We start from the raw sequence: 54,731 nt of genomic DNA, 5'->3' as shown, positions 1-54,731 counted from the left end.
GGCTGTCAGAGTTCAAGCAATTGTTACCATTTGGAATGTAAGAGGAGGGGGTTGCCTGAATTTTGAGTTATAGTTCCCACTCAGTAGGTATACGATGTAAAACGGTAAAAAAATTAAAAAGTTTTAGTGACATCAGATAGTATAAATACATATTATAGAAATTCTGTGTCTGTCTTGCTTTTCACCAGTTTGTGATAGTGTGTTGATTGTGGAAGGAAGAATGTTTTCATTTTCCTGCCTGACATTACATCCTTGATTAGCATGTTATTGGATGCTGTCATGAGCGTGGGTGGGTGTACGTATTCGCATGTTTGCATATAGGGAGGAATTATTTCGACTATATTCATGACAATTAAAATTCGTTATATTTTCTTCGATAGCTTATGAGCACAACAGATCGAAACCACTTATGTGCATCTCCTATGTCTCATGATATGTAATAATATTCACAAATATATAATACAGAGACTCAATAATCACTGATATTTCCTGTAATCAAAGATTTGTTATATGAATCCTTGTAAATCCAGTCTTCAGTCTTCCACCAGATGAAATGAAAATCCTTGAAACTCTACGGCTTTCATTTTTGCATAATAATGGCAGCTGAATAGCAAAAATGAGAACAGACTGCTTAAAATCTGCCAACTTAGCTACAATTTCCATGAAACTAAAGTATTCAAAGAATGTTGATAAATAGCCTCCTTGCCTCATCACTCTTCCAGAGAAAGCATACTGAGTACAGAAAACTCAGCTGATAAGCTGAAGAAATCCCATCAGAACAGAATAAAGGAAAGGAGAAAAGTTTGCCAGAGAGTTGAATGGCAACAAAGACTTATCAGGGTTTTTCAATTTTCGCTAAAACAGCAGATTTACATTTGAAATCTACAACCATCGGATACATCTTAATGACACGCGCACACACTGCCTACACAACACACAAAAATGGTAGATCCATCGATGGATAGCAAATTGCGACCTCAAATAGATTTGGAGTTTATAATCCCCCAAAAAGTTTTTTCTGAGAAAAAGACTAAATAACTTTTAAATCTCTCTTCCCAATTCGTTTTATTATTTCACACTGTCTTGAACCGAAATTGGCTCGTGCATTAATTATTTAATTTTATGTATATTTTTTAAATGAATTTACATTTCGAGTGCAGACCCATACCGATCCATAATTACACAGTTTTACATAACAGAAGACCGGGAAACTCACTTATGATTGGAAATCTAGATCTTAAGGTTAAATTTTTCGTTTGTTGGGTATCGTTGAAGTAGCTCTCAATCCAAATACTCGGGCATATAACACACTCTTCAATTTCAGGCAAAGAGAAAAGCCCCTGTATTTGGAGGTCTAGGTACAATATAAGATAATATTATTGTATTTTAAAACGCATTTTACCAAATATACATTGGGTCAGTAATTTTGTCCATTCATGAATTTTACATTATTATGTGCTAATATTTCAAACGAATGCGACAATGAGACTTGGGTGATGTAAATGGCAAGGTTATAGTGGGATCACCAGAGAGTTAATTTTAGCTGAAACTGAAATGATACCTTGTGCCAACTATGTGCTGACTAGTCCATTTTGAAAACTGTGGAACGAGGAAAAATCCCTGATCTTGTGAATTATATGTTATAGCTAAGATACCGAAAAAACAAAAGATGACCTGACTGACCTGAATGTGGCAGTTATAGTGGGATTACTCAAGGAGTTTGTAATGAAGCCTTCAGTTTGCAAAAATACCCCAACAAAAATCGCACAGATAAAGAAGGTGGGAGCGGGTTATTTCTCCTGTCGTATTCCCTTCTGTTAGACTTTATAACGGAAAAAGAGGTCGGAGGTGGAAGAGAAGGTTTAAATTGGAGTAGCGATAGAAACTAGCAGATGAATATGTTTTAAATAGTAACAAGCCACAAAATTGACAAAACTTCATTAAATAAGGTCTAGCGCGGAAAATTAATGAGTTAAAGATGCCATAATGGCCGTCTCGGCTCAAACAGCTCGTTTAGACTAGACGTGAGACACTAGATGATGAAAGTAATTTATTTATTAACATAATTTATTGTTATTGATTATATATTGAGAGAGAGAGAGAGAGGCGTCGGGACAGTAATCGTACGTCTGACAGAACCGTCGTCGCTCTCATACGTACTTTGTAAATATATTAATAAATAATCAACTTACGTATATAGAAAAATTCAGTTATATTAATTCATTTATAATTAATTTCATATTTAAATGACCAATATCATAAATATTCTCTTTGTAAATAATAAAAAAGAATGTTATTTGGATAAAGTGAACTCGAACGTTGCGATTGATATACCACACTAATGAGATTCTGTCACCCCGAGCGAAGCTTTTTCTCTTTTCAGTGATATAGTGATTTATAGTGACTGTCGTGAGTGCAGGACTTATCATCGAGTGCATTTTACATGTATATTAACGTCTAAACTATACTGAGATCACTATAGCGCCGAAAAGAAATGTATAAATATAAATTGATTTTTTGGTTTGGAAGAACGAACACTGCCAAAAATGCGACTTGAGTTGCCAATTATATTTAAAGATTGGAGATAATTTAATAATTACGGTTGTTTCTGTAATTTTCTGTTAATAATTTCTATAATTATGTTTATAATTAATGTTAATTGTATGAATGAAATGTCTCCAGGGGGCGATGAGGTTCGGGGGTGACCTTTGGTCTAAAAGAGGAGTGTGTGACTTTGGCCCAGAGGTGTAAACTGCTTTATACTATTTAAGGGAGAGAGAGAGAGAGAGAGAGAGAGAGAAACTTAGAGAGAGAGAGAGAGAGAGAGAGAGAGAGAGAGGTAAACCAATATGTAAACCCTATCTCTCTCTCTCTCTGAAACACACACACATACGAGAGAGAGAAAATGTAATTTAAATCCTTCATTTAGACTCTCTCTCCCACATGGTTGCACCTCTCTCTCTCTCTCTCTCTCTCTCTCTCTCTCTCAAAGACCTATTGCATTGCAGGTCAAGATGATCTGTCAACTCCTTTAAGAAGAATCTCCTTCTGAATCTCCTCCAATCTCCAAAGGTCAAAGGGAAAATATCCACCCTTTTAAAACTGTAGTACACTCACTATCATATATATATATAAATATATATATATATATATATATATATATATATATATATATATATATATATGAATGTCTTTTCCTGTAATACTACAGTGTAATATGAAAATAAGAAGGCCCATAAAACACTATTTAAACGTTGAAACCATATATTTCACCTGTGCCCCTGTTCACTGGTAGAATATGGACAGGTGGAAAGTTACAATGGTATATATACAAAACTGCTCTATCCACCACACATTATCGAGAGGGCTATTAATAAAGGAATAAAATATACCTTCCCACTTTCAACAACAAAATAAAGCTTCCATCTGAAAACATCCAAAAGGCCACCGAAAGCAACTCAGTTCTAATAATCCTTTCATTTTCCATTATCCCAAATCCATCGGGAGTTCGCTCGTTAACGTTACTTAAATAACAAAGGGAAGAAGCCGGAGTTTACAAGATACCGTGTAGTAATTGTCATGACATCTATGTAGGCGAGACAGGTAGATCTAACAGAGCACAAAAGATCAGTACGTTACGCTTCCCGAGAGTTCGGGAATTTTCCTACATATTAGAAATACAGGGCATGTCATTAACTGGGGGGGAGTTGGTTTTTCAAGAGTAGCTGTCCGTACAAAGAAAGATGCTGAATCTGCTATCATCAATCAAACCAACAATATGAACCTGTCAGGAGGACATTGAAATTGGACTATTGACACATTAATCTCGGACCCCTCTTGAAGAAGATGACCCAAGAAACGCGACCGCCAGATCCATCGCCAAACGGGAGCTAATGAGGCCAAAAACCACTAGGAATTTGGTCAATCTCTCCTTCTAAGAAACGCCACCTCCTAACATCGGAGGCCTAAGGCCACACCTTCATGTTTTTGTATATATACCATTGTAACTTTCCACCCTGTCCATATTCTACCAGTGAACAGGGGCACAGAAACAAGTGCCTGAAATATATGGTTTCAACGTTTAAATAGTGTTTTATGGGCATTTTCATATATATATATATATATATATATATATATATATATATATATATATATATATATTTCATTTCACTTACACATTTATCAAGTTGAGATCATTTTAATAAGTGACTAAAGAAAAAATGCTTTAAAAATGGGATAAGGGAGATTTGGTACAGGAATTTGGACGAGTTTTTATGGACATTTATCAAATGAGCTTCTTTTCATTTCAAAATGAGCCAAGGGAACATTTGTCAAATGAGCTTCTCACTTGAAAGATTAAATGGGATTTTATGACCAAGTTTATGACCCCAGAGTCTCGTTATGTCCTAACCACCAATTATAGGATGTTTTTCAAGGACAGATTTGTACCTAAATCCTTCGCCAATTGTAGTACAGGACAGTTAATTGATGAACTTATTCACTTTTTTGGCTCGTGATATATTTTTTCACCCCGTTTACGTTGTCACCAACAAATGCCCTCCCATGGGGCATATTCTCAGACTTGGGGTACATGGTAAATTCGGGGAAGGGGGTGGAGGGTATATTAAAATTAACGAACAAAGGAAACTGCCCTTTGGCTCTTGTCCATGAGGCCTATCAACAAGGAACCATATCATGCTATGAAGTCATTGAGAGCTACTTCTGTTTCAATTTAATGCCCTTTGCAGGACCCTCCACGCATCCCAAATACCCAGGGGCGCCCAAGGAGTGAGATGGCTGCAGCCCGCAGGCGCAGGAGCGAAGCGAATGGAGTCGGCTCACCGTATGGGCGTACTCCACTTCCCCATCTGCGTAGGCGTCCTGACAGCGGAACCCCTCAGGACAGAGGACCTTCAGAGGGCACTCGTCCACCTTTACAAGTTGGTTTGGATACTGTTTTGTATTTTGGGATGGGGGTGTTGCCCTAATGCCCCTGATACCCTGGTTATGGCCTGCTTCATTGGGCTACAGAGAATCTGACCTGGCGCTCCAAATGTCCTATACACTAGACTGTGGAGCCCAAATTATTACAAATATATTAGGTGTTGCCCTAATAAATCAAAGGTCATAGGTCACAGGTCAGAAGGTCAGATCCCCAAAGAGATTAGTCTTGATTATCAATTTCCAGGAGAGACTTTACGCAACTCTGCTCTAAGCTTACGATATTTCCTGCACATCGTCGTCAGTGTGTCTTCTTCATGTGATTTTCAATCCCGCGACCTCTAATCGTTGACCTGACTTCATCATAAGTCCACTGTTTAGCTCCAAAAGGGTCCTCCCTAATTCTTATCCTTCATACAACCCAAGGATTTTCAGTAATCCTTCTCTCGCTGTCCTTGAGCTACACTACACGGTTTGACCTTTTGACCTGACCTAGAAGCCTGACTCTTTTAGAGCTAACTTCCATTAAATGAAAATCAATTTTAACTATGTGGGACTTATCGTACATTGGGCAGGCGATCCACCTTACCACTGAGAGGGCCCGGGGTCAATTGTCAGCCAAGGTCAAATGACCTATGTTGACCTAAGCTGTGAATGATGAATCTGGATGTGTGCTGACTGTTGGGTTTGGCTTGGGTGGATTAGGGTCTTGGAGACACTAACTTCTCCCAAATTACTAGAGTAACAGTTGTATGACTTACTTTCTCTCTCTCTCTCTCTCTCTCTCTCTCGCCAATCATTTTAAGTGGTGATGAATTATGTAAAACTTGTCTGAACAGTCATGAAAAATGCCTCATTCATCATTCAACAGTGCCATTTTGATGATTACCTGAAATATTCATCATAGTAGACACAATATCGACATCAATCAATCTCTGAATATCTGATAAAATCTGATTATTGATATATAATCCTTGTCAGAACATCAAGTAGCCATCATGAAGTGTTAAATTATTTAAAGTTTCCTTTTCAGCAAGATTCAAACCCTGCGGACGTGCTTTCGCTACTGTGACGGGAATTGTGGGTATGTGAGATGGAAGAAAGAAAGATTGATTTTCAAGTGAGTTGAGCATCAAGGGGTGCCCCAAGGGTTTGCCCCAAGGGAATGCCTTACGAGAAGGCATTGAAGTTCATGCCCTTATAAGAATAAAGAAGATGGTCTATTCTTCCTCCTGCAAATACCTTTGTATTGTTTCCCGTACGTAACCTTTTTTCCTGCTAATTCTCTACCGATTCTTTGTTTCTGCTCACTCCACACTTTCACTCACTTAAACAACTGGCTCTTTTCTAAGTTCACTGAACAAGTATTTCCTTTGACTGGTGTTCACAGCCTCTAGAAATGTTAAATAAATATACCAATCACATCTTGTGGAAAGTGATTTATGACTAGAAATTTCTCTTGTTTTGCCCTACGGTGCACTTCTGGAAAATGCTAAGACATTTGACTTAACCTCTTTGACTTAACATTTAAGCAAATCACTTTGAAACTACTTTGAAAAAAGTAATTGCCACAGTTCTTGAAAGTCTAAAGTACCCTTCTAAATCAAATATTCCACTGTCTCCTCCACAGGAAGTGAGCGGAGACAATCTAATGGAGGAATTAACTGCCCTGATAAGCTGCGCCTACACTCATAATGAGGATGGACCCCTGTGGCGCGTTAGACTCATGCGAGGGCAAATCACTCCCACACACGAATGTCACCCAGCGTTCCCACACCAGTCAACCCTGCTCGTAAGCTTCCACCACGGCATCACGGACGGCAACGCTGTCACCTACATCTTTGTGGTGCTGTTTAAAATCCTGGAGGAGGTCATTGGTGGGGCTTCCGTAGACGACGAGGAACAGGTAGGCTGCATTGCGAGCGACGAGCAAACGCTCTCCTTGAAGAACGAGATCAGGGGGTATCTGGAAGAACATCCTGATGAAGTGGAGAAGTTTGCTGAGAGGAATCTGCAGTCCGAGTTCACGCCTCTGCTGTACAAGGCGTTTGGCTTCCCAGAAGATCCCCAGCCGACTACGCGTTACCTGCTCAGCAGCTTGGAGTCCCCAACCCTGTGGAAATTTCACGAAAAGTGCAAGGGCGCTGGCGTGACTTTCAACTCGGGGTTCGTTCTCGCCATAAACACGGCCTTGGTTGAACTTGCGCGAGAGGCCAGGGTAGAGGTTGGTGACGCCCTCAGCATCCGCAGCAGACAAACCCTCAACCTCCGCCGTTACTGGGAGAAACAGAAGACGTTCTCCTTCGGCTGTCACGTCGGCAGGATGCTGCAGACGATAGACACTCCTCCGTACGACAAGGACACGTTCTGGGACCACGCGAGGACGCTGGACGCTGACATGCGGGAGAAAGTGAGGACCAAACACGTCCTCAAGGAAGAGGTGGTGAGGGAGATGAAGCATGTTCAAGAGGCAGCCCTAAGGAGAGACGCTCCGGTGCCAATCGACTGCGACTACACCATCGCCAACGCGTTCGTCCCAGGGTTCTTCGACGCATGGAGGGACTACAGGCATGTCAGGGGAGGCAGAATCATACTCTTCATTAAGATGGGGCTCACGCACAGCATGACATTCCATACAGTGATCAGTGCCTCAGGGAGTATGTCCTACACCGTCAGTTACTCCACGTGGCACATCACAGACGAAAACGCTCTCAGGCTCCTGAAGAAGGTGGAGCGTGTTGTCGAAGACTTGGCGGCCTGAATTTTAGGTAATTTAATAAAATATTAATTCCTTAAAATAGAATATTTATTAACCCTTTCCTTCAAGATTTGGTTAATGGTTAATGTTAAAACACTTTCAGAGAATTCTTAAACAGAGCTTAAAATGAAGAAGGTTTTGGGATGAGGCTGCTAGGCCCTAAATCCTTCTTAACCAGGAGGCTCTATATAAAATAACAAACTCGGACTGAAAATTAAGTTAAAAAATATATACAAATAATATAAATGACAAGTACAAAGGATAGGGAGGAGTGACTACCATAAGGTGCTGAAGGCACAGACCGAGTGACAGACAATTCGGGCCGGGTTCAGCTTCGACCTCAACTCACGAGAGATACGGAGGTGTTGAGGAAGACTGGGTGTCTAACTGTGGAACGAGTTGTTGAATGAAGAGTGATTCTAAGATTGCTAAATATTGTTCGTTAGGAGTTTGGCTATAATTTTAAAATCTTTGTAATTTATGTCAGATTTACGTTTGCTAATGGCCCGGGTTCGAGGGCCATCTTTTTATTGATCTATCTGTTTTAAGAACAGAATCAAACATCTCACTTTTCTTGAGATGTCTCTGGTAGCCGTGGCTATTTCCTTGGGTCAGCAGATCCCTTCTCCTTCGTCATAAGACTCTCACTAAACCTGTCTTCACACAAAGGCCTACTGAAATGAGACACTGATATACAAAACTAGACTTTATCGAGAAATTGAACGAAAGTGATTCAGCAAAAGCTACGGTCATGAAATGGTGCGATTAACACATAACTGGAGGAGATACTGTTTCACAAGCAAGCAGACTAATGATTCTGTGCCAAGCAATACTAGTGATTGACACCCTGGTCATCACACAAAGTAATAAGGTCATAAAGACCATAATTAATCTCATATCGTGTTGTAAGAGTAAAATACACCGCTTCCAAATATTCGTCCCTCCCAGGACGATGTTCGGTTCCTGTTGAGAGAAACATTTCTTTATATTAAAACCCTGGAATGAATGTAGATATTCAAGATTGAAAAAATGCACAAATGGACGATTTCATTATGTAGACATCGTTTGGTTTTACTGCTTCTCAACCAGGGGTTTTCCCTCTGAAGTCTGGAAAAGATATGTGTCGATGGATGTTCGTAAATAACGTATCTTCATACTGGCAGTTTCTTTAAACACTACACGAGTCACTGTTCCTCTCATAAGTAACTCATGAGAGATCGCACATACCCCACCGGAATCTAGGCATTTCCAGTGCATGCTGTTTCTATGTGCTCGGACCACGATCAAATAGTTCTGTTGTGTCCGACTGAGCAAATTCCAACGTCAGCACAAATGCACCTGCCGTGAGAGCCACTGACAGGCCATCACATATATCACTGTTGTCCAACGAGAACCCAGACTTAAAACATTTCTTTGCATGTTCACGTATACATGAAAACTTAGGATTGGTCAGTTTGACACCTGTTCCATAGCTAATGTCTGGATGAGAGTCCAATCTCACTTTGAGTCACCTCCACTTGGAGCCGACATACCTCCCAAGATTACATCTGGGGCAATTAAATAAATATACGACTCCCGAGGTCATTAGTGGATCGAATGTCTCCTTATGCTTAAATAGAGATCTGATATTCATTGGGTTGCAGGTGAAAATTTCTCAACTAACAACTTCAATTCGCGGAAGAAATTTAGGTCATGAATAAATGGGACCTAAAATTAAAAAACCAACAGAACCAAAATTACAATTACATGCAAGTGTCCCATTTATTCATGGCAGGGGTTTTCTTTGTAATTATTCAAGTCTTCCTTACTTGGTCTATAAACCAGTGGGTCAAATCTAATTATAATTTAGATTTTTATATGTGACTTAGGCCCACATTCAAACCCTAAACCCATTCCACAAGGACTACTGTAACCTGCAGTAGGCCTCTAGCAACCTACAGTAGGCCTCCAGTAGTTTGATTGTGATGTTAAAAAAAAAGTATACCTTAGTTTTACCAAACCACTGAGCTGATTAACAGCTCTCCTAGGGCTGGCCCGAAGGATTAGACTTATTTTACGTGGCCAAGAACCAACTGGTTACTTAGCAACGGGACCTACAGCTTATTGTGGAATCCGAACCACACTATAGCGAGAAATGAATTTCTATCACCAGAAATAAATTCCTCTAACTCTTCATCAGCCGGCCGTGGAATCGAACTCCGGCCCAGCGAGTGCCAGTCCACAGCTCTACCGACTCGCCCAACGAAGAGCTAAATGTAAACGGGGTTCTGGGTGGGGCAGACCACTGGGAGAGGGCGACGATGTTATTGTATGGTGGCCATTTCGAATGCCATCGCGCGTACGCAGTGTTATAGGGGAGCTTTTGGTGGAAGGGGGATCATTTGAGGAAAAAGGGAGGGGGGGGGAGGGAGGGATATAGTCATATAGATACATGTATTCAGCCAGTCATTTTATAATATGAACTTCATATTGAGGAAAACCCTTTCGAGTTGTGAGGTTGAAATGAATTGATAGAATCCCGCAGAAAATCTATGGGTTAATTTGACAATGCCTTTGGATTTCATGCTGCCGAGTCTAGTAAAATCCTATAATTCATGTTCTTAGCAGATGTTAACAGGCCAAAGAAGAACTTCTGATTCACACAATCAAGGTTCCATTTAGTGGTAAAAAACGAGTAACATTCCAGCGACTCCTTCATAATAAATCTCACAGCATTAAGTGTTTTTAGATTCACAGACCGTAACGCATTGCTTATTAATTTGGGCAATTCAGCGTAATGTGTTATCCTTGCTAAACTTAAATCTTTATATATTCTTTATTTATGTGTTTTCTGATACGTTTACCCACTTTTTCGTACCTTGTATGTGTGCGTTTGTCACGCTTACCTTTTCACCACAACTCCTAATCGGTTGAAGGATTCCATTCAAACTTGTTAACAACGTCGAGTATTACGTATAGATATGTATGAAGGGAGATTGTCCTTTTGTCCGTCTGTTAGTGTGTCTGTCACACTGACATTGGGATCTCGACTACTTTTCACATTATCTCTCTCTCTCTTACCTTGTCACCATAAGTCCTACACAGTTGTAGGAATCTTGATCAACTTGTGGAATTATGAATCTGCATTCCATAGATTTGGTTCCCGTAGGGGTAGCGCCGTCAGTGCACCTCATGCGGTCCACTGTAGGCATTACTAAGGTTCTTTGCAGCATACCTTCGGCCCCTAGCTGCAACCCTTTTCATTCCTTTTACTGTACCTCCTTTCATATTCTCTTTCTTCCATCTTACTTTCCTCAACCCACTCCTAACAGTTGATTCATACCTGTTACACCTTTCAGACTTTTACTGTCATAGGTCCCAGCACTTGGCCTTGGCCCAAATTCTGTATCCAGTTCAGTCCATAGATTTGGTATTCAACTTAACCTTGGTCACCACACACACTTTCTAGGAAAAAGTAAGTGTCGCGAGAACATTTCACCCATTGCCGCGTTCCTAGAGAGGTGGGAGCTAAGGAAGTTTCATGGACCAGTTTATGAAGAGAAGTAAACAAAATTATGTTCTTGGTTCTTCGTTTTGAATCCACGTTTAAGCTCAAATACCCTTAGTCTAAGAATACGAGGTAACACATTGTATGTTTTTTCAAGTCACTGCAACATCTACATGGTCATGAAATATAACAAACCTTTCAAGTAGTTTTTACTTTTAAAGTGATCTGAATTTTATTTTTCCTTTGTATACAAACCATGGCTTTTCGTAAAGAATTATCCTCGGCAAAAGCTGGGACGATTGTCAAACTCCAGTTCATAAACCTTGGGAAAATACAAATTACAAATTTATTTGTTCAGAAGTACAAACCATTATCTTTTATACACAAGAGGTCCAGACAACTAAATGGAGTTGAATCCTATTTGGAATTGTCACCCGCCAATGCCAGCTTTCGGAGCAGGAGTGGGACCATTCCCGCGTGCTTGGCACATACCACTATGTATTGTCGCTTACCTGCACTACCGAGGGACCTATCAACTACTACTGGAAAACTTACAAGAACAACAATGCATTCTCCATTTCCAGAACTTTGATATGCAGATGGTGTACCCTACTACCACTCACCTGACAAAAAAGAAGCTCTTGGGTGTTTCCTAGCCCTCCTTCCATGTATCTGTGAAAAGGTGCATTTCGTGAAGAGAAGAGCTAAGAAAAGAACTCACCGAGGGGTTCCGCCATTCTGTCATCTTGCAAGAACCCTTCGGTTCTTTGACTCAGTGGCATGAATTGTGAGGGGAGGTCATGTGGAGTAGCCCAGTGGTTTCAGCCATCACTAACGCCAGAGCAGAGCAAGAGGAAATAACCACGTAAAACAATCTTCTCCGAGACGACAAGTAGGCAAGCAACGTGCCGGAGCTGAGCTGGTCGTTCCTGCTGGTACAGGAACCAGTGGTGATACCTCGCCGAGTTTGCTCGTGCAAGAATCTGATGGACAGCCCTCACTGCTGCCGAGTCTACAAGCATACCCAGGTACACTTTCTGTATCATAGGCATGAGATCAAACTTCTTCCAGTTCACCATGGTCCCAACTCATGGCAAAAAAGAGTAGGAAGTCTTTGTACCGGAGCAAAAGCATGTCAAGAGGACAATAGTACTAAATAATTATCAAGGTAGAGCAGTGAATGGGCCCCAAGCTGAAACCCACATGAAAGCCTTCAGGAAACTGTTGGGGAAGTCATGATTTTGAAACACAGCACTTGGAATTGGTAGATAGCTCTGTTGTGGATAAAAGAGAGGTACTTTGGATAATGTTGATGGATGGATTGTTGGAAGTATGCATCCCTCACAACTACTGAAATCATGAAGTTGTCTGTGATGAAATACGGAACAGAATGTGCCGTCTCCACCTAAAAATGAGCCTGCAACACTTACTCGTGTAACATTGAGAGGTCTAACACCGGTTTCCAAACCCAGCGCCCACTGTTCCTGCCGTAAGAGCCATGATTGATGCTGCTGGGGCATCCCCTGCAATAGTAAGGAAGTGGTTTGCTGGACGGCAGGAAACCCCCAATCTGTAGATCCGACTCTTAACCCGATCCAAAGCACCTCAAAAGCAACTGCAATCATAGCAGTTGGAACAACTGCCTCACATCTGGACAACAGGGTCCCACAAGGAAGGTAATGGTTACTTCCCAAAGATCATTAGGCTCACAAGAACCATAACAATTTCTAAAACAATATTATTTAATGGGTTCTGAAAGGAGGGCAGCTAAACCCTCCTTGAATAGAAATTTCCTAAATGAGGTGATGACAAAGCAATACCCTTGAGATCTACTTGAGATTGTGGTCATGAACGCTGAATGAAGCCCAACAGGAATTCGTGTGAGAGGCCATCTAGCATCCCCTTCTTCCCCCTGTGGGAAGAAGGTAAAGATGAGGAGGATGATTGATTGATTGATTTATAGTTTAGGCATGCATGCCAAACACTGGGGCAACTAAGGCCATTCAGCACTGAAACAGAAATTGACAGTGAAAAGGTTTGAAAGGTGTAACAGGAGGAAAACCTCAAAGCAGTTGCACTATGAATCAATCGTTGGGAGAGGGTGGATAGCAAGATGGAAGAAAGAATATGGACGAAGGTACAGTAAAAGGAATGAAAGTAGCTGGAGCTAGGGGCCGAAGGGACGCTGCAAAGAACCTTAAGTAATGCCTACATTGCACTGCATGAGATGTACTGATGGCACTAACCCCATCCAATGGGGTTTAGGAGGATGAGCATGAGGTTGATGCAGAGAGGAGTTGGAAGGACAGCACTTACGCCTCTTCCTACTGCTGCAAACTTGACAGCATTCAGCTCATAGCAGTTGTGTCAACAGCAGGTGACGAAGGGGTCGTATTAACAAGAGTTTCTAGTCAACGTTACAGCATTAGGTGTATTATCCCCCACCTCCAACGATACCCATCTCTCACCTGTGAGAGGGTGCACTTCAGGAAGAAGGGAGGTCTTTGGCAGACGTAGGCCAACACTCGAAGGCTCACGCCTTCTACTGAGCGCCTCCCGACAGCATTAAATTCTCCTGTACACCAACAACAGTGCTGAAATTGAAAGGAAGACAAGTACAAAACAGTGAGGTTCCAATCTAACATCTTTCACACCTCTGAAAAAACGCCATTTCTCAAAACAAAAATCTCAACTACAAAACAAAGTTCAACGTAGCCATCAAGAGGGGTGAAGCAAAATTGTATCCTCTCGTGAATGCTAAAGAAAAAGTGCTTATGTTTTCTAAGTTCAACAACCGTTCCAACTCGCGCTGAGAATACATCTATATAAGATGATGGTAGGTATTTCTGTAGGAACAAATAAAATATTAATCTTAGTACCAGAAGAACATTGCTCCAGCCTTACCAAATACTTCCATACACAACTCGGAGTATTTATACCTTCCTTCATACAGAGGCATTTCCATTACTTTCAGTAGTTTTTTAAAAAGCCTGCTTACAGTACTCACCATTCTTTACGTTTGTCGAAAAAGTTCTTTGGCCGCAAGCAGACGTTAGTAGTGCTCAGAATAAATAAATGTTTTGCCTCTCACATGAAACCTGTTTTGTTAAACCTCTTCCTTCACCATCAAGAGTATACTCAGGAACTAAAACCTGCTTTTCTTACAATACTCAGGAACTAAAACCTGCTTTTCTTACAATCACAAGAATACTTGTTCATTACCCTAAAATATTCCTACTTTTAGTTTTCTGTACGAGGAAACTGTTGACGGCTTTGTCTGTATTTTTTTTTTCTGCCCTCAGATCTTAAAAACTGCTGAGGGTAGAGGGCTGCAAATTGGTATGTTGATCATCCACCCTCCAATCGTCAAACATACAAAATTGCAGCCCCCTAGCCTCAGTAGTTTTCATTTTATTTAAGGTTGAAGTTAGCCATAATCATGCTTCTGGCAACACTATAGGATAGGCCACCACCGGGCTGTGGTTAAACTTTCATGGGCCATGGCTCATACAACATTATGTTGAGACCACCGAAAGATACACCAGTTATCAATGGCCTTGATTATACGCTGTAGCAGCTGTACAGGAAACTCGATTGCTCCGAAGACACTTCGGCCAGCATTTAGTGCGAATTTTCCTCAAACAGATGGTGGCGTGTCCTGCTTACTTTTACGATAAAATTCAGCTATCAGATGCCTTCAGCGCCTGCGGAAATAAGTTCTCATACTTTCCACTTCATTACTTTACACAAGATGAGTAAAAGGAAACTGCTGTAGTAGTGATAATTATAAATAATACTAACGAATTATGAAAATAACAGCAAATATTTGTCTAAATTTCAGACGAGTTTGGGAGTTACAGCAACAACATGGTCAAAAACAAGACATCACTGTTGTCTCATGCTCAAAGCAGGTATGATGGAAATTGACAAATAAGGAAGTATTTTACACAATCCCAAAGCTCTTAAGAGCTATAACAACTTAATTGGTGGTATTCATTATTTTCTGCAAGTGAAAACTATAAATTCTGTTGCTTCAAACATAAAATAAAAAATATCTCACGTTTAACTTTATAATATTACAGGAATACAATAATGGTGTATCTTTATGCAGTTGAATGTCTGGAAACAAAATGAACAAGTGTAATCATTTTTGAAAATGTTCCCTATTTTTCTGACTCCCAAGTTCATTTAGGAATGTGAAATGTCATACTCCTTCAGTGTGTAATAGCTTCCAAAATAAATATCTCTTGAACAAAAACCATACCCTACATATTACCTAATACACTCTAGAACATTTTAAATCCAAAAAGATTATGAAAAGGCAGGGGTTAATGACCACTCAGTAACACTTCACATACATCAACTGTTTGATGTAACATCATTCCTTGTGCAACACACAGTAAGAACTTTCCGTATTATTTGATCTTCAAGGACACACGTAAAGTGGAAGGGCATGACTTAACCAAGAGGAGATAACATGCCCTTTGAGGGGCATTCTTCAGTAGCTGATAATTTTGTCTAACCCTTATTTAATTTCTTAGGGCTTGTCTCAGTCAGGCCTCCTAGCAACCCTTGAAAAAAAGTAGGAGTCTGCCCAAAAAAAGTAGGAGTTATAATCTTGAAAAGTAGGAGTGTCACATGGACATAATGTGGTATTACAAATGTGACATTTTAAGCAGTTAAATGTGTACGTGAACGTTTAAAAATTCATTATCAAAGAATAATTAAGCAGTACAAGTAAGCAGGTGTTATTTGCTCCATTGTATTAAATACTTTTTTTGAAAGGGGGGGGAAACCCCACCAAGGCCCACCCCCTGACCAACCTAGTAACAAGAGGTATTTTGCTAGCTTGTTCTATTTTACAGCTAATTACGAAACAAAAGTTACTAAGCCATTTGGTTTCACCCTTTTTTATTCATTTCTTTGATTCAATTACGCAACGTTATCCACTCTGGTCAGGGGGCCGGATGTCTTTCATCTCCAAATAGTACTTGCTTTGGTGATTGCTGACACAAACATTTATATAACATTAAAAGGCAGCCAATATATAAACCAAAAACATCACCACTAATGTGGTTAACCAACCACTCAGTAACCAACACACTGCCACACTCATTCAGCACACTTTCTGTATTCTTGTATCTGTTCAATTATAAACACTGGTTTTTTTAATCCTTTCAAACTTTTTAGTAGGAGTTTCCTCAAAAAAGTAGGACTAAGCAGGAGGGGGTCTGAAAAAGTAGGAAAAGTAGGAGCACTAGGAGGCCTGCTTAGTCTAAATCAGCTGATGAGTTTTTCCAGATCTCCTGAACCTGTTACTGTGGGGCACCACCTCTTTTAGACTCAATGTCCAAACTCCCTTCTCTGTGCTGCCCTCGTGTTTCGTACGGAAGGACACTTCAAACTCACGGACGACTCCGGAATGCACTAGACGTCTCGTCACGGCAAGAGGTACAATAAACAACGTGAAGTAAATGAAAGGTTTCGTTCAACTATTTTATTTCTCTCTTCAGTTCAAAATTCTTATCTGGTTCAAGTAAAAAAAAGAAATAATACTCGCACTCAAGGTAGAGACGTACTGCCATCTACCTCCAAGCACATGGTAATGTCAGTTGATGGAACAGGTGAATACCTTACGGCTGAAGTCCCTTAGAAAATGCAAAAATGTTTATCACAGTTTTTCATTCGAAACAAAAATGCATCATCGAGTTCTTAAGATAGTTCTCACAAAGCTCTTTTGATATTCAATTACCAAGCAAACAGCAGGACACCAAACTTAAACGATCGTGTTACGGCTTGTTAAAAGGAGACAGTCTGTGGGAAACCAAAGTCGACGCACGGCGTACGTGCTGCTCTTGGGGAGATGAAACATGGCGATAAATATCTGTTTATTAAGGTAAGGCCGAGACTCTTCGCATGTCTTCCCTTATTACAATTGATACTGTATGTTTTGAAGTATTTACAATAACAATAAATTATATCTTAAGAATATTAGTCAGATTACAACTAAACCTGGAGAGGGGCTGAGCCACGGAGGTGAGTGAAAAGATTGATTGAACGGCCTGGATCAGCGTGGTACTAATAATGTCAAGTTGGTAGAAAAACACCAAAAAAACAAAATCAAATTTGACTAAATGTTGAGTTAAACCGCAGACAGGGGGAGGGAAACAAACAAACGACAGAGACAGGAGAGAGAGAGAAAGAGAAAGAGAGAGAGAGAATCCAGTTTCTGATATAGTTAATATATATATATACAAGAACAAGGTTTGAAAAGAGATTCAATACTCTTTCTTATAGTTCCACATAGTGGAACAGTATACAAAGAAGGGAAACAAATAAAATAAAGGCACAGCACTGGTGCTTCTTGAATGATAAACGACTTTCTCCTTCACAATGACGACGCCCGACTTGCTACGCTCTTCGTCGATGGACAGCCACAAGCAGTTTCCACACACACTTGCACAAAAACTAAGAACTACGCAATGTTAATTTAATTTATCAACTAAAAATACTTTTGATATGAAGAAAGCTATAAAAAAATGCAGCACCATAGCTAAAAAGAAGGGGGGAAAAAAATAAGAAGCATCACATTTACTGCACTGTGTAGACGACGGCGACGGCGACCAGCAGCTGTCGGTCGCAGTCCTCCAAGGTTGCCACGGATGTTGGGGGGGGGTGGCAGCGCGCGCGACTGCCGGCGAAGCCAACCGTCTATTGCTATATGTACACGTCGAGTCACGAGTCTATCTTAACGCACAAGAAAGCCGATGAGACGAACTCAAGTTCACAGTGACTCTCTTCATCGTGACGCGCAACACACTGTACAGGAGAAACTATGTGGCAATCTCGAGCTTGAATGCTTGCTTGACTTTAGCGATTTTTTCACGGCTGTTCTTCCGCAACCTCGCCGGTGAAACAAAAATTAAGAGAACACTCCTCAAGACACTGATTGCAATCACAAGTCATCAAGTGAATAAAAAATAAAAAAAAAATAAAAGGACACATCCACTAACATCGCTAAAATTATGCCACGTAGCTATACTCATCTGTGGTGTTTGGGGTACGCTCCAAATACTGCTTGTCTATCAGCAGTTCTATGCATTTTTTAATCATAGGAATCTGCGGAGCGAACCTTGCTCGAGACTGGCTAATGACCTGCGTGGGGGAGAGAAGAAAAGACTCATTAAACAAACCTTTGAAACAATCTTGACCATAAAGCTACATGACAAATTATGTTTCAATAAAATCTTTAAAACTATTTCAGTATTAATATAGTGAACTCCCTACCTAAGGTACCTTAAAATTCTTCCTTAAACCATCTGGATAAAAATTAAAAACCTTCTCCAAGACAGCAGCTAATGAATTTCTTTTCTTAAGAAGTTCTATCCTTTCGTAAAATCTCCCCAAATCCATAATACATACGAAATCTAAAATGCTACAAGTCCAGTTATCTTAGCAGTGTTATATAAAAATGTTTTTGTTGGTACTTGTCGGTAGCCATATTTCTGTAGTACCAAATGGCAAATCTAATTTGTAAACTCACTCCACTGCATATTAATAGATAGAATAGAAGATTTAGGCCAAGGACCAAGCACTGGGACCTTAGGTCATTCAGTGCTGAAATGGAAATAAAGGTAAAAAGATTTAAAAGGTGTAACAGGAGGAAAACCTCGCAGTTGCACTAAGAATTAATTGTAAGGAGGGGGTGGAATGCAAAATGGAAGAGTATAGGAACAGAGGTACAACAAAAGGAATGAAAGGGGTTGGAGCTAGGGCCGAATGGACACTACAAAGAGCCTTAAGTAATGCCTACTGATAGATGCGACTTACAACGGCCATCAAACGGCATTCATACACGTAACATACAAATAATTGAGCAACCACAATTCCCTGTTCTCAGTCAAGACCTTGAAACAAACTGTACAATTCTGACTGGTTATTAGCAATCTCTATGTCTGATATTTCAGAAATAACAATCATTTCCAGCCATCCCTACAAAGAGGGTAATTCCCCTGCTTTAACCTACAACTCATGTCAAAGCCCTTGGTATCAATAACTCAAGAAAATGGCTTGTACCTGGAAAAAAAAGAAATATGTGATTTTCTTTCTTTATATAAGCATTAAGCATGATAAATCTGCTCCTCACTTAACATTTGGAAGTCTGACAACTCCACAACTGCACGGGGCAAACTAATCCACATTTAAGTTGCAGCCAAAACAAAACTCCTAGGAAACCAGGTAGTATTGAACCTGATACTAGAAAACGACATAATGTTTGCAGCAGCATTACGAGTTGGTTAAATAAGCTTGACTGACGAAATTCATACTCACTTCTTGGACTAACATGGTGTGTTTAAGTAATTTACGTGCTTTCATTATCCTAACGATGGCTGCCTGTAGATACAACTTGCGGTCCTCATCCACAGCGGAGTGAGTCTGCTCAGCTTCGTGTTGCTGTTCCTTCTGGGCAGCGACGCTGATCTTGAACTTCGTCCGCTTATTGGTGTAGTCCATGTTGAGTCGCACTACCGTTTCCCCTCTTAGATCCTGGAACATTCAAGCGATAGGTTCAGGCTTCTGTTACATGTACAGACACCACCCTACTTACAACTGTTCAAACTTACAAACATTCAGGGATGCAAACTGAATCATAAATTAAAACTGCGTTCAAAGCACTTCCCTTTGCCATCCGCAAGTTCAGATTTTGTTTTTACGCCTGTTCTGTACATACAATACTGCATGTACAGTGTATTAGGCTGAAAAAAAGTACAGTACTGTAATGATTTTATATCATACTGTACTTACATAGGCATGATGAGAATGATAACCAACTCGCAAACACTTCAACGTACAGAGGGCCGTCCGGAACGTACTTCGTTTGTAAGCAGGGTGGCGTCTGTATTTACTTTGTCAGAGAGAAAATTTCTATAAAATGTTCATCACAACTTGTATGAATAAAAGATTCACTTGTATGAATAAAAGATTCTCAGGTGATGAACAGTTATGAATACAAAACCAAGACAGACTATAAATAGATTAGAACAGAAGACACAATTTAGAACAGAGGGCCACCGCTGGAACCTATAAGGTCATTCAGTGCTGGAACGTTAACTGACAGCAAATAGGTCTGAAAGGTGTAACAGGAGGAAAACCTCAAAGCAGTTGCACTATGAATCAATTGTTATGAGAGGGAGGAAAGTAAAATGGAAGAAAGAAAATATAAATGGAGGTGCTGTAGCGTAAAAGGAATGAAAGGGGTTGCAGCTAGGGACCGAAGGGACGCTGCAAAGAACCTTAAGTAATGCCTACAGTGCACCGTATGAGGTGCACTGATGGTTCTAACCCCCCCTGCAGGGGACTATGACTAGAGGATGTTTTTCCTTTAAAAATTTTTCACAAATTTTCACATGGAAAAATTAATATTCTTTGTAATAACTTATTTAAATAATAATCATCAAACCCTTGATTTTTATTACAAAATGAATGTGAAGACAGTCATTGCCTACCGGGAAAATCAATGGCATCCCAACAGACAATCCTCCAGTTTCCCCACACACGATATTAAGTTGTAATTCAGAATCTACAGTTCTTTTCTAAATTACACCACCTACGACATACATACCTCTCCATCAGCAAAGAGTAATTTGCTGTCTAATAGCGACTGCAAAAATTTAGTGAACTGCTCGTCATTCAGCTGTGTGTGGTTTTGCAACTCGTTGCAAGTGAGGCTGTCAATCTGCAAAAAAAGTGAGTAAAATTAATCAAAACTGTCTCAAAGACAGAGTGAAGCACTTAGCAAAGCCTTAAATGCAAAAGTACCTCAAGCAGAACAAAGGAAAATGAAAAAAATGAAGACCTGTAACAGATGACGGCAAAAGAGACCTGTCTTTGAGTGAAATGGAACATAAAATTTCAGCCAAAGGCCAGGCACTGGGGCCTTTGAGGTCATTCAGTGCTGAGAGAGAAATTGAGAGTAAGAAGGTTTTAAAGGTGTAACAGGAGGAAAACCTCACAGTTGCAATATGAAACAGTTGTTAGGAGACGGTGGATAGCAAGACGGGAGAAGGAGAATATGAACTAAGGTACTGTAAAAGGAACGAAAGGGGTTGCCGCTAGGGGTCGAAGGGACGCTGCATTTGGAGGAAGGGGAAAGGTTGGAGCACTTACGAAAGCATTAAATGTAGAAGTCCCTGAAGCAGGACAATGACCAGAAAAAGAAATCAAGATTTAGCCCCGGTAAGAACTTAGCATCAAGTGGACTAGATAAAGGAAAATGACTACAATATAAAAGTACCTTTCATAATCACTAATTACTGTAGATGTAGAATATTAACTTACATCATTAGGGTTTACAAACTGAACCAAAAGGAAATTGGATTGAAAAGCAAAAAAATCTTACACTGCACCGAGTACAAGTCATTTCTTCAATTCTCAAACAGGGTTTTGCTCTTGCCTTTCACTGACTAAAAACGTAACCATTATCGTTTTTTAGAAACTATGTAATTTATATTGCTGTGCTTATTATAATATTCAAGTGCTTTCCGTATCTCGTACTTCCTTCTATCAAACCTCTCTTAAATGACAAAGATTACTCAACCAGACTACAACTTTTACAGGCTAGCTAAGGGGTTCGTTCTCAATACTTTCGACCTTCTGTGAAAAATACGCTCACCTTCTCAAACATAAGTAACATTGCCATCTGGAAAGTCGACATTGTGATAAGGTACGTCCTCTTACTGTGACTGACTTTCAGTTCCCCTGGAAAATGGACAAAATGTTAACGAAAGAGTATTCTCACATTATGTACAAAACACCAGAAATTCATACCAAATGTGCATCTTGACAGGAATCATAAATTTTCAGTGTGCGTGCATTCCTACATAGCAAGTTCTAAGGACTACCCAATTACTGAGCCGCAGAGAAGGCAGTACAGACACCACCCTACTTACAAATGAGTTATGTTCTGGACAGCTGTTTGTAAAATTGGTTACTGCACTCTCATGCCTATTCAAGTACAGTAAGATATATAAAGTGAATAAAGTACTATATGTTGTTTTCATTTTAAAACACATTACACAGCATACAGTAGTGTATGTACAGAACGGGTGGACAAAATTTGAACTTACGGGTGGCAAGGGCGAGCGCTCTGAGCACAATTTTAATCTGCGACCCCCTTTGTTGGTATCTGACTGTTTGTAAGCAGGGTGGTGTCTGTAATTTCCTTTCTTATACACTATAAACTCTATCTGGAAGAGACTGACATTGTTAACTGCTCCCATATCAGCTCAGAAGGATTCTCCATATTTCCTCATATAAATCAGGACACTCCCATTAAACCTTCAGTACAAGATACAAAAACAAGCTATGTTCTAACCTTGACAGAGATGGTGTAGCCACGTTAGTTTTCTGCCATTGAAGTTCTGGTGGTAGAAAGTTTCAAACTGGAAAGAAAAATATTAATTTGACTGATGGGTTATTCATTCCAAGACAAAGTCAAGCAAATGACTTCACATATTTCGCCACATAAGATGTGGTATTGCATAATTCTGGTGACTGAAAGGTCCCTTATCCCAAAAAGTTCACGCCTCTCACTCCCAAAATCTAATCGCTTATAGGCAGTGATGTGATCCACTTAAGAACAATTTTTTGCAAAATTCCACATATGCTGTTATGTGTAATCAGGCTGACGGACACATTCACACACATCAAAAAACATGATCTTGGCAACAGAAATAACACTCCACTTTTTCATATTTTGAGATATTTACCATTAAAAACTTTAATGAATCGTGTGGTTTATTTACCAGCTTCCCTTCACTATAACAAACTACTGTTACCAAATGGAATTAGAAAATGTGGTTCTCTCATATGCCTATTTCCTGAAAAGCTGTGTTAACAGCAGAGTAGATTATGGACATACTAGTTCAACACGAACAAAAAAACAGGTTTATGGACAAATCAATCTCTTCTGTGGCGGCAATTATGCCAAAAATTAGCTGAATACTCTCAGAACGACATAATTTCTAACTCACTTACCATCTGTACAGACTTTTCTAATTCTTGGGGCACAGAAAATGGCGTAATGCTCGTCTGCCCAAGTGGCCACGCACCTGCCTGGAATGAAAATACAACGCATTAGTCAGTTTCTGTACACTCTTGAGTAAATCTTGTTAGGGACTACATTTCATCTTCTTTGCAAATGGTTCTCTTCTTACCAAAATTTTAGAGGAAAGCGATGCTACCAATGACCTTTTCTGCATTTCTCGCTGTTATTTATTTTATTTGTTGTTGCCCTCCTACCCTGTATGAGATAGGGGTGGGGTATAACTTTCCGAAGCCCCATAAGCAGTGCTTTCTGCCTTTTACTATTCATCCCATCCATTTTATCTCTTCTTGGTTATCCAACCTCTCCAACTTTACCTTCCTCTAATTTTTCATCTCGCAAGAAGAAACCTTTCGGGCTGGACTTAAAGACTAGACTTCATAATGACTTAAAAGACTTATTTACTATGAGAATAATTAACATTCTTATCATTTTCATAACAATGCACCTTCTTTTTCTTTAACAGGTCGGTACAGTTCTCCGCTAGCACTCTGCTGGGCCCACGTTCGAGTCTCCGGCCAGCCAGTGAAGAATTAGAGGAATTTATTTCTGGTGACAGAAATTCATTTCTCGGTATAATGTGGTTCGGATTCCACAATAAGCTGTAGGTCCCATTGCTAGGTAACCAATTGGTTCTTAGCCTTGTAAAATAAGTCTAATCCTTTTTTAGGAGAGCTGTTAATCAACTCAGTGGTCTGGTTAAACTAAGGTATACTTTACTTTTAACTTATGATCCACAGTGCTATGGACACGCAAAGTAGATTAATTCTTCAGGGCTTTCAGACAAAAATTACATTACATTTCTATTTCAGATACATGTAGAAATGGTGCCACGGCTTGCACTATCAAGGGGATACCTGCATACCTGACCGAATAAAAAGAATGACTGGAAATGAAACATAAAACTTAGGTCAAAGGCTACATGCTGGGATCTGAGAGGTCATTTGTGCTGAAAGGGAAATTGAGAGTAAAAAGGTTTTAAAGGTGTAACAAGATGAAAACTTCATTTTGCACGATGAAACAGTCATTAGGAGAGGGTGGAAAGAAAGATGGTTGAAAGAGAACATGACTGGAGGTACAGTTAAAGGAATGAAAGGGGTTGCAGCTGGGGGCTGAAGGGACGCTGCAAAGAACCTTCAAGTAATGCCTACAGTGAACCATGTAAGACGCACTGACGTTTCTACCCCCTGCGGGGAAAATGAATAACTGAAATTAGTATTAATATTCACTGTTCATGGGCCCTACCCACCTCAATGCAAACAAGGCTCTAAAAACCAAAAAACACAAGCACAAAATACAAAACATATCCAAAACTTCTGAACGGGAAAAGAAACGTCGCACAACTTTCAAACGAATACAAACGGACGGCATATTCACCTGAAGAACATTAATTGAGAAATTAATTCCTAGGTCGAGTGACTTCCTCTTCAGGTAGTCGTTGAACTTATGATTAAGGTCAGCGCTGACCGACATGTCGGTAAACATCCGATGCAACTTGCTCGTATACTCGTAGCCGCACGCTAGCTGTGGGGAGATGGCAGCGATTAAATCCTCGTTTAGAGGAACATAACTGTTGGTACTCAGTGCAGACACCACCCTTCTTCAGATACAGATAAACGGGATGGCAAATTAAAGTTTGTGTTGAGGGGGCACCACTTTGACATTCCTAAATTCAGATTCTGTTTTGGGTGCTTATTCTGTACATGCAGTACTGTGTACAGTGTATTGTGCTTTCGGATGAAAAAACATAAAGTACTGTACTGACTTAATATCGTACTTTACTTAAGTAAGCATGAAGAGTACAGTAATCAACTCACAAACAATTCAACGTAACTCATTCTAAGTAGGGTGGTGTCTGTATCATTCAATAATAATAATAATAATAATAATAATAATAATTATAATGGAGAAACAAATCTGCAATTACATACAGGTGCATATGTTTAAAAATAAATCTCAACGGAGAGCTTTCAGGAATCTGTCTGAATTCCCCTTTTCAATCGAAAAAGGGAATCAACCAGATTCCCAAAAGCTCTCGGTTAAGATTTATTTTTAAATATATTTACCCGTAAATAACTGTGGATCTGTTTCTCCATTTCAAGACTCGTGCTACTATGTGTGTTTTTAATAATAATAATAATAATAATAATAATTGAATATGGAGTTTAGCTCATTGGCTAAGTGCTAGGACCTATGAGGCCACTCAGTGCTGAAAGGGAAACCTCACAGTTGCACTATGAAATAACAGTTTGGGGAGGGTGAAAGTCAGATGGCTTCCTGATAAGTAACAAAGTCTATCAAGTTAAAAAACCTCATAATATACCCTGCACCTGGGGATTATCTAGATCTCTTACAGCTAACAGCAATTTAACATAATTCCTAAGCTAAACGAACCTTCCATTAGACTAAAGATTCAATTCAAGAGTGTCTGAAAGTTAAACTAACCTACCATTATACTCAAGATTCAATTTACGGGTTGCCTAAAAATGTATCATATCTACAATGTCAGTGAAACAAAAAATTCTCATATGTAGCTGCTAAGTTCACACGAATAAGTAGAACGGACAAGCAAGAACGTTCACTGGTACTCGTGCAGTTGCGTTCGTTATATCTTCGTTCTCACGGAATGACGAAGCTGAGGACTTAATTATTGTATTGCAGTTACTGCCAAACAAAGCTTTCAGGAAGCCACTCTGGAGTTTTGTGGTGAATTCAGTGATCCTGTACATGTTTATAATAATAAAAATAATATAATAATAATAATATACGAAGGGAGCAGACCCTCTTTTAAGCATGTTCTCTTAAAACGAATGGCAGCATCGGTGGAAATGATTTCATAGAAGAACTTTTCAATTCTTCTTACTCTTCTTTTCTTCACGGCTGATATCTGCTAAGAGCTGGGAGATGTATCAGCCTTGAAGACAAGGGAACAGCAATAAAAACTGAGAATGCCTCGTATAAAATAATAAAAAAAATAATATTCCTAATAATTATACAATAATAATATTAATAACACTTAATAACACTATCTCATTTAACTTTATATCTTAATTTTTAAAAAATATACACTGGAATGTGGAAATAACTTCATTTTATAATAGAGAAGAAATTTATACTAACATTATGCTGTACAGTATTGACAAACTGCGCCCAAGTTTGTACAAGGACTTGACAAAGACAATGAATTTGAAGTGAGAGGGGAAAAAAAAAAAAAGGGCTGTGTATGCTATAACAAAATGCAAAACATCCAGGAAGCGGTGATTAATAAACAAGACCTAAGACTCGTAACTGCCTACCTACAGACCTGGAACTGAAATACAGAATTTATGCCAAGAGCCGGGACCTGTGAGACCGTTCAGCGCCCAGTAAAGAGATTCGATAGGTGTAACAGGAGGAAAACCTCGCAACTGCACTGTGAAACAACTGTTGGGGAGGGTGGAAAGTCAGCTGGAAGAGTGAGATTATGAATGGACGTGCAGTAAAGGGAATGAAAGAAGTCACAGCTATAAGCTGAGGGGGCGCTGCAGAGAACCTCAACTGAACCACGGGGGGACCTACCTTTAGACGGTTGATCATGCCCTCCTCGGAATCCATGGACTGACTCTGCTGCTGGATGAGCCTCTTGGCCAACATCCTCGCGTAGAATTTTTGAAATACGTCCTTATCGTCGATATACTTAAATATTGTTATACTAAGGCCTACTTTGTCGTCGACCTCACTCTCGTTGAGACCTTTGGTCGACTTTTTGAGTAATGTATCACAGTATCTGAAACAAACATCGCCACGGATTATGAACGGGTCAATTCCAATCATCCACAACCTATCTTGTAACATAAAACAGGCCATTGTGGCATTTTATAACGAGACCATCCACCGTATGACATTACACAGTACCAAACCTTTCAAAACGCTGAAATAAAACTGCTTTCTCACCTAGCAAGAAGTTCGGGAGAGCGACATACAACCTTTGTGTTCCCACCCCTATGATTAACGACGCTCTCAAATGCTTTGTCTAGAGCCCCTACAAACTGCTGGTCATTGTGAAAGACTTCGGTAATCATCGTTCGGTATTTCTTGTGCACTTCTAGCAAGCTTTCAACGAACTGGGCTGGGACCTGGGAAGTACGACAACATTTTATTACATTTGTCAAAATGGCAAGTGGAAGACCTTGCCACTCTTGTGTTTAATGTTCCATTTGCCTAATTTATTTTTCAAATTTCATATTAAAAGAGGTACATAACTACTGGAAAACAATATCAATAAATGTACACCTGCATCAAATTGTCAAAATCGAGTCTAGGGGGCAGTCAAAACTGCTATATGACATTTAGAGAGAGTGAATTTCAAAGATCAAAGACCACACAAAACGAAAAGAAAGTTGTAAAATGGTGTCCACAATAAATTGGCAATTTCTATGACTGATAAAAATATGGTTTATAAACTTCTGCATCAAAATTTCCAGTAAGAAAAAGTAAATAAAAAATTAAATCAAGAATCTTTTGGCTGTCACGTTCAGTGCCACTCTTCTTGGAACCATGAAAATCTGAAAGGTCTAATGATTGAAAATGTATAATACAAAATTTGATAACTGTATTGTAAGCAATTCTGAATCCTTTGACTAAAACTAGGAACACAAATGAAAAAATAGACAAAGTTCTGAACTTCGACACAAATGGTAAAATTTGTCTAAGACCTTTGTAAGTGAATTCAAACTATAGTTACAGTACTGCAGTCTTTTGCGAGACATAAAAACAAAGCAAATTTTAAAAGTATTTTTTATTTTTCCTAGCACACAAATCTGAAGATCTTTACACTGAGATTTAGATTGTGCTCGCAAGCTAAATCCGTATGCAAAGACCAAAGGTTTGTATTTGTGTAGAGAACATGGGATGTAGGCCATTAGGCCGAGGGCCAAGCACTGGTACCTAAGAGGTCCTTCACCACTTAAACAAATCGAGAGTAAAAAGGTTTGAAAGGTGTAACAGGAGGTAAACCTCGCCCTTTGCCCCATGAAACAATTGTTAGGAGAGGGTGGAAAGGAAGATGAAAGAAATATGAACGGTGGTACGAAACAATTGTTAGGAGAGGGTGGAAAGGAAGGTGGAAGAAATATGAACGGTGGTACAGTGAAAACGAAAGGGGTTGCAGCTACGCGCCGAAGGGTCGCTGCATGGAACCTAAGCAATGCCTACAGCGCACTGCATGGGGTGCACTGACGACACTACGCCCCCCCCTCCACGGGATGCATCTGTGTGGGAGCAAACGGCACTTACATTGTCCCCTTTTAGATTGGCTATTGCTTGTAAACCCCTCTGTTTTATGTGCTCTTTCACGTGCTGGACGAGAACCGTTATCCCGTTGGGTATGGGCCGTAATAAAGTGTACATGTTGGAGAGGTCTCTCGTCCGCTCCCCGTTCACCATCGACCCAGTTTCCGCGTGGACAGTACTTAGGTGGTCGGCAACCATGCGGTCCTGCACTTCCTTCACTACTCGTTGGTGGGAGCTAGGTTTGGGAAGACAAAAGAATTACTGTGTCGTATCAGGAAACAGGTTATGAGATCTACCGATAAAAAGCATATAAAATCCTGCTGTCATTGGACAGAAAATTCCTCTCAACTGTTTATCCAAATTAAATATTAAATAAAATTCCAAAAGTGTATTGCCTCATGCTAAACACCTACCCACAACAATGACTACAGCAAGCTACATTATTTAACACCAAATACAATTCTTGTATTTTATAGTTTAATTACATTTTTAGCTCTTTATTTATTAATTTAGTTTTCATTTATAATAACTGATCTTTTATTTTTCTGTGCTTCCTACTACCTTCTGTTATTTCTTTCAAACGAGCACCACATTCTTTGGAAGCTTGAATTTCAAGTCAGTGGCCCCTTTGGTGGGCTTGTTCCATATGAATAGGGATCATCCTCTGAATAATAATAATAATAATAATAATAAGCCAATTACCTTGGAGGGAGGAACTTGGTTGCCCGAAGCTCTTCTTCTGCCAACCTTGCAATCACTCTCTCCATGTACTGAGAGACGTTGCATTCTTGCAAGAGGGACGATGCCTCTTTGCGATAGAAGGACCCAGTTTCTCTCAAGAGTTCCCCCTCAAATACAGACTCATAGAGCTGAAAGAAAACATGAGTGCGTCAGGGGGAAATCCATTTGGCAGTCTACAAGAGAACCACCTTCACACAGCACAAAATGTAAACCACTGTTTCACACAGGTCTTTATAAGATGATTCGTAATCTTGTGATACCAGATAACAGCTGCAAAGTTGGTTGCTATAAGAAAATGACATACTATTATCGACTAACGCTTCTCTTTGCATAAAAATACTATTATACATAGCACAAATACCTGTTGAGACCTTAAGGTCCTTAAACTAATGAACTGTGCAGTGAAATTTATCTAGATTAAATAACAAACCAATTACAATACTTAGATAGAAAACACATACATCTAAATTCTTCCAGAGCTTAATTAGAGTCTTAGCTCTTGAATCAGACAAAATTTGAAGCAAGGAAGGGTTAAAGTAGTCAGACACCTTAGCAACTAACGCAACACCTGGTCCTCAACATACCTGCAAGGTAGATTTTTTTTTGTACATATTAACGTCAACAAAGGAATGGATGACGCCACGAATCGTGGGGGTGGGGACATCCGTCGCGGCTGCTGTCCTGTCCTGCTGGATGCCCGTTAGCAACACTCCTACGAGGCGCGACTGTAAGGGCGTTATCATTTCCTTCTGCCATATCTCGAGGCCAAGCTCACCTGCAAAACGACAGGGCGTTTACCGCCTTGGAGAAGTCGACTTGGACGGGCAAGATGACAACGATAACGTGGGTAAGTTAACATATGGTTAACGACTGAAAACAAGGATAGTGACACTGAAAGTGGTTCATTCATAAACATGAATACAGTAGTATTCGTTAATAGTCAATTTTGCTTTGATAAACGACAGAGTAGCGTTCAATTACAGTCAACTTTGGTTTGACAAACGGCATAATCAAACGATGGATTTGCCCAGTTCCATCTCCATCAGATTCATTATTCATAGTCGGCCATTTGCTGAAGTTAATTACCTTTACATATTGAATAATCAAAGACAGGAAATGCTACTTTTCACCTGGTCAAAAGTAATCCCTAAGAGGGACGTGAATGTTACCCCCACAGTCTGGTTAAATATTAATGGTGTCATTTCCTCAACGCCCATTCAGGCATCATGCTCTTGAAACATGTGAATCTGAGAGAGCATTTTCTCAATGAAATGTGGTGCTTTACACACAAAGTTCCCAAAATAATTCCATTATCATTCACAGCTCAAACATTGCAAATTTTCAAAGTAATCTGTGTTTCTCCCAACATACAAACCTGAAGCTCTTTACATTTGGACCGGCTCACGTTCGCAAGCTTATCCTGATGTACCGAACGAAGGAACAAACTACAGTTTAACACCCTACAATCTGTAAAACAAACTTGTACAGTACTCCCCTGTGTGATAGCAACTCAAGAAATAAGTTAAATCCATATCAACAGAACTTTATATTGAAACCCCACGTAGCAGTACCTTAAATCCACGCAACTAACGATCAGGAGAAGTTACACAAACACTGACCTATTTCTAAAAGCTGTTCGGACATGTCCATGTGCATGGAACCGTACGTTAAGTCTGCATCGCTGAACTTCTGCTTCTGGACGTGTTGTGCATTCAGGTATCTGAAATCATCGAGACATTTACGAATGGAATGGAATATAGAGCTTAGGCCAAAGGCCAAGCACTGGGACCTATGAGGTCATTCAGCGCTGGAAAGGAAATTGAGAATATGTAGGTCTGAAAGGTGGAAGCACTGGGACCTATGAGGTCATTCAGCGCTGGAAAGGAAATTGAGAGTGGGTAGGTTTGAAAGGTTTAACAGGAGGAAAACCTCAAAGAAGTTGCACTCCGGAATAATTGTAAGGAGAGGGTGGATAGCAAGATGGAAGACAATAAAGACAATTATTATTCATATTATTAGACAGCCCAAGTGAAAGGAGAAACATACAGTTAAGATGGAGAGTAAATAAATTACCAAAACAACAAACTGGAGACTATCACATGAACATTTATTTCATTTCTTAAGAATTACTTTATAATTTTTCAGCCATTCTTGTGATATATTGCACATAGAACTGGAATCCTGCAAGAGAGCTTGAAATGAGTAAACTTAATCGCTGACAAAGAACAAACTGCACAATAAACCAATCAACTTCAAACAATGATTGTGACTGACTAAAGAGGATCACCTGCTCGACCACTGGTGGGTACTGTTCTTACGACGCCGAGCTTCAGAATGACATAACCGTCAGACCTTCATATCTTGAACTGTTTCAACTAAAAGCACAGGCTTTTCCCAGTAATTTTAAAAGGGGGTGTGAAGTCTCTTAAGAAAGCTTTGCTTCAGCAAAAGGATAATGCTGTTGAATGTACTTACAAATCATTACTGCATCAACATCACCACTTTTGAGGAATATTTTTGTTTAGGTTCTATAAGTGACGTTATTGTTTTGCCACATCTATTCCCCAAACAAAGCTGATGTTAGCATTAATGAAATGGAATACAAAACTTAAGCCAAAAGCCAAATGCTGGGAAAGTGCAAGTGAAGTGGCTTTAAACGGGTAACAGGAGGAAGACCTCACAGTTGCACCTTGAAGTAACTGTTACGAGAGAGTGGAAATTGAGAATATGAACAGATGTACACTAAGGAATGAAAGGGGTTGCAGCCAGGGGCCGGGGGTGCTGTAAAGAGCCTCACAATGCTGCGCACTGTGAGGCACACTAATGGTACTAACAACTTGCAGGGATTATCTAGATATTTAATTAGTTTAGTCAATGAAAGAGAGAGATGGGTAAGGAATGATCCAACACCATGATTTTCAGTGACAAACTATTAAAATCTTTCACTTGGGGCATGCAATGACTGGAATCCTCTAATCGTCTGGAAAGGGGTCACCCTGTGACCGTTTCCATCAAAGCTCATCAAAATTGGTTTCTCTCTCTCTCTCTCTCTCTCTCTCTCTCTCTCTCTCTCTCTCTCTCTCTCTCTCTCTCTCTTTTTCAACAAAAACCTGTTAGTACCTAAGTGGAAGCTGATAAATTACCCACCATCCACATTTCCCCAACATGAAAATCATTATTATTTAAAGCCCTCATCATGTATGCAATCAACTCATTCAGTTTACAGAAGAGGCCATAAACCTCTTTTGGGAATCAAGTAAAGTACTCAGACTGAATATAACAAATAACGATGGCCCTTGTTTAATTTTTTTCCTCCATAAACTGAAAAACAAGACGGGAAGGAATGAAATTTGAAATACCAACGTGGATTTAACACTCACGAGTAAAGATTGTTGAGGTACTGCGTTCCTTTACTAAACTGCAGCCAGTAGCGATGGTATTCGGCAAGTAGGTTTTCCTCTCTCTGTTTGCTGACCTGAAATCGAAGGACGATTCAACTGAATTTCATTCATACTTCTCACAAAAATTTCAAATAAACACCCCTTTGATGCGGCAGTTTGAAATTTCAATTGTCTTGCACACTAAGACCAGCAAAAATAAAACCCTATACTATAGACTGCCCTTGAATATTTTCTAATACCTTAACCAACCTTTACTTTACAATTAATATTCAGTTTAAGATATTTATTTAAACATGCATCACATCTAAAATGCAGCTGACTACACAAACCCATTACGTCAAGATGTCGCTGCATTGCATAAAAACTCTCCTGTCAAAAGCAGACAATTCTAAAGTCCCCACAATGACTCACCTCTGAATAAAGCTCTCTCACGTGATTTTCCAGGAGTTTCTTGGTTTCTGTGTACAGGCGTTCCGCCAGGGGTTCAGGAAAGGCTACGCACAGGGAATAGACGTCGGAGAACCTCTCGTTCCAGATGCTACGTTTAATGGTCTCCATCGTCACTACCTGCTGCACCGTTTCAAGGAGCCCTCCCCAGACTTCGTCAAAATTCACCGCACGAGGCTTTAACGACATTATGTCAGCCTGGAGAGAAAAAAGTTTGGGATTAATGTTGTATAATCAAAAAATATTGGAAGTGAAGATACTACGGGTGACATCAGTAAAAACAAGAAATGTTTCCGCTTATTTGCGACATGTTCTATAGTTATGTATTGTGCTTGTGAAAGAGTAAAAATAAGTACAACAGCAAAATCTGGTAACTGAGACCCTATGTTATAACATGCACACACACTTATACAGTGGATGCATTCTCGTTAGTGTCTCTCTTGCTCGTCAGTCTGCAAAGTGACAAATTACTCTGAAGGGTAGTTGTCAAACAAGTATGCCGGAAAGGCCAGAAACCTGTTTGATGTCAGTGTGAACCCTAACCTTAATTCAGACAATAAGAACTGTGAAATGTGTGGTCAACTTGCATCTTGGACTTTTACAGGAATCTGTGTTATGTGACAAGCGGAGTGCATTGCCCAGGAAGAGTCCAGATTAGTTTTGAAACTACATCAACTTTTGTAACTGCCTCAAGTATAATCTATGAAGGATTGTTTTAATTATGATTCATTACCAGTGAATTGGGACTACATTCCCATATGTTTGTGACTGGGCCACAGGTAGATTACTGGTGGGTCAGTATATTTTTGTCGGCGTGTCCAGACAAACTGGTTCTTGATTTTTGGTGACAATTGAGCAAAAGAATGAGAGCACTCTTCTGCAAATTATTTAATAGAACAGATTGATTGATTGATTGATTTGCAGATTTCAGGCATACATGCCAAGCACTGGGGCAACTCAGGCCATTCAGCACTGAAACGGAAATTGCTAGTAAAAGTTTGAAAGGCGTAACGGGAAGAAAACCTCGCAGTTGTACTGTGAAGCAATTGTTAGGAGAGGGTGGACAGTACTATGGAAGTAAAAGGAATGAAAGCTGCTGTAGCTAGACCCTTAAATAATGCTTACATTGCACCGCTTGAAGTGCACTGACAGCACTACCCCCCCTCCCCCCCTACGGATAATAGAACAGATACTACTTCATTAATAAGAAAGGTTACACCTCTGAATGGACTTCGCATATAGGTGAGGCAGCGTTTCGAAACTAATCGTGCATGTTTCAAGCAAAAGATACATTTTAAACACCACAGATGTGCATTTCAGTAAGCCTCCTATCTCATTAATTTTACACAAATCTATTTGGCTACATTATTACACACTTCGTTTAAATCACCTGAAAATAAACAGTAATGAGTAACCTATGACCACAAACAAAAGTTAGGACCACAGCCTAGCCTAAGTATCTAAGTTCTAGTATAGGCTAGATGCATTTATGCGTTAAATCATACAAACTAGAAAAAGTTATTGCAACTGGGCAAGATAGAAATATACCAAAAAAAAGTCAACAATCATGGGAAACCTTAAAAATAACACCACAATCAAAGTAGGTTGAATTAACCTAGCCTAACCTTAGTCTACCTGAGGCTAGATAAACATTCCTGCAAGCTGATCAGGCTAGGGTAGGCTTGGCCAGGGTAATACTGTCAGCTGCCTTTAGGCTACATACTTCACATGTTCTTAGTTACATTTCTTAGGCCATTCTGCCGAAACAAAAGGTGCTCTACAAGGTCACACCTCAAAAGGGAATTCATAAGACTTATTAGGTTACCCTGTACGCATCATTAACCTTATTTTTGCTGGCGTTGAGGTCACAAGTGTGAATGTTGTTCATAAAATCTCAAAAAATCCTTGGAACACATTTTTTAAAAGGCTCTAAAGTATTGCTCCAAAATCTTTTACTGGAATGAACAACTTAATGGTAATCGAGACTGTAATCTGGACACAAGAGACGGAACATTCATTCCTATCTTCAATTACTTTCAACAGTTTTATTTCACTTCGTCTATCAGTTTCGTACGATCACACTTTAATCGCAATCAGTTAAAATCAATAAGGTTCAGTTTTCTTCGTAATCTTCAACGACGTCTCATCCGATGCTTTATAATCTCTCGCATTCACTATGCCTTACGTCGTACTTACGATATCTCGTGAACACATGCATTTTATCTCATAAACATGGCTCGCATGCATTTTAATACACAAATTTTTTGATTAATGGCTCTCGCTTTGTTCATTAATACACGGCTCGTTTATTCATTAATACATGGCTCGCTCGCACGAGCACCTTGTTCAGTACCAGCCCCACATTTATGAATTTTGGAAACATGAATAAGGTAAAGACTTCAGTAACGGTAAATTTGATAAGAGATTTTAGGGTAAAAATAAAGACTACTACTGCGACCTAATTCCCGCCAGTCGCCGAATGATATATTTACTATCTTTTGTTTGTTTATAATATTTATTATCTTTTATGTTTTATGATCATCGCTGAGGAGCTTGTACAGTACTAAACACAGCACCCATTTCGCACGTAAATGTAAATCGGCAGTTGCCGAGCTAGCGGGACGCGGCAGTAGCCTACAATTATACGAATTTTGGTATCCTTTCCATAATGAAACAATTGCAACATTGCAAACCAGTCTAAATGGTAAACCAACGACCAGTTTTAACCCGTACAGTTGAATTTTGGGGGCGAGCGTAGAACGACGGGAATAGGTTCCGCAGGCGTAAACAAACCTAACCTAAAAGGTCCTGACCCAACCAGACTTTAACTTCCTAACCTAACCTAACCTCATTTAGAGTCCTATGCCCTGACCTGGCCTGGGGGGGGCATCGCCACTCCAGGACCCCCGAAAATCAACACTTAACGTCGGGGACGACGGATTTAGCTTTCGTTCCGAGGTAGTCCCGTCGTTCTGCAAAGTATATGAGTTTTGTCTTTTATAAGATTAATATAATTATAATAATTATATACAAATAACTGATCGAGTTTGGGGTCACACGACGTACAGGCTTAGCTGGTCGTAGCCTGTGCGTAGGTCAGGCTAGCCTGTGAAAAATGAATTTATCGACTGGTTTTAACATTTAGGGTCAAAAATACGATACAAATTAAATATTATTGAAATCTGACCCCAAAATACGACCATATTGTGACCCCACCGTGACCCCCAGAGTAAGAAATAACTATAAAAATTAATTATTAAAACCTAACCCCAAAAATAACACCGTACTGTGACCTCCCCCCCTTTCCCCAAGGGGTCAGGCCCCCTCCACCAAAACCGACCCCCACGAGGGCCGACCCCCCTGAAACCTCACGACGCGAAATATGACATTTCCGCCCCCGGGGACCAAAACATGGCGACCAAATAACCCACAGGGGAGACGAAGCCACGAAGCCCCTTGTCCATCAAAGTAGGGAAAGGAGGGGGGGCAGGGGGTTTTCAGGGGGAGACGAATCGGCCCTCGAGTAACAGCTGATTGGGTGATGGGGGCCGAGAGAGAGAGAGAGAGAGAGAGAATCTCTCTCACTCTCTCTCTCTCCCCCTCGTGTCACATTTGCCCGCCATGGCGGCTTATTTATGTCGGTTCCCGCCATATTGAGCGCCGCGTGCGGCCCCGCCACCGGAACGGGGGAGACTATTACCTTGAGACCCTAAATTTCGATAATATCCGTCATGTAAACAATCTGCGGTGAAGGCTCTCTCTGCGAGACGTTAAGTCGCCGCCATTAAATTTCAGATGTCACTTTTGGGGGGTTGTTTTTGATGGAAATTGCTTCTAAAAATATCTAATTACTTTATTAAAGCTTTATATGTTAATTATTCAACTCGGTTTAATTTCTGGCTGTTTCTGTCCGTCGGCTGGAAAATATGTACTTCGGCTCACTTCGGGGATTTTAGGCTTTTCAAAGTCTACGCGGAATTATTTTAGTATTTTAGGATTTTATTCACGTCTAAATAATTATTCAAATCGTGATTATTTCACTAAAATAATTCAGTTTAATTTCCGGAAAATAATCTACCTGGGAGTTTTAGTATTGTGTCTCTTTTCGTCGGTCAAAATTAAATCTTGGGTCGACATGAAGCATGATTTTACTCACTTCCTATCTCAATATTTTATATATTTATCTATTTATTTATTCATACACGCATTCATTTCACCCTTTATACATATATACAAACGTATTCTTAACCGTTGGCCATTTTTATCTAAAATCTTCTCTCCAAGACTAATTATTCATCTATTTCTTATTTTTCCCATTTTGCAATTGGTGTCTCTGAATATACGTATTTTATTCACCTTTTTTTGGCAGTTTTGGGGTTAGACCTGCCTTCTAACTTAAATGCACATAATTGTGTTTTTCTTTCTCATATCCAACATTAAGTTGCTTCAAGCTTGAACCTACTACAAGATATCAAAGCATTTCTCTATCTCTCAGGATGAATATTCTTTTTTTCCACAAAGATGGAGCTAAAACGTTGGCATGATATAAGCCTATATTGCAACGATTATGTTGCTAACTACTAGTATTACTTGCAGGCAATTACTTGGCCATGTACAAAATGCTTAGAGCTATTTTTTAATTGCCATTAACAAATCGTCTTAAGTTCTAAACAAAAAAAAAAGTTAAAATTTTATTTACTTTCCCTGATTCAAACTTTTACATAGAGAAAATTTAGTGACAAAAATTAAACATATTGAAATGAACAATGTTCCATGTAAAATATGAATCTGGTTGTACATACAGGCACTGCATATTCAATTAAAGTTCTAAAATACAAAAGCATTCACCTACAAGAAGTATGAAATTAACTAATACCTGTTATAACTAATGAATACAGAGGTTAAAGACACAAGTATCAATTTGATATAAATATGAAATTGAGCAATGTCTGCTATAAGGAATACAGACATTGGTCTACTGTACAGATTAAGGAACATGGGAAAACCAAATCTTCGAAAAGAAGAATGCATTGTAGCAACTTAACACTCTGGGGGTCTTGCTTTCTAAGTAACGTTGTACCTTAAGTAACAAAGACCCTACATTAAAGAATGCACTTAAATGTTTTATCGACACCATCCAGCTAACAGTAATTCCACATAGCTCCTTGCCAAAACTAACCTGTACTTAAACTTAACGCTAAATTTTGGGGGTTTACGTAAAATCGCACGGCATCTAAAACGGCATCGTGGTAAAAATAATCGTAATGTTGCAGCTGATAAGTAATGACATCTATTAAGTTGAGGTCCATTAAGTTTAGGTGCTACCACCTCTTACTTCTTCCTAATAAACACCGTAATATTATTTGGAATCACAACAGAAACCTATTGTCAAAAATTTCAAATGCTGTGGATACAACAATGACCTTCTATACTGGTACTTGGAGGCTTAACTAGGACCTCACAAAGCTACATCTTGTAGGTGTTATAGGAATGGAATATAAAATTTAGGCCAAAGGCCGGGTACCAGGACCTACGAGGTCATTCGGCGCTGAAAGGGGTTTTGAGAGTAAAAAGGTTTGAAAGGTGTAACAAGAGGAAAACCTCACATCTGTTAGAAGAGGGTCTAAAGTACAATGAAATGTAAACAGGTACATATTCACTACAAGGAACGAAAGGGGTTGTAGCTAGGGGCTGACGGAACGCTACACAGAATCTTAATACCTGCAGTACACAGTACGAGATGCGCTTACAACACTATCCCCCCTAAGGGCTGCAGGTGTTCTAGATGTGAAGGAAACAGCCTCTACGTAAAAATAAAATCTCCCTAAAAGTTACGAAAACTAAAACTATTAAAAGCAAGTACCTACTTTTGCTGAGGCATGTGAAAAGGACAGGACCAAAGTTAGTCGCGTTGTTGACCCACAAGAAGCTGTAGGGTCATTCAATCTAGGTTGAAAATTTTGCACTAAAAACGACTAATTGAGTGACGATAGTTTGTATTACGTGACTGTAGGACTATTTGTGACCAAGATGAAAGAGGAATGTATGTGCTAGCTACCAGGAGCCAATGATGAATATAAAAGAAGGTAAATGTCCCTAAGTTAGTAGGACACATGGTATCTCTGACGCTCTAAATTCACTTGCTTAAACACAATGGCTGTGGCCACTGCATAACCTTGTACTCTGTATATAAACCTCATGAGTTCAAAGGTTTTTTTCTCTCGATAGCTTCTCTGGGACAAAAAGCTATCACATTTTAGGACTATATAACATGGGACTTTTAATGGATAACATTATCTTTCCACAACTTTTGAGCACAAACGCATTTCCCCATGTAGTAAAGGATGGGATAGTGATTTATAACCAAACGCTGTCTTGAAATATTGTCAGCTGGGTTTCAAGGTGGACCTAGGGAGGAATAGGGAAGATCTGCTGATTGACTCCCAACTCCTAGAACGAGTGCCTTCTTCAGTCCCAGTGATGCCTTCTTTAGTCAATGCTAAGGAACTTTTTGGATGTACGGAGAGCTAAGGTCAAACCCCATTCAGAAGGAGAGCATTGATGCTGGTGTCAGTTCCTTGTCAATCTTTAAAAGAGAAGCCACATTTTTGCAGAATTTGTACAATCCAGTTCCTGGGAAAAAACAGCCTATTAAAGGCCTGAACTGTAGTTCTTGGTGGGAAACAATTTGCACAAATATGCTAGAAAATAACTTGTTTTCTTACAATCAGAAACCAGTTCTTCATGAGGAAGGTCCTTTCTCGCCTCCCAAGGCTTCATCGTTAAAAGAATCTTACAGTATGAGTAGAGAGAGAGAGAGAGAGAGTACCAAAATATTCTCATTTGCTTTTTGGCAACTGAGATTGTATGACTGGTCTAGAAAACAATAATTCATATGCAAAGGTTCCTGCCTTAGGAAGTTTTTATATTTTCTATCCTTATTGATGATTAATCTTATGCTATCTCAGTGCCTCATCCATTCTGAGATTTCACTGTTACTTACAGACATGGTTTTCCTCATTACTTCTGTTTTCCAGCTGCAACTGCTCTCTGTGACCCGTCTTCTTCTGCAAGGCAGCGATTTAATAAATTTACAGCATTCTTTTTCACTTCAGGCCTTGCAAGTATTGCAGTTAACTATAATTATTATTATTATTCAGAAGATGAACCATATTCTTATGGAACAAGCTTGCAGGGACCACTGACTTGAAATTCAAGCTTCCCAAGGATATGGTGTTCATCTGAATGAACTAACAGAAAGTAATAGGATATACAGAAAGAGATCAGTTAATGGAAAAGAAAAAATTAACATATTAATAAATTCATATATGATTTATCATGATTTTTGAGAAGTACGTTTCCACAATTTCTTCATTTACAGTATACCATATTTACTGCTTTTTCAGGGTCCTCTCTTTTCCACAGAGCTTCAAGCTTCTCCGAATGTGTGATTCTGTTTCTTCTGCCCTGCTTGAAGTCGCTTGCTTTTAGAAAGCGCCCTATTCATTGCCAAGAACGAGGCTTTTTGTCTGTTCATATCAGCTGAGAATTTAATATCTAGTTTTAAAATGTGCCTTACCTACTTCCCCATGACACAGGGACTCCTCCTGTGTCTTGAAAGATTACTTTCCTGTGAAAATAGTTTTCCACAATCAGCACACATGTATGGCATCAATTCTCATATAATTTGTAAAGTTACTTTCCTGAGAATGTTTTCCCACATTCTCTGCAAATAAATGGCTTTTCCATTGTATAACTCTTCATGGGGCTTGTCAGGAAACTCTCCTGCATGAATGCTTTCAAACATACTCTGCATGTGAAAGGCTTCTCGCCACTGTGAATAATCATATGATTTGTTAGAGTACTTTTGTGGGAAAATGCTTTCCCTTTCTCCTCAGTGCCTCAGAATGACTTCTGTCTGGCATAAATTCTCATGTGAGTGTTGAGGGCAGGTTTTTGAGAAAACTGGAATAAAAAATTTAGACTATAGGCCAAGCACTAGGCCCTATGAGGTCATTCAGCACTGAAAATAATATTGAAAAATTTTTAGGAGAGGGTGGAAAGTAAGATGGAAGAAAGAGAATATGAGCAGAGGTATAGTAAAACCTTAATAAATGCCTACAGCGCACTACGTGAGGTGCACAGATGGCATTAACCACCTATGAGGTGTGCACTTTAAGATGACCTTTCTGAGAAAAACTTTCCAAAATTCCCCACAAGCAAATGATTTCTCTCCGGTGAGAGTCTTCATGTACTCTACAAGATTATTTTTCTCATAAAATTTTTTTTCCTGCATTATACACATCTAAACTTCTCTCCATTATCAACTGTGAGCTCATTTCTACAAAATGCTTCCCCATAACACCTGCATAGCGTGACCATTTTTTCAATATTCAGCTTCCTTTTCTCCTAGGGAATCTATATCACTTGCCAGCAAATTCATTTGTATGAATAATTCATCTTGCCTTCATCAACCTTGCAAAATAACTTAACTTCCACAATGAATCCAAGGAGAAGGTTACTGGTAGCATCTACTCTCAGGCAATGTCCAGGTCTTGCCACCACTTGAGATTGAACAAGACTTCTTTTGATAATTATATTAAATGGTCCAAGCACCCAAATAAAATATCTTTTCACTTTAGCAATCAACTTCAAAGCCAATGCCGAGAAACACTTCCAGTACTCTTATTATCAGCAAAAGAACATCAGTAAGTGACTACGGCCAGAAGTAGCCTGTAAAGTCAGTCTCATACATGGCAATCACCATGGCACATCATGGAGGGGTCATCTGGGGTGGTCCCAGGACTGTGGACAAAGTATTGGTCATGTGCATGTCTGTGGACCTCCCAGGTTGGTTCCAAAGAACTGGGACAGTCCAAAACCACAGGCAATGTGAACTCTATCTGTTGCACCTCCAGACAGGTACAAGTAGGAAGGGAAGATTATAGGTTGATGCTTGGCCTAGAAGATTGATAAGGTGACTAAGAATGAGCAGCTGGTGGACCAGAGACCGAATCATCTGCCCTGACAATGGGTCCTCTCCCTATAATTCTTGCGGTCCACAGACCGAGCACACAAAGAGGAGAGTGAGGTGAGGGCAGAATAGTCCCCAGGGATTGCAGTTCAGTCATCATGTGACCTCAACATGTAACCAACTCAAGACTGTGCAAGGGGAGAAGAGGTGCACTATTGCAACAACAGAAGCTGGGATCATGAACCTCAACCCACACACATTTGCACCCTGACCATCTATGCTGATCATAATTACAAACTGGAGAATCATTCAGGTACCACCAGTTTTACAACCAAATTCATATAAACAAACCAGTCATCAACCAGTCAAACCAAGAAGTACTCAGCAGACCTTCAACAGAAGCCATGGTGGTGAGGAACCCAAGAAGTGTGTTGAACTATGTGGCTGAAGAAAAAGTGAAACTTAGTTAAGTAAGTGGATGGTTTCCTAAATTCTCACTGACCCACTACAAATTAACTAGCCAGTCATCAAGCTTCAACTATTAAACTATCTTTTAATGATGTTAATATACATAACAGACAAAGGTTTTATTTTTGTAGAAACAATGACTTTATCATTTGCATGTGAATATACAAGAGTAAACCTTTATTCGAACACAATTATAATTATTCTGAAAATACATGAAAAGGGTAAACACTAGAAATGAAAATAAGATAAGAAAAAGTCAGTTTCTGGATAACAGAAACTCTTTGACCGAATGACATTATTGAAAACGTGATGTCAACAAAAAGTACAAAATACAACGATTAGAAATATCTATCAGGCAAAAGGTGCTACAGCTAAAAGACTGTAAAGCTAAACATCTGTCGGGCAAGAGTCCAGGAACCTGCATTTGCTCACTTCATATAGAAGCATTATGCTATTTATATAGGGCTTTCATCTGTTCATCTTACGAATAAATTCCTGATCTCTTCCAAAACTCTCAATAAATAATAATTACTTACTTGTACTGTACATAATTACTAATTTTAACAAGCCTACCTAACCAATAACTTGACAGCTGTACTTTTAGCATACATCCAGTATGCTTCAATATGTCCGAGAGATGGGCTAATGCTACCTCTGAAAAGCTGGATCACTTCAGAACTCTTAAATGGACTTAAACTTGTAACTGGAGATGAAAGCGGCTGCCTGTCACATAAAAAGAAACAAGATACAGTGCTCATTAGTTAAGATACTGTAAACATTGTATACATCAATCCTACAAACGTTTCTTGTAAAGATTTTCTTAGCCAAGAGATGCGACTGGTTACCTAAGGAAAAAGCCTTAGCTATACATTAAATATAGAATTCTTTGTTAAAAAAAACCCACATTCTTCATATCTATCTTGAATGTTTAAGTGAATACAAAACAGGAGCTTCCAACCTTCACTAAGGTCCTCTTCAGTTGAACCAAACATTAAATACAAAGTTTACAAAGCAATAAAAAGTAAAAATACAACGTTTTGAAGGAGCAATTAAAACAAAAGTGTCAGTCTGGGATTCTTCCTTGAGTATCATGATTTCTTGAAGGCATCGTGTTTTTGCATAAGTGATGTTTAGTGCAGCTCAAGAGGACCTTAATGAAGTTCAAAAGCTCTACTTTATACTTGTTAATTTAAACTTGGTTTTATACAGTGGCTTTTTCTTAACCAGGTAGAATTCTGCAATCACACTCATTGCAGTTTTGGGGTGTTTAATTTTAAATGGCAGTTTCCAGGCCAAACCAATATAAGACACTATATAAACTATTCAATCACTGAATAAACAGTTTAGGAATAAAAATGAATGCTGTAAGTTTATCTACAAAATAACATCACAAAAATAGCATAGGCTATTTGTTTTTAGACAAGGTTTAAAACGGGAACTGACTCCATTTATGGTTTCTAAATTGCAATTTTGCAAATTCAGGAAAATCTGCATTCTTCCTAAACACACAAACCTGAAACTTTTTACAGATGTACCCTTCGTGACAGCTGATTCAGCTGACGAAGCTCGGTAACAAAGTAGCTAGGAATTGGAATCGGAATATAGAATTCTGGCCAAAGGCCAAGCACTGGGACCTATGAGGTCATTCTGGCTGAAGGGGGAATTGACAGTAAAAAGGTTTAAAAGGCGTAACAGGAGGAAAACCTCGCAGTTGCACTAAAAAAAAATTGTTTGGATAAGATGGAAGAAAGAGAATATGAACGGAGGTACAGCAAAAGGAATGAAAGGGATTTCAGTTAGTGGTCGAAGTGACGCTGCAAAGGACACTAAGTAATGCCTACAGCACACAGCGGCAGCCAATATAAATGCATCCAGACGGCAAAGCGACTGGAAAAGAGTGGACGCTGTCTAGGCTTACTGAACGAGCGGGTCTCCCCCACTCGCCTGCGACCAGTCGACCACCTTGAACTAAGCTTTAACGACCTTAGGTACGTAGCTTACTTATGAAAGACGTAGGTTAGTATTCTCACAGGAACAACGGAAATTTCTAATTACAATTTAAAACATAATTTTGAAATATAATTTAAGTTATAATTCAAAATATAATCGATAATTTAAATAATCGTTGACGGTGACAATTTATATCAGTAACCTAACCTAAAATAATTGGAGTTATTCTATGCTAAAGAAACCAAAGTGAATTTATGATATATATAAATAAAACCTACGTGAAAAATATTAATTATATCTATTTAATTACATAATTCCTATAGATAATATAACTTATATAGTTTTAATTAGCATAACATAATTACGGACTTAAGAAATATAGAATAAAACGTATTATGTGTCACGATATATATATACGATAAAAGAGCTTCAGATATCTATTCAACCTTAATTAATTAATAAAATTAACTTAATTATGCAACAAATTACCTTAAAAATGATAAATACGAATGTCATACCTAATTAGTATCCCTGTCACGTGTAATTAAGGCGACCTGTCATTTTGAAAGGAGAAAAATTAATTAGTAGTAGTAATTGGAGGTCGTTGGGTTTGTAACGGCTCACCCTAAGATCCCGTCTGAAAAGAAAATTTCATATTAATGTATTTCTTCTTCTTCTCAGCTTTATATAGATGGATTTATTGATAAACATGGTTATGGAGACACCGTGTCTATTGGTGAATGTAAATTTAATAGTTAAATAAGATTTATTGTAAATAATGAATAGGATTCATTATCAATCATTCTTGCATAACTCATCTAGAAAGGTGTAAAATCGTTTACATGGTTTTTTTATGGAAAAATAACGTTTTTTTATGTATTTTACTTTTTATTCTATAGATTATTTGTATGATTTATCATTACATCATTATTTTTTCCATAAATGAGGATCATCACTTATGCATATGAGTTTACGAAGGCGGTATAATGGACGGGAAATTGCAGGCATTCTTTTGCTAATTTTTTTATCTGCTATGCATCCTTTCACTTTCACAACTTATTTCAAATAAAATTTGACACTTATATTAATATATATTAACTCATACGAAGCCAAACAAACATATAAACAAACAAACACACATACAAAGCGTAAAATATTTGTTGCCAGGGTAATGCATGAGTCTAGGGGCATTTCAATTCATTGCTATTCGCTTGAGTAGCTAAAAATGTCTTCTCGTAATATATGGATTTTTGTAACTTATGAGCGCTGTGTATATTATATATATGTGTATATTATATATCTGTTCCATGTATGAATTATTTAGCAAGGCCTATATAAAGGTGTGGCCTGTAAATTGGTCTAAATCCTAGATTTTGTTCAAACTGAACCATGCCAGAGGAAGAATAGCGTAGTTCCCCCATCCAAATATGTGTCATGTTCAAAATAAATAAATAAATAATATATATAATAAGATTATATGTTATTTATTGAGGTCTATTAATAAATACAAAACCAAGGATGGTTATATTTGCCTTGAAAAATGTCTAGGCTTAGAAAGTCAGCCTTTTAAAAATTTCAGAAAACATTTTCTCCATAAATTCAAAATTATATCCGAAGAAAATGGAATCTCATTCCTACAAGGCTAAACTCTCTCTCTCTCTCTCTCTCTCTCTCTCTCTCTCTCTCTCTCTCTCTCTCTCTCTCTCTCTCTCTCACTGCTTTATCTCCAAATTAACACTCATCCTTAATGAACCAGTGAAAAGAAAAGATAAAATCTGCATTTTCTTCACTAGTCCTGTGTAGGCCTATTCGGATAAGTAAAGTGGCTTCTTATAATATCAGAAACAAACAAACAATTAGGCCTACGTCAGGGTAGCGACTCTGAGCCATCTTTATAAGTCAGTCTTAAATTTTCAGACATCAGTCTAAGTCTCCCTTCTTGTGTCTAATTAATTTTCTGTATATAATCTTCCCGAAGTGGATATATAACATAAAAGACATTTACATTTGTCTAGTGGACAAATATCAAAGTATTGTCAATTAGGCCTGTACCTGGCAGAGATGACGTCATTCTAAGGATTAGAAACAAGAATTGATTTTTTTATTAAAAAATAAAAATTGTTTGGAATATTTCAAAACTCTTTCCAAAATTACATAATCTCTCTCTTTTTGGACAAACTCCTGGGAGTAGGCCTATGTCGCGACCTAGGCAAGGTTTTGCAACGGCTCCCTAAATTCAGTTACATCCTATAATAATAATAATAATAATAATAATAATAATAATAATAATAATAATAATAATAATAATAATAATAATAATAATAATAATAATAATAACAGACTCTGCAGATGACACTTAAAAATGACAAAAATAATCAAAAACAGCAATCCTTTTCTCCCCGCCCTCAATCCCCGCCAAAAGCCTGCTCATCCTAGCTCCCATCAATCCTAAAATAGGATTCATATATAGGTGACGAGGTCACCCACACAGAATAAAAGTATATTCATGTTTGTTATAAAGAGATTCTCTCTCTCTCATACAACTTTCCCGGCGCCTGGCTTATCTAAAGCACAGATGGATCAGAGATAGGCCTATGTGGAACGTCAGATGTATATCGTTACACCGTCTTCTCGTTTCTCGTTAATGTTTCTTTTTGGAATGCGAAGAGTGGAGTGGAAAAGGGTCTTTTAGACCTACTTTTTAAATTCTGTGTTGATTTTCTATCTTAATTTTTCCATCATGACTTTTTATCTCTTCCGGACGTCTCTGACAGTCCTTAAGGATGAAGTGTGCTATTCCATGCCTTGTTTCATGACCTCTGTGACCTCTGTGGGGCACTGGTACCCATTTACATCTGGGTAGATTGGTCAATGACCTTTTCTGTTACATATTCCTACAATTCAGACCGTTTCAATCTTTCTTTCTTCACAAATACTTTGCAAATCAGCCGGGAGAAGATTGAAAATGGCGGAACATTCATCCTAAAATGACCTAAAATGACCTAAAATCCCAAGACACTTAAATCCTGGAAAATCATTCCTCTGGAATTGCTATTCATGGAAACGCTGGAGAAAGTAAGAAAGGTTTATTTTGGGTCAGGTAGGCCTGACTACTCCCACTGCCTGGGGTCGGGGCCTGAGACACAGAAGAGTATAAACAGCACCTGAAGACAGGTGTCAGGGTCAGTGAAACGGGCGAGAGGTCAGGGGTCACGACAACTCCCAGAGCCTCTCTTTTTGCCAGTATGGAGGCCACAGGGTCATTGTGGACCAGGGGAAGGTTGGTTTTCGTGACCTGTCTACCCCTAATTTGCTGTTCGATATCTCCAGCCTCTGGGGACTCCAGAACCAGCAGGATGACTTTGGCTGACCTCGGGTCGAGCCTGGGCAGGTCAGGCTTCGACAGCCTCGACCTGCTCTTCCCAGAAGAACGAGAGGAGGAGTTCTCCCGCCGGAGTGACCTCCTGGACGGCGAGGAACTCGATGAATCCACTAGATCTGCCCTTGACGGAGCCCTGAGAGAACAGGGACTCTCTCTAAACACGCATCTCCTGAAGAAGGTTCAAGGCGCCCTTGAAGACAAAGAAGAAGAAGAAGAAGAAGAAGAAGAAGGGGCAGAGAGCAGGTTCACAGAACAGGTCATCGAGCTCAGGGAGTTCGAGAGGAACTTCGACGGGGTGTTCTCGTGCCCCTGCAGCGCTAACGCCTGTGTCAAGGGGCCATCATCGTCCCTGTACAGTCGACAGTCCTGTGAGTTTTGGCAGTTTTCTGGTCAGTTGTGCAATTGAATCACAGCCAGTTTCTGGCGAGGTCAAAGGGCATCTGGCATCGTTTTGAACAGTGGCTGAGCTTGGGAATCTTGGAGAGCTAATCAGGGTTAGGTTTAGTGGTGTCTGATGGGGTTTTTTATTTATTTTTTTTAATTTCTTTTCAGATTTACCGTTCACTGAATTCAGCAGTACCTGTTTCCTGCCGGGTGACAAAGGAGGTTAGTATGGATCTCTCTCTCTCTCTCTCTCTCTCTCTCTCTCTCTCTCCATCTCCTCTATCATTTAGACCCTCCACCACTTTCCAAAATCCACTACTTCCCAAAAATGTTGAACAGAAAGTAACAGAAAGCTGCCCTTTCGCAGACGCCTTCATCAGCAACAGCTCCTTGGCAGGGCTGACCGACTACTGTGGCCTGACCAGACAACACACCCTTTGCAGATTCAGTTCAGACACTGCCAGCCGTCAGTGTGGCAAGGTAAGGCCTTGTTTAAGCAAGGGAAAGTCTTGTTTAAGCAAGGGAAAGTCTTGTTTAAGCAAGGGAAGGTCTTGTTTAAGCAAGGGAAAGTCTTGTTTAAGCAAGAAAACGCCTTGTTTAAGCAAGGGAAGGTTTTGGTTAAGCAAGGGAAGATCTTGTTTTGGCAAAGACAGGCGTCTCTTAACTTGGTTTAAGCAAGGTAACAAAGATCTTGTTTATAAGCAATGATAGGCCTTGTTTAACTTGGTCTTGTTAAAGCAAGGGAAGGTCTTGTTTAAAAGAAAACGCCTTGTTTAAGCAAGGGAAGGTTTTGGTTAAGCAAGGGAAGATCTTGTTTTGGCAAAGATAGGCGTCTCTTAACATGGTTTAAGCAAGGTAACAAAGATCTTGTTTAAGCAATGTAAGGCCTTGTTTAAGCAAGACAATGTCTTGTTTAAGCAAGGTAGGATCTTGTTTAAGTAAGGCAAGGCCTCATTTAAGCAAGGGAAGGCCTTGTTCAAGCAAGAGTGGGTCTTGTTTAAGCCAAGGTAGAGGTCTCATTTACCTTGGTTTAAGCAAAGTAAGGCCTTGTTTAAACAAGGTAAACCCTTGTTTAAGCAAGGGAAGGTCTCAAGTCACTACTGAAGGTCAAGGGGCTAACTCTGAATTATTTTTTTTTTAATTTCGTGAAAAAGTGACCCAAACTTCCACTCACTTCCTACCAGCCCCTGGCGCTGGGTGTGGACCCCGCCGAGCGAGAGGAGGCCCTGCGAGTGCACAACCAGCTGAGGTCGCGGGTCGCCACTGGGCAAGAGACCCAGGGGAACCCAGGTCCTCAACCTCCAGCTACTTCGATGTTGGAGCTGGTGAGTGTGTGATGTGTGTGTTTTAATACACATTATTATTATTATTATTATTATTATTATTATTATTATTATTATTTATTCAGAAAGTAACATGAAACAGAGAGAAAAGATTTTGGGGGGGAGAGGGCGGCTGAACACACTTCATTAAAGTACGAGTATTCCTCGCTCTTGTGCTTTCTAGATGTCAATGGCCTTCTACCCTTCCTAATTACATCTTTTATAAAACCTAACACATTCCATTCTTTCCACATGATCAAACCATCTGAAAACACTTTACTATTTCACCTACACTGATTACTATCAATTTTACATATCTCCACACTTCTCACTCTTGATTCTTCTTGCATCACAAATACCTCATCAATGTGACGAACAATGTTTCAGACTTTGAAATCTCTGTCCTGATTAACATTCTATATCTTGATTCCAGCAATGGGACTCCGAGCTGGCAGAGATTGCGCAGGCGTGGGCTAATCAGTGCACCTTCCAACACGACTGTGGCATATGCAGACAAACAGGTCAGTACCAGAGACCGCTTTCGAACTGTTCTCATAATTGTTTTTGCAAGATCGTAGTGCCATATTTGTTTGAGAACGACCATTTGAGTCTTCACTGTTTTGACATTTTCAATGTGGATTGGATTTACTTTATTGTAACCCTAAACATGTCATATGGTATGGTAAGAACTTATCTTACAACAATGTGGTCCCTACTCACTACTGTCTGCATTCATGACCCCCCAAAAAAAAGCTGTATGAACTAAAAATTGAAGAGAATTTTGTAGCTTGGGCCATCTTTAATACCCTGAGAAACTCTGGACCTTTACGTTAAAGATACCAGAGTTTTTAACAAAACCCAAAATGTTTACGAAAGTGATTAAAATATCAGAAAGAGTGACGGCAACTATTATCTTCAGCAAAGAAGCGCTATGAGATGGTCTCCTGCTGAAATACTACCGTTACTCTTAATATCTCTTAATCTTGCCATTTCAACCGACACGTAAACAACAAGCCAAGTAAAACCTGCCTATTTCCAGGACGTTTTGTGGTGGGTCAGAATATCTACATCTCAGCAGGATCCATTCCTGTGAAACCTAACTGGAAATCAGCCCTTGGTTCTTTTTATGAGGAGGTCGTCTACATGAATCGCCAAGAGGTCTCCTCCTTCGCGTGAGTATGACATTGGAGGTTTACTCTTGTGAACAATTCTGCCTGCGGTTCATGAACTTAGCCTGGTTTTGTTCAGTTAGTGTGGCACTAAAATTTCAGGCAAAGAATTCACCGACTGATTTATGTGCCTGGTGTCATGACATCGGTGAATTATTTACCCAACTGTTAGCAGGTTCTGTGGGGTTCAGCTTGGTGGAGAGAGAGAGAGAGAGAGAGAGAGAGAGAGAGAGAGAGAGAGAGAGAGAGAGAGAGAGAGAGAGAGAGAGAGATTAAAACCTTCCTGCAAATTTCTCCATCTTCAAACCCAGGTAGACAGTTCAGACCCTCCAAAAATTGTCTCTTTCATCATAGGACCAATAGTTTTCCTACTGACATAATTTTCCAGACTTCTTAATTATGTCTTTTCCATTCACAAATAGAGAGAAAGAATTCTTCTGACCTCAGACTGGAGAGGTACCACACACCACGCAAACTGAGGGACCAGTTTTCAATTCTCAAAACAAACAAGAATGAACTACATGGATGAGTTCCCTAAAATCCAGCAAGCCAAGGGTAACCTAAGTAGTGATTAGGTACTTAGTTGTTAGTCGATCTTGTGGATCACAGCTAGGACAAAGAGGGATAAAGATAAGAGAGAAAGAGAGGGAGAGAAAGCAAGGGGAAATTTGAAAAAAGAATCCTCGGCCTAAAGGGTATGAACCATCCACAATAATTCTCTCATTTTTCCTGTTTCTTCTTTGCAGCCAATAAACTTTTGGAACTTGACGAAAAAAGCCTTAAATGGCTCCCAAAAAACTGACGGGACTTTATATTCCGTCAAAACTTCCAAAAAACTGTTTGACTAATGAAACTGGTAACTGCTACTATTCTATGTTAACTGTATTTAGGTCTGCCATTTTCAGGAGAAACCTTTGCAACCGATGAATTCCTTCTTTTACCCTGTACTTTTTCCTTTTCAGTGGGTCTCAAGGCGTTGGTCACTACACTCAGATGGTCTGGGCATCCACCCAGTACGTTGGATGTGGGTTCATTCAGTACCAAGACGGCAACTTCATTCAGAACTTCCACGTGTGCAATTACGGTGCTGCAGGTAAGTTGTGCACGATTCTTTTGAGGGTCGCATTCTAGAAATTTGTTATTCTCCTTCTGTATGCTGTTACCTTGCTGTGGCATCAAGAACAAAATCCTTTTATGCTTTCCCTTTTCAAATTGTTATTTTGAGGCTTTGTACAAAGTCACAGAATGTGGTTAAAACACTAAAATTCCCAAAGACTGGACTGTAAAATGAAAATATGTTATACTCTCCACATACCTCATCCACACTTAATCTGGTCTCCTGTTACCATTCATTTACAAATACATTCATTTTCATAAACCTTAAAACTAATGGCTACCGATATATTAAAATGCATAAACAGTATAGGATTGTTTAGCCGCAGGAAAAACTCCCCACCATCTACAGACATATTTTTAAGTGAGTTTTGACCTTATTTGTGTTTTGCTCAAAACTTGTCCGCTACAAAACGGAGTGCCGATGCCATCTGTCTGTCTGGTGCCCTGAGATGGGCTTACAGGAACAAAAAACAGCTAGCATTGATGATAACAACATCTTCGGCATCATCAGTCCAGAACAGCATTTTTTAAGCAGGGAGATGAATATTTAGTTCAGTTTGAAACCTGGAGACCTAACACAATGAAATCTTCATTGAATTCTACTTCCTTCTGAAGATCCATTGTAAAATTAACTATTCATGAATGTCTCATCACCAACCATACTCTACTCTGACGTGACTCTTTCCTATCTTCCAGGAAACTTCATAGGAAGACCCATATACGAGATTGGTCAGCCATGTTCAAAATGCCCCCCAGGGACAGCTTGTTCCAGTGAATATCCAGGTTTGTGTTCCCCAGCACCTCCGGGAGAAGCCCCTTTGCCAGGAGCAGGTCCAGGCCCGGTACCTCCTACAGTACCTCCTACGGTGCCTCCTACAGTACCTCCTGCTATCCCTGGTGGACCAGGTGAAGGGCTTCCAACAGGGATTCCTGGTGAGCAGCCTTGCAGTTTTCCAGGATGGTGTGGGCCTGGATACCCTCCAGCGGGAGCCCCTGGCATTCCAGGTACTGCTGGACAGCCTGGAATGACCGATGGTCCTGGAAGCATTGGATCTCCAGGAAGACCTGGAAGGCCCGGAGGCTCAGGAAAACCTGTCTTTCCAGGAAGACCCCCTACCGGCCCTGGCACTGGTGGAAGACCTGAAAACTCAGGCATGCCAGGATTTGAAAACATACCTGGAGGCTCAGGACATCCTGTGTTTCCAGGGAGACCCCCTCCTGGCCTTGAAACTGGTGGGAGACCTGGGGCTGGAATTCCAGGATTTGAAAACGTGCCTGGTTTTCCTGGTAGTTCAGGAATGCCTGGATTTCCAGGGAGGCCCACAACTAAACCTGGGATTGGTGGGCATCCTGGACACACAGGAACACCAGGATTTGATAACAGACCTGGAACAAGTGGTTTTCCAGGGTTTACTGGCCCTGGCACAGGGGGAGCTCCTGGAGTCGTACATCCACCTGGAATTGCTATGAAGCCTGGAAAGCCCGAGAGTGATGGAAGTCCAGGACATTTCATTTCCCCTGGATTTCCAGGGGTAGGAGGAAGACCTGATATCTTCGGCCCACCTGGTTCCCCTGGATCAGGAGTTAGTGGGGGTCAAGGACGTCCAGGGGGACCTGCCCAAGAAGCCGGTGGTAGTTCAGGAATCCAAAACCCACCTGGATTACCTGCTAATCCATTTGGAGACGGGTCTTCTGCTCCAGAGGGGGAGGCTGGAAGTGTTAATGGCACCGGTTCTCCAGAATCAACTACCACATCAGGAAACGCCACCACACAAGCTGACGGAAAGCCAGGAAGTTCGGGTTCACCTGGAGGCTCTGACCCGACTGGGTCCAATTTCGGTTCGAATTATCTGCCACCTAGGCCCATGAGGCCTGGAAGTACCCCGCTTGAACCAGGACTTGGCAAAGTTTGCGACTGCAGAGTTGTCAATAAATTCACTGTGTCGGGTGAGAGGAAAATTTTGATAATGATCTGTTGAGACTGCACATACATTTAATAGTTTTATGTTGTAATTTATTATGTTTTATTTATCAATAAATAGATTTCAAGATAATTCTTTTGAAGTAAACACCTTCCTTGCTACACTTCCTGCTATGTTCCCGAGTTTAAAGCAAAATGCTTGTCATTGCAATGTAGAGAACACTTATGCTATAAATTCCGTAACAGCCACTTCTTTGGGTGTAAAAGATGAGGCTTATGGTATACAGTATATTATCTGAAAAGACTATTGCGTCAACCTTTAAAGTGACCAAAATAAGAATGAATTACATTTGCTTTAAGACCTCTAAAAATCCAGTTTTTGATCTCCAGCCTTTGTTGGACGATGATAACGTTAGTCCTTTCTCTAAATTTCCTGAATTTGTAAAAGCTGAAATGTGTAATATTACTCACAATAGTTTTATGGTACTACAATTTTTTTCTCCTAAAATCAAGCATTAAGTGAAGTCTTTGAAAAGGTCATGCAAACAGTCCCATTTGTTGGGTTAAATGGTGCATTTGATAAAATGGTGCCCAAATATAAACAAGGCCGAATAATGGTACTTGTAACTTATGAGACATTATAAGAGACTTCCCTTTTGTTCAGTGAATTTAGAAAATATACACATCAGTGTATTGGACATGATCACCCAACAGCTGTTTTCAGTTCAATGAGGAAATTTGTAAGTACCCGTATTCAGTGATTGAGTGCAGAAGTGGCATCCTTGTCTCAAGGTGTGGGCAAAATATTTCCTCACCGTCAGCAGAGTTGCTAATTCTGGACCTTTTCATCTTGTCGAGCGTCAGAAATTCAGTGCCCACCCATCTATACTCAGGCT

At 39.7% G+C, this 54,731-nt stretch overlaps 3 protein-coding genes across 9 annotated transcripts; 2 read left to right on the top strand and 1 right to left on the bottom strand.

Moving 5' to 3' along the window:
* Positions 1-2,314: 2,314 nt before the first annotated feature.
* LOC136856401 (uncharacterized) lies at positions 2,315-7,739 on the top strand. Of its 3 annotated transcripts, XM_067134237.1 has the most exons (5): positions 2,315-2,409; positions 3,009-3,072; positions 4,749-4,940; positions 5,975-6,061; positions 6,572-7,739. In XM_067134237.1, the coding sequence occupies exons 4-5, from the start codon at positions 6,035-6,037 to the stop codon at positions 7,700-7,702; spliced, it is 1,158 nt and encodes a 385-aa protein (XP_066990338.1). In that variant the 5' UTR covers positions 2,315-2,409; positions 3,009-3,072; positions 4,749-4,940; positions 5,975-6,034; the 3' UTR covers positions 7,703-7,739. The 3 variants fall into 3 exon arrangements, with proteins under 3 accessions (XP_066990338.1, XP_066990339.1, XP_066990341.1); XM_067134238.1 differs by lacking the exon at positions 3,009-3,072 and having other exon boundaries at positions 2,336-2,409; XM_067134240.1 differs by lacking the exons at positions 2,315-2,409; positions 3,009-3,072; positions 4,749-4,940; positions 5,975-6,061 and adding an exon at positions 6,078-6,199.
* Positions 7,740-16,668: 8,929 nt separating this feature from the next.
* Positions 16,669-45,146, bottom strand: Cul2 (cullin 2). Of its 5 annotated transcripts, XM_067134234.1 has the most exons (17): positions 45,060-45,146; positions 43,165-43,314; positions 33,114-33,347; positions 32,682-32,776; positions 30,921-31,021; positions 29,886-30,076; positions 29,263-29,429; positions 28,564-28,795; positions 27,223-27,404; positions 26,848-27,055; positions 24,667-24,813; positions 23,223-23,300; positions 22,561-22,627; positions 21,859-21,944; positions 20,809-20,922; positions 19,518-19,733; positions 16,669-18,341 (listed from the first exon to the last, which is right to left on the bottom strand). In XM_067134234.1, the coding sequence occupies exons 3-17, from the start codon at positions 33,336-33,338 to the stop codon at positions 18,210-18,212; spliced, it is 2,241 nt and encodes a 746-aa protein (XP_066990335.1). In that variant the 5' UTR covers positions 33,339-33,347; positions 43,165-43,314; positions 45,060-45,146; the 3' UTR covers positions 16,669-18,209. The 5 variants fall into 5 exon arrangements, with proteins under 5 accessions (XP_066990335.1, XP_066990334.1, XP_066990336.1 ...); XM_067134233.1 differs by lacking the exons at positions 43,165-43,314; positions 45,060-45,146 and adding an exon at positions 36,850-36,949; XM_067134235.1 differs by lacking the exons at positions 43,165-43,314; positions 45,060-45,146 and adding an exon at positions 36,418-36,708.
* A 2,571-nt stretch (positions 45,147-47,717) lies between these two features.
* LOC136856399 (uncharacterized) lies at positions 47,718-53,968 on the top strand. The gene is made up of 8 exons (XM_067134231.1): positions 47,718-48,291; positions 48,476-48,529; positions 48,675-48,787; positions 49,492-49,632; positions 50,063-50,150; positions 50,669-50,801; positions 51,761-51,891; positions 52,611-53,968. The coding sequence occupies exons 1-8, from the start codon at positions 47,787-47,789 to the stop codon at positions 53,891-53,893; spliced, it is 2,448 nt and encodes an 815-aa protein (XP_066990332.1). The 5' UTR covers positions 47,718-47,786; the 3' UTR covers positions 53,894-53,968.
* The last annotated feature ends 763 nt before the right edge of the window (positions 53,969-54,731 follow it).

This window comes from Macrobrachium rosenbergii, chromosome 35 (genome assembly GCF_040412425.1).
Source record: "Macrobrachium rosenbergii isolate ZJJX-2024 chromosome 35, ASM4041242v1, whole genome shotgun sequence".
Lineage (NCBI taxonomy): Eukaryota > Metazoa > Arthropoda > Malacostraca > Decapoda > Palaemonidae > Macrobrachium > Macrobrachium rosenbergii.
This window is presented reverse-complemented; position numbering and strand designations above follow the sequence as displayed.

What these genes read in the sequence shown, in the direction of transcription:
- LOC136856401 (XM_067134237.1), top strand. Translation starts at nt 6,035, where the DNA reads ATGGAAGAAAGAAAGATTGATTTTCAA. An exon ending in AAAGAAAGATTGATTTTCAA is followed by an intron (nt 6,062 to 6,571) that starts GTGAGTTGAGCA and finishes TCTCCTCCACAG; the next exon opens with GAAGTGAGCGGAGACAATCT.
- Cul2 (XM_067134232.1), bottom strand. Translation starts at nt 35,037, where the DNA reads ATGAACAACATTCACACTTGTGACCTCAACGCCAGCAAAAATAAG. An exon ending in AAAAAAAATCTACCTTGCAG is followed by an intron (nt 29,430 to 29,885) that starts GTATGTTGAGGA and finishes GTTTTCTTTCAG; the next exon opens with CTCTATGAGTCTGTATTTGA. An exon ending in TGTTACTTATGTTTGAGAAG is followed by an intron (nt 20,923 to 21,858) that starts GTGAGCGTATTT and finishes CTTTTTTTGCAG; the next exon opens with ATTGACAGCCTCACTTGCAA.
- LOC136856399 (XM_067134231.1), top strand. Translation starts at nt 47,787, where the DNA reads ATGGAGGCCACAGGGTCATTGTGGACCAGGGGAAGGTTGGTTTTCGTG. An exon ending in CCTGCCGGGTGACAAAGGAG is followed by an intron (nt 48,530 to 48,674) that starts GTTAGTATGGAT and finishes GCCCTTTCGCAG; the next exon opens with ACGCCTTCATCAGCAACAGC. An exon ending in CAAGAGGTCTCCTCCTTCGC is followed by an intron (nt 50,802 to 51,760) that starts GTGAGTATGACA and finishes TTTCCTTTTCAG; the next exon opens with TGGGTCTCAAGGCGTTGGTC.